Here is a 72089-nt window from a genome sequence, read left to right as displayed (position 1 = left end):
CAACAGGGTGACCTCTCCTCTCCTATTTCTAATCTCCGCCCATACTACCTCAACAGATAAGTCCTCATCAAACCTCCTCTCTGACACTGTGATACAATCTCTGACCAATGGAACAGAGTTACTGTGGACAACATTATCAACATTGTGATAACCCGAGGGCTTGCATGGGGAAATCACTGATTGACCTGCCTGTAGGATTCATTGAATATGAGCTCCCTGGTGATTGATAATTAACTCACCAGGTGGAACTCCGATACTGAGCCCTGTATAAAGCAGGCCCCTGAATGGATCCATTATTGTATTGTCCCAGTTCGGACCTGTTTGTGCTCACCACAGGCTTGTGGTTTTTGCTTTACTTTATTTTGTGCAATAAAGCACCATGCCTTTACAGCTGACTCCTGGAGTTACTATAGACATACATTAAAGACTGGGAGGCCTTGTGGCGCAGTTGTAGTGCCCCTACTGCTGGACCAGAAGTCCCAGGTTCGAGTCCAACATGAGGATTTGTTTGCCACTGAAGAAGCCATTGACATGGTTCAATGAGCTGATAATCAGCTCAGGAATCCTTCCACCATTTCCTCCATTAATTCCCCAAAGGGTAAAAAGCAGCATGGGTGTGAAGATACGCTAACAACAACCCAAAAGACTATTTCCTGCTGTCTGGATAACTCAAACTTCAACAACCATATCATTAGTGTGGAATTTGTTAGTCAGCGTGCTGCTAGACAGCTCCTGCTAAGAAAGCAACATCATCTCTGCACAAAGTATGCTTCTTCATTTCACAATCCTGGGGATCACCTCATGCCTCTGAAACCTCAGGTATGCCAAGACTACGCAAGGTGACAAGGCTTGTGGAGTGGCAATTGATATGGCCAATGGGACTGATCTGTAAGGTGAGGAGAGGAACACAAGAGACAAGGGGACAAGGAGAACTTGGTTAATGTTGACATTGCTGCAGGTGAGGAGACACTCATGGCAAACTCCTAGAGGAGAGTAGGAAGAACATCTTGGAAGAAGAAATCATACTGGAGCTTGGAGACTGATGAATGAAGACTTTAAAAGGAGAGAAAGGGGGGGCGGGTGATTGTGAATGAGATGAGGTGCTAGGCTGAAGGAAAACTATTAGAAGAATAAAGGGCAAGTTGAAATGGTGCACAGTGATGAGAGGCATGGAACGTCACAGTACTTGGAACACGATGGAATGTGTAACTGGTTTCAATGAGGGGTGACTGGGAGCCACATTTTAGCCAGATTCTAGATGTCTATATATTCAACCAAGGTGAGGTAATGGATAGAGGGATCCTTCTTTGTAATATATTTAGCCAATGGTTGGCGATGATACAGTTGAGGAGAGGGAAACAGGAAAGAGGTGGATACAGTCCAGGAGTAGAGAAATGAGCTTCCCAGTCAATGAACTGATGGACAAGTATGCTAGAAAAGGGATGTGAAGCAGCTGAATTTGCTGCTTTTGGTGAGACAGGCGGTGGTCATGCCAAAGAATATGTACGGAATGGTTGAGGTAAACCTTGGGGAGCTAAGGGCACTCAGGCTTAGATGAGTGGCAGGAGAGGGGAACGGCAGTGAGCATTGTTGAGTGTCATGATGGTTACGAGCAATGTACTGCACAAAATAAAAGGAGAGGGGAGAGAGTATATGGGGGACAGAAGTTGAAAGGCACTGGAGATGGATGGGGATGAAAGCAGGCGTTTAAAAACATACGCACATGCAAAATAGGGAGCAGGAATGGGCCATTCAGCCTCTCGAGTCTGCTCCAACATTCAATAAGATCATGGCTGATCTGTTTGTGTTTCCACATTGCCATTTACCCCTGGAGAGCCACAGATGTATGTCAGCATGCAAACACAAGTGCCTATAGCAGTGGTAGCTTTAATACTGATGAAACTACACATATCTAAACACCACTTTGGTAGCAAAAATTGGAAGGCGGATTATTATTTGAATGAGTGCAAATTGAGAGAGGTGGATGCTTAGTGAGGCCTTGGTGCCCTTGTGCATCAGTCGATGAAACTAAGTGCATAGGTATAGCAGGCAGTAAAGAAGGCAAATGGTATGTTGATCTTCATGGTGTGAGGATTTGTGTATAGGAATAGGGATGTTTTACTGAAATTATATAGGGTGTTGGTGAGGCCACACCTTGAGTATTGTGTGCAGTTCTGGTGTCCTTATCTGAGGAACGATATTCTTGCTATAGAGGGAGTAAGGCAAAAGTTTACCAGGCTGATTCCTGGGATGGCATATCTGTCATATGAGGAGAGATTAACTCAGTTAGGATTATATTCACTGGAGTTTAGAAGAGTGAGAGGGAATCTCATAGAAACTTATAAAATTCTAACAAGATTATTCAGGGTCAATTCAGAAAAAATGTTCCTGATAGTGGGGAAGTCCAGAGCTAGGGGTCATAGTTTGAGGATAAGGGGTAAACCCTTTAGAACTGAGGTGAGGAGAAATTTCTTCACCAAGAGAATCTGTGGAATTCACTACCACGGAAAGTAGTTGAGGCCAAAACATATTAATCTTTGATTATCTATGATAAAACATTTTGTGATTTCAAGAAGAAATTAGATATAGCTCTTGGGGTTAAAGGGATCATGGGAAATGGGGGAAGGAGAATCTGGGTATTAGAAACATAGAAACATAAAAATTAGAAGCAGGTGCAGGTCATTTGGCCCTTCGAATCTGTTCCACCATTCATCATAATCATGGCTGATCATTAAATTCAACATCCTGATCCCCCCCTTCGCCCGCCACATCCCTTAAATTTGATGATCACCCATGATCAGAATGAATGGTGGGAAAGGTTGTAAGGGCCGATTGGCCTACTCCTGTTTCTACTTTCTCTGTATGTATATTTATATTATAGGATGTTTTGGCTTACCACAAATATGAATGCTATGTTGATTAGTGACGATCAGTAAGTAACACCAATACTGAAATGCCGAACCTGAAGGATAGACCGCTGACTAATTGCTGGCCTGGTTTATGCAGTACTGGCCGAGCAACTCCAGTTCTGACAATTCTGTTCTCTTATCTTGGGAGAGAGCTGGTGAGAGAAAACTTGCACGTTCTGGCTCAGAGTTATTGAACCCTCCAAGCAGGTGTGAGTTTCTCCTGACTCACTTCAAGGAACTGCCAAAAATGAATGTACCCATACAATCGTGCTGCCCCTAGGGACCCTACAGTAATTAGGACAGAGTGCAGAGCAGTGGACACCAAAGCAACATTTAAATCAAACTTTTTTATCCATGTTTTTTTATGAACTCAGTAGTGTTTTTTCGAGAAATTAGGAAAAAAACATAAAGCAACGCATAATTATCAGTGCAGTTAATTTCTATGCTGATCAACCAAGCTTGTCATGATGACAGTTCTTCTTTGCCACAACACTTTGTTCCTGACAGTACCAAGATCTGGATTCCTCTGTGTTAGCTGCAGGGACTTTTCATTCACACGCAAGCATGTGTCTGCATCTTACTTATCCCTGTGTATGGTTCATTGCTGGAGCATGATGAGGACATGTACAGAAGTGTCCTTTCTGCCTGCAGCCCGACCAAGCATCCGCCACTGAGGTTAGTGGAGAATGAGAGGCACTTGATGAATGATGTTGAGTTGAGCTGCCCATGTTCTGCCACATATAGAGATGGCAACATAGTGGTTAGCACTGCTGCCTCAGGGACCCGGGTTCAATTCCAGCCTGTTTGGGTGACTGCCTGTGTGGAGTTTGCACTTTCTCCTCGTGTCTGCGTGGGTTTCTTCCGGGTGCTCCGTTTTCCTCCCACAGTCCAAAGATGTGTGGGTGAGGTGGATTGGCCATGCTAAATTGCCCCTTAGTGTCCCAAGATGTGTAGGTTAAATGGATTGGCCATGGTAAATGTGTGGGGTTACAGGGATAGGGCAGGGGAGAGGCCCTGGGTAAGAATTTTAAGTTTAAACTTTATTTTATTAATGTCACAAGTAGACTTACATTAACACTGCAATGAAGTTACTGTGAAAATCCCCTAGTCACCACACTCCGGCGCCTGTTCTTTAAAGTTTTTCAAAGTTGTAAAAAATCTTTAAAGAATAGTTTAAAGTTGTAGTTCAACTTTAACTACAACTGAGGGAGTAATCTCTGTCAAAGGGTCGATGCAGACTTGATGGACCGAATGGCCTCCTTCTGCATTGTAGGGACTGTATGATTCTATGATATCTCTTCAGTCCTTTTCAACAACAACTTGAATCTACATAGCACCTTTAACATAGTAAATGGGCAAAGGCTTTTCACAGGATCAGACAAAATTTGATTTGAGCCCTGAACAGAAAAACTAGGAAAGGTGACCGAAAACTTGGCCGGAGAGGTGGTTTAAAGCAGAATCTCAAAGGAGAAAGGCAAAGTGCTTTGGCAAAGGAATTGCAGATGTTAGGGCCTGGATGACATGAAGAACAACCATCAATGTTGGGGTGTACAAGAAGCCAGGATTTCAGGGACAGAGCACTCTTAGATGGTTATATCTCACCAGATAACGGGAATAGTCTTTTCAGCCCCTCAAGCCTGTACATCCATTCTATTAGATCAAGGCTATGACAAATTAAGTTGTTTTGAAGATCCGCTGTATTCTCCCAGCCTTTGATATTCTGGTTATAGTTATCTGCACGTGCTGTATTTAAAGCCATGTTCAAAATGAGATTTAGACAGGTTGTGAATTGTCACTGCAGTTTTATATGGTGCAAAATTACATGCTAAATGAGTGCGTGAACTTGTGTAAAAATTTCCTTTGCTAAGTTTTGACAAATAGATTAAGAAGTGCATTGCTAGAGGAACTTAAATCTGTGACTGCAGAAGTGCCTCTTCCTGTGACTTCCTGAATGGGTGTAGAAACTGAATCATTGAACCAGATTAAAGAGCTGGAGCCAGCATCTTTAAAACACATGACTGCTACCACCTAGAAAGACAAGGGCAGCAGACACATGGGAACACCACCACCTGCAAGTTCCATTCACTCATCTTCCTGACTTGGAATATATCTCCGTTCCTGCCACTGGGTCAAAATCGTGGAACTCCCTCCCTAACAGCACTGTGGATGTACCTACACAACGTGGACTGCAGCAGTGCAAGAAGGCAGCTCACCACCACCTTCTCAGGGGCAATGAGGGATGGATGCCCATATCCCACGAAAGAATATTTAAAAAGACAAATTTTTCCACACTTATTTTTAGAACATTCTTTCAGAAAAGCAGGCCAAGAAAAGGGGTAAGTAAAAGTTGAATTTAACGAAAGGCGGAGAATTTCCATTTTACGTGTTCACTAAAGAATGTACTTGTTGATTTGAGAACCCTGAAGGACTGAACTTTAACACAGGATGTTGAGCAATTATATCAATGGCTTCCATCACAAATAAAAATAAGCTGCTGGACAATAGTATCAGTGATTGAATAATCTGTGCTCGTTAAAATACTATTGAGGGGCTATCTTTCCAATCTAAGTCAGCAAGATAGAGCAGTCTCCCAGGTTTACAACTCGTACCCATTAATCTGCACCATTATAACAATCTTTCAAAGGATTTTTATCAGAGGTGAGTATCAATGAAAGACTGTTATTTCTCTTAAGCATGGAACGTGGCTGTGGTGATTTGTGGTAATTATCCCTTTAAGGGCAACACAACGGACGAGGGTAACTTTGCTTAAGGGACCAATTGGGCCAAGAGTGGATAATCATCCCAGGGGTGGAGTCCTCTCTTAGGCAGAAGACATGTAGAAGACAAATAGAGATCAGGGTAGCCAGATGAGCTGCTCTAGACTGCTGGCCTCTGTGCAACATTTCTTATCAAAAAATGCCTTTCCTGTTTCTAAAGATGTCTGCAGCGTGCATCATTACAATGGCAGTCTTGGAAAGAGATGGAAAGCAGAGCTGCCAGTTCACCAGAGGACAAGGTAACATAGATGTGTGGGTTAGGTTGATTGGCCATACTAAGTTGACCTTAGCTTCAGGGGGATTAGCAAGGTAAATAGGTGAGGTTACAAGAATAAGGCCTGGGTGGGATTGTGGTCAGTACAAACTTGATGGGCTGGGTGGCCTCCTTCTATACTGTAGGGATTCTTTGATTCTTTGATATGGGTTCCATTGCAGAGGGATCAGACGAGGACTTCAATGTGCAGTTTACAGAAGAACGCTGATGGCAATGTGCAGTGAAATATTTGGTGCTTTGGGAAACCGAGCAGAAGCTTCAACATCATGGGGGCATTGGAGAGTCCAATTTCAAACTCTCTGCATAGAGATTTTTCCTGAATTTCCTATTGGCTATATTAATGGCCATCTTATCTTTATAGCCACTAGTTCTAGTCTCCTCCTCAAGAAGAAGTATCTCTTCCATGTCTAAGCTATCAAACTCTTTGATAACCTTGAAGACCTCTATCAGGCCATTCCTCAGTCTTTGCTTTTCTAGAGGAAAGGATCCCAGCCCGTTCAACTTTCTGGATGGCTATTACCACTCGGTTCTGGATCCATTCTAGTACATCATTTGTGTACTTTCTCCAGTGCTTTTATATCATACAAACATACACATGTATTAGGGGCAGGAGTAGGCCACTTGGCTGCTTGAGCCTGCTCTGCCATTCAGTTAGATCATAGCTGATCTAATTGTAACTTCAATCCCACATTCCTGCCTACCCTGATAACCTTTCACTCTCTTGCTAATCAAGAATCTATCTTGTTTGGTTTTTAAAATATTCAACTATTCTGCTTCCATTTCCTTTTGAGGAAGAGAGTTCCAGAGACTTAAGACCCTCTGAGAGAAAATAGTTCTCCTCAACTCTGTCTTAAATGAATGACCCCCTGGGTGGGATTTTCCAGCCATGCTTGCCCCAAAACTGGAAAATCCCGCCTAAGTTCAACAGACATTTGCATGGTCCATCCCCTGCCCACTACAATTCCCGTGGCGGGCGGGACGGGAAAAGTCCCCCCCTTATTTTTAAACAGTGACCCCCTACTTCTAGATTCTCCAGCAAGGGGAAACATCCACTCTTCATCCACCTTATCAAGACCCCTCAGAGTCTTAAAGGCTTCAATCAAGTCATCGCTTACTCTTCTAAACACTAGTGGATACAAACCTAACTTCTCCAACATTCCCTCATAGGATAACCTGCTCATTCCTGGTATTAGTCTTGTAAACCTTCTCTGAACTGTTTCTAGTTGCATTTTTCCTTAGATAAGGGCACCAGTACAGTGCACAGTACTTCAGATGTCATCTCACTAGTGCCCTGTACAACTGAAGCATCACCTCTCTACTTTTGTAATCCCCTCAGAATAAACGATAATATTCTATCAGTTTTCCTAATTAATTGCTATATCTGTATACTAGTCTTTTGTGATTCATGCACTTGGATGCCAGGTCCCTCTGCATCTCAAAATTCTGCAATCTCTTGCTATTTAGATAATCAGCTTCTTTTTATTCTTGGTGCCAAAATGGACAATTTCACATCATTATACTCCACTTGACAGGCTTTTGCCTATTCACTTAACCGATCGATGTCCTTTTATAGCCCCCTTATGTCCCCTTCACAGCTTACTTTCCTATCTCTCTCTGTGTCATCAGCAATATTGCAACCATACTTTCAGTGCCTTCATCCAAGTTATTTATATAAATTGTAAAACGTTGAGGCCCCAGCACTGATCCCTGTTGGTTAGCACTCATCACATCCTGTCAACCAGAAAAAAAGCCATTTATTCAAACACTATTTCCTGTTAGTGTTAACCAATTCTCTATCCGTGCCAATATATTACCCACTACATCATGAGCTTTTATTTTCTGCAATGAATTTTGATGTGGCACCTTATCAGATGCCTTCTGGAGGTCAGAGAACAGTACATCCACTGGTTCCCCCTTATCCAAAGCACATTGACTCCTTTGAAGAACTCCAACAAATTGGTTAAATGGAATTTTCCTTGCGCAAAAGCATATTCACTGTGCCTGGTTGCCTTGAATTTTATCAAGTGTCCTGATGTAACATCTTTAATAATGGCTTCTAATATTTTGCCCTGTGACAGATGTTAGGCTAATTGGCCTGTGGTTTGCTGCTTTTGGTCTCCCTCCCTCTTTGGATAAAGGAGTTCCATTGTGGGGGGGGGGGGGGGAGGGGGGCGGGGAGGGCAGCATTGCGAGGGTCCAGGGCTGGCCAACAATCGAGCTGGCCAGCAAACGGGAGGCTGACAGTTCGGGGCCACTGCCAATGCGCCGAGTTCCGGAACTGTCAGACTCCGGCGCAAATAGGCCTCGCCCTCCATTTTTAATGATATTCACGATTGTGGCCTCTGCGGTGCACGGAGTGGGGAGAATCGAGTCTGAACTCCCACTGAAAAAAAAAATCGTGATTTACACCAGTTTTCCCTCAAATTCAGCACTTGGAATTTATTTGGGAGAATTGGGCCCAAAAACTTGAAGCTGGAGTAGGCCATTCGGCCCTTCGAGCCTGCTCCGCCATTCATTTTGATTATGGCTAATCATCAAATTCAATATCCTAATCCTCCCTTCCCTCTCATAGAATTTCATAGAATCCCTACAGTGCAGAAGGAGGCCATTTTGGCCCATCGAGTCTGCACCGACCACAATCCCACTCAGGCCCTACCCCCACATATTTTACCCGCTAATCCCTCTAACCTTCACATCCCAGGACTCTAAGGGGCAATTTTTTTTTTTAACCTGGCCAATCAACCTAACCTGCACATCTTTGGACTGTGGGAGGAAACCGGAGCACCCGGAGGAAACCCACGCAGACACGAGGAGAATGTGCAAACTCCACACAGACAGTGACCCGAGCCGGGAATCGAACCCGGGACCCTGGAGCTGTGAAGCAGCAGTGCTAACCACTGTGCTACCGTGCCGCCCCATGCCGCCCCATATCCCCCCCATATCTCTTGATTCCTTTAGCCCCAAGAGCTATATCTAATTTCTACTTGAAATCATACAACATTTTGGCCTCACCTACGTTCTGTGGTAGTGAATTCCACACATTCACCACCCTCTGGGTGAAGAAATGTCTCCTCACCTCAGTTTTAAAAGGTTTATCCCTTATCCTCAAACTATGACCCCTCGTTCTCGACTCCCCCACCATTGGAACATTGATCTTGATGCTGCCTCATTAGTGATGTCACAGTGACCACCTGAGATCTCAAAGCTGGCTTAGTTCCTGAACTGTTCAAAGGAGATTGGTTTGCGGCAAACAAGGAAAGCCATTAGATTGATGAAAGAACCAACCTGCTGGTTCGTGGTTCACACAGGATGTACGCAATGTGAATCTGTGATGTGGTACACTAGTCTGTTTGGCATCTGATGCATCCGCTGTGACCCAGTTCTACATTTTCTACTGTGAGAGAGATAGGAAAAGGGTTGTGGCAATTCTTTCTGACTAATGTGTCTCCCTCCCTGCATTGAAGGTGAAGTAGAGGGTGAAGTTATACTTTTATTGAAGTTATCTTTAATTATGGATGGAGTATGTGTATCCTCCACAATGTTTTGCAAGGGTCAGATCAAGCCCAAAATGGGGCGCAATGCCTTTTCTTGTCGGCTTGCATCTTGTTTGTCTCTCTTGTGGGGACTCTGAATTGGGTTCAATCTGCATGTGGTTTTTGGAGCAAGCAAGGCGATGGATTTGGGTTTGCCTGGTCCACTCTGAGCATTGGCTTTGTAACTTTAAGAGTTGCATAAAAATAAAAAAATGTCTATGCTACCAAAGCAGGATTTGAGTTGAAATACTATGGATTCCTATCGTGTCTCTCTGGAGTGACCAGCTTGTGACGTTAACTTAAGCTCTTCAAGCCATTTGTTCAGACATTTATGCACTGCCCTTCCTTTATAACCAATTTTTGTTTCTTTCCTTGGGTATCCTTCTGACCTCTCTGAACTTGTCTGTTGCTTGTGACTCATTTGGTGGGAGGATTCGTGCTCTGAATTCATGCCCCTTTGGAATTATATTGTCGGAACAAACTTTATGTATGATAGGAGTGTACCATTTAGATTATACTGCCTCACAATGCCCTGACTCATTTTGCTATTGAATCTACCCATTCACCAGTGTAACTATGTCCTCCTGACATCGGCTACTGTCCACAGAATCACAGAATACTACAGTGCACAAGAGGCTCTTTGGCCCATCGAGTCTGCATGAAAGGCCCTGATCTGCCCACCTAATCCCACTTGCCAGCACTTGGCTCAAAGCCTTGAATGCTATGGCATGCCAAATACTCATCCAGGTACTTTTTAAAGGATGTGAGGCATCCTGCCTCTATCACCCTCCTAGGCAATGCATTCCAGATCATCACCACCCTCTGGGTAAAAAGGTTTTTCCTCAGATTCCCCTTAAATCTCCCACTCGTCTCTTTCAACTTGTGTCCCCTCACTATTTACAATGTTGCCAACTAATCCACAAACTTCAAAATTGTATTTCCTGTACCTAAATGCAAGTCATTTAACTGTTTAATCCTCAGCTCCCCCCACCCCCACCTCTTCTGACCCGACTCATCCCCCAAACCCCGATTCACCCTAGCCTATTATTTTCAATGGGGCCTTTAACTCACCTGCTTTTCTCTTAGTGAGTGCCCGTAAAAAAGGGGCGAGTCCTTCTTTGCTTCTTGGAGGCTGGAGCCGGGGACACACTACTCTGCCTGAATCTCACCCAGTCTGAGTCAGGTTGGGCGAGACAAGCACTTTAGAATTTTAATGCAGTAAGTGGGCACAGAGTGGCATTCCAGCACTTATTGCCACTCTGAGGAAGTTATAGGCTATTATTCCCAAACAGGAATCAAACCCTCTGAATAAACCTGGAGATCATTAAGGTTTTCTGGTGAGAATCGCTTCTCGGCAAATTTATGTACCTGTATGCTGGGGAAATCAGACTTGGTGTCATCTGTCACTGGAAATCCTGGAGGTATTGTGTTCATATGTTTCTGAAGTTGTCCCAATACCCTGCCAACAAAATGTTGCATAAAAATGATGTGCTATTCTGCACTGTCCTGTAAACACTTTGGGAGTCTCCTAATCCTCATTTGGAAACACTTGCGTGGAAGCCAGAGTTCCAGTGAGGCCACACTTGGCACACAGCGTGGTAAGCATCTGGGGGGATTTGATGAGAAATCCACAAAAGTTGTATTTGATGGCATCTGCCTTTGGTTTCAAAGTGGAGTGTGTCTGACCACAGTTGACCTGTTGGCTTACAGGGACTGTGTACTTGCAGAGAACATTATAGTGTAAGATATATTCTGCAACTTGAGTTATCCCTAAGAATCTGTATACGTTTGTGAATATATAGGTGGGGTGGAGGAGTATTGTATGATAGACCATACAATATAGGAGCAGAAGTTCTTCAACCAATCCAGTCTGCCCTGCCATTCAATGATATCATGACCGATCTGAAATGATAATCCTCAACTTCACTTTCCCGCATTATCCCCATAACCCTCCTTTACAAATTAAAAGTCTGTCTATCTCAGCCTTGAACATATTTAGTGACCCAACCTCCATAGCCCTTGGTAGTAAAGCATTCCACAGATTCACTACACTCTAAGAGAAGAAATTCCTCCTCATCTCTGTCTTAAATGCATAACCCCTTACTCTGAGATTATGCCCACTGGTCCTAAACTCTCCCACAGGGGAAACAACCTCACAGCATCAACCCTGTCAAGTCCCCTGAGAATCCTATATGTCTCAATCAGGACAGGACTTGACAGTTGAAGATTGAGAACCATGTTCTGCCACCTCCAAATTCGGAAAGTAGTTACCCCACTGTATCTTCCTACCCGCACCCAATGCTAGTATTGGACGCAGGCCACAGACTCTTTGAGAAGGGTGCCAAGAGCATCTTCTTCAACAGCGTCTCCAGAGAGCACCTTCAACTAGCAGCGGAGCAGCACAGCATTTACAGATCCTTGTACCTCGTGACAAACATCATCAGACTGACCAGACCCAGAAGACCACCCCGGTGGGACGACCTGAAGACCAGAACCAGCCCTAGATGAGAGTGGAAGCCCAAATCAACAACTGTAGACCCTGAAACATCAGCCAAATGGCAAAGACAGAGGAACAGCTTGTCTCAGCCTTATTGAGCCAGTCTTTTCAGACAAACAGTTTAAATATAGTGATAGGGACCTGTGGATAGGGTGTAGTGAATCCTCAGAAGTGCGTGTCAGAAATAGAGAGCTAGTGTAGATTTGAGATTTTACTTATTGAATTGTGACATCTTTACTGAAGAGTCCTGTGAAGAGATTGATAGAGTTTAATAGAGTTTAATTAAAGTACAATAGCAGAGTCTGATAAATATTGTTTTCCTTGATAAAGTATTCAATAAAGTTGTGTTGAACATTCAATGACTCTTGTCCCATTTGTCAATCTGAGCAACGCACCTGAGTTAAAAAGGGTGACTGCAAACCGGTCAAGGGTTAGTCAGGATACACTTACCCACCTTTCACTTTACCACAATTCATATCCATATTTTCCATTATTAATCCCCTATTCTCACTCTCCAGAGGACCAACACTCACTTTACTTACCTTTGTCCTTTTTAAATACCTGTAAAATACACTTACCATCTGCCTTTATATTTTTAGCCATCTTCCTCTCATAGGGCGGGATTTTATGGCCTTGCTCGGACGAGACCGGAAATGTTCACCCGAGGTCAATGGAGATTTCTGTTGTCGGACCCTCGCCCGCTCCGATTTCGTGGCGGACAACATGGTAGAGTTCCGGCCGTACTCTCAATTCTCCCTCCTTATCAATCTTTTATTCATCCTTTACTTTCCTTTATATTCTCATTGCGCACCCCTCCTCCCACCCTCGGCCTGTGGAATCATGCACTTTTTCTTTCAATTTAATGCTATCTTTAACTTCCTTAGCCAAGGATGGTATGTCCTTCTCTTACTGAGTATTTGTGTCTCACGGAAACACATAATTTCTGAGTGTTCTGAAATATCCCCATATTTACAGTGGAAGATCAGGGCTAATGCTGCCTCGCTGGAATATCGGCTGAATTTACAAGTGAACATCAGGAGAATCAAATAAAAATAAACCCCATCACTTCTCCCGTCTTGACTTTTTTTGTTGCAATTTTAAAATTCCTTCTCCTTTCACCTGTAATGGTACCAATTCCAATTAAACTCCTCCTCGCACCTTCTTTCTCCCGCAAGTTTCCCCGGTGTTATACTCTGACGTGGTTTCAATTCCCCTCTCAACAGTTTGTTTGCTTGGAAAGTGGATTAATCAAAAATAACTTGCGAGTTTCAACCATCATTTTTATTGCTAAATTTATCCACAATCCCCAAAAGAGAAAAGGTCACTTAATATCCCGCAACGGTTTTTATTTAATGTTAAGCTCACCCACTAGTTGCTTCTCATTTTGATCTCTCTAACGTCCTGCGTCAGCCATCGACCTTGTTCTGCTTCCAATAATTGATGACGTCGAGAGTGACACGAAATAATAAGAAAGCGGGAATTTCTGAGCAAATTAGGCATCATTTGGAAAAAGAAACAGGGACAGTTAATCAGAAGTGCAGCTGCATTTCGGAAATTATTCTGAAATTTGGAATTCAAGCACCTGGTGTGGTTGATACTTCCCCAAAATAAATTTGACAAAATATGGAATTTGCCGTTTATGGTCAAGAGCACAAACCCCCCTATCATCATCTGTGCTGCAACACATTTTCTAGCTTCACGCTCAGCAGTTAATAGAATCATAGAATCCCTACAGTGCAGAAAGAGGCCAATCGGCCCATCGAGCTTACACTGACAACAATCCCACCCAGCCCCTATCCAGTAACCCCACATATTTACCCTAGATAATCCCCCTGACATTAAGGGTTAATTTTGCATGGCCAATCCAGCTAACCAACACGTCTTTCGGACTGTGGGAGGAAACCGGAGCACCCGGAGGAAACCCATGCAGACATAGAAATCATAGAAATCATAGAAACCCTACAGTGCAGAAGGAGGCCATTCGGCCCATCGAGTCTGCACCGACCACAATCCCACCCAGGCCCTACCCCCACATATTTACCCGCTAATCCCTCTAACCTACGCATCTCAGGACTCTAAGGGGCAATTTTTAACCTGGTCAATCAACCTAACCCGCACATCTTTGGATGTGGGAGGAAACCGGAGCACCCGGAGGAAACCCACGCAGACACGAGGAGAATGTGCAAACTCCACACAGACAGTGACCCGAGCCGGGAATCGAACCCGGGACCCTGGAGCTGTGAAGCAGCAGCGCTAACGACTGTGCCACCATGCCGCCCCAATTTTATTGGTGTGACTTTTATAAGTGATTTGCGATGAACCTGCTCACCTTTCTTTTGATAATAAGTCAGACCGTACTACGACCAGTGTGTCCTGGATAGAATTAAGCATTTGCCTGTCAAGAATGGATCTGATGTGTCGTTTATAACATTTCCCAGTACCCTGAGCTGAATATTGGGCCACAGGATGGCTGTAGCAATCAGGCATGCAGTATGAGATAGAAAGTAACGTTTATGCCAACCCAGTGCTGCCCTTGGATAGATTAGTTTATGCCTTCCCCAATTAGTTTGACTTATAAAACAATGTAATTCTTTACACAAAGATTTTGATATTAATCACACCAGTCCCCTGTGCATTTCACCACTTTAACATCAGAAGAGTGTCTGAAGTGGTTATATGTTGAAATGCACAGAAAGCAATCACAATTTGACAAGTCTGTGCACAGCCCTGACGAAGGGTCATCCAGTCTCGAACCATCGGCTCTATTCTCTCTCCATAGGTGCTGTCAGACCTGCTGAGATTTTCCAGCATTTTCTGTTTTCATTTCAGATTTCAGATCCACAGAATTTTGCCTTTACCTTCCTGCTCACCTGTATTTGTACAGCAGCAGGTGCTCCAGCCTTCTGAGCAGCTCTCATTAAACTGTGCGAGTGGAGGTAGGCACTGTGCCAACTTTCTATTGCCTGCTCATTGGTTTGTTTCCTGCAGGCAGGCAGTGCTCTCTGCCTTGGTCACTGGCTGCAGACATCAGCAGGGTACCTAATACCATCCCTAAATTGGACTGCTTAAAGCTCACTACCATCTTATAAAGGGAAGGTGCTTGATCAAGTGCTGATCGCGTGAATCTGACTGGGAAAGAGTATAAAATGGCTGACCATGGGGAAAAAACAGGCACCCATATTTTTGTACTGGAGGTCTTTGGTTGAGGGGATGCAACAGAGGAGAGCTGTATCAAGCACAGGAGACCCTCAACTTGAGATGAAAAGATATTAGGAACAGACAGTCATAAGATCAATGCCAAGAGTCAACGCCGCAGATCTGGATGTGTACCAGAAGTTTCAGTGACCTTATACTAGTGCTCGAGGTGAGTGAATGCACCTTCAAATGCCGTATTCCACCAACTGCATCATTAGCCTCACACACTGCCCGACCACAACACCCCCATCACTCAATTACCAACAATCCCTATCAATCCAGTCTCATACCCAACATTCATATCTTTTGCCTCACCCTCACACAATTAGCATGCTTGCAAGCCTCAAATAGGGTGGCAATGCCCGCTTGTCGAGAACCCTCCTCTCCCTCTTCTCCCTCTTTTAGCAGCTTGTCCTGCACTGCTCGACCTCTGCTCATTCTCCCAGCCAGGTATGATGTCAAGAGGAAGCCCCATTAGGCCATCTATGTCTAGAAGCAGTAGGCTTGTGCAGGGGCTTTAAACCTTAGGAAAAATACTTCGGCCCCAGCTAGACCATTACCTTTAGACAATCGGCAAGCATTGAAAAGCATCCAAGATCAGTAGACTTGCAGCAACAGCTCAGAGACATAATCCAGCGACCAGCCTGTAAGTAGTTGATGATTCCTTCAACCAGCACTGGTTGGGGGTCCTTCATGCCATTGATTGGCTGGTCAGTTCTGGGCGGATAAGGCAAGGATTTGACTAGAGCATGGACCTTCAACATTGGTGTCAAATCAACATTGTACATCAACTGACTCCATAGTGCCTTTACCAGGATGTCATTTGCTGCAAATAAAAACAAAAAATGGAGAGGGGGGTGGGTGGGGTGGGGGCGGTGGTGCGGGTGTGGGAAACACAGCAGGTCTGGCAGCAACAGCAAGAAAAAGGTTTAATGTTTTGAACCCATATGACTCTTCTATCATCTGCAATCAGAGATGTATGTGCGCCCTGTTTAAACAAGCTTGGAACTTTAAGAGATCTTGGAAGACCTAAGAAACAGTTTTTACCCATTCCAGTTGTGGCCCCATGGAGTCCACAAGAGGGAGAGATGTTTAAAGCTGAAAAATGGCTTTCAAAATACTTTGCTATGAAACGTTTCTGCAATATTTCCCAATATTCATTTCTCAAACACTCCACATAACAAACATGTCTGTGCACGTCGATGCTCAGGCCCTGATTTTAAAACATTTGTAGGATGAAGTAATCAGCAGTTTTTTTTTTTGCATTCATGTTTTTGTCCTTTTTCTTTTGAGTAGTATATTTTGCGAAGTAACTTCCTGGTGTTCTTGTGGCAATTAGGTTTCCATGGCAATGATGGTCTGGCTGTAGTGAGATTTACTCCTTACAAGCATTTCTTTTTTACAAATTGGTTTGTGATATGGGTCCGGCCAAGGCACCGGGGAATTCCCCTTGGCTGTCCCGCCCATTATGTTCAACAGGAAATAAAACATCTTTTGAGATGGTGTTGACTGATAGGAGGCTTAGAAATTTCCGACGCCTGCTGCTGTGCCGGCAGAAGTGATGTGCGTGCTGGGTTCTGACAGAGTGTTGACCCCATCCGCTGCAAATCGCAGAGTTGGCAGTCAGGGTCGTGCAACCCTTGGCAACTTTATGGCTATGCTGGCAAACACATGAGAAAGTAGAAGCGCGGTGAAGTTTGTGAGTCAGAAGGTTGCGGGTTCAAATTTTATTCCAGAGGCTTGGGCACAAAAAAGCAAGGCTGGCAGTCAAGTGCAGTGATGAGGGAATGCCGCTCTGTTGAAGCCGCCGTCTTTCAGATGAGACTTGTGCGCAGATTGGCAGGTACATTTCCTGCATTGCGACAGTGACCACATTTCAAAGGATCGTGAACGAAGCCCAGTCCATCACTCAAACCAGCCTCTCATCCATTGACTCTGTCTACACTTCCCGCTGCCTCGGAAAAGCAGCCAGCATAATCAAGGACCCCACGCACCCCAGACATTCTCTCTTCCACCTTCTATTGTCGGGAAAAGATACAAAAGTCTGAGGACACATACCAACCGACTCAAGAACAACTTCTTCCCTGCTGCCATCAGACTTTTGAATGGACCTATCTTGTATTAAGTTGATCTTTCTCTGCACCCTAGCTATGACTGTGACATTACATTCTGCACTCTCTCCTTTCCTTCTCTATAACCGGTATGCTTTGTCTGTTTAGCGCACAAGAAACAATACTTTTCACTACATACTAATAAATGTGACAATAATAAATCAAATCAAATCCAAAAATCAAATCAAATGTACCGCAATGACTATAAAGCACATTGGGATATTCTGTGGCTGTGAAAGGTGCAAGTCCATTCCCAATTTGCACCTCTGAATGTGGGAACAAGCACAACTCAGTGAAGTAAATAGCATCTCATTAGACCATAAAGACCATAAGACATAGAGCAGAAGTAGGCCATTCAGCCCATCAAGTCTGGTCCCACCATTCAATGAGATCATGGCTGACCTGATATAATCCTCAATTCTACCTTCCCGCTTTATCTCCATAACACATGATTCCCTTACTGATTAAAAATCTGTCTATCTCTGCCTTCAAGATACTTAATGACCCAGTCTACAGCCCTCTGCTGTAAAGAATTCCACAGATTCACTCCCCTCTGAGTGAGGAAATTCCTCCTCATCTCTGTTTTAAATGGGCAGGCCCTTATTCTAATAACCGTTTGTGTATTTAAACCCCTTTAACCCCCTCCTTAAATATTGCAACATTAAAGTTTATACCAACTTGTTTTGTATCAAGCATTGCCGCTCATTTAAATTAAGCAACAAGTCAAGTTGGAGCAGTTCACTGGAGGTCAATAGTGTTCTTTTTTGTTATTTATTAATTCATGGGATGTGAGCCTCACTGGCTTGACTCATCTCTCATTGCCATTGAGAAGATAATGGTGAGCCTTCTTGAACCTATGCAGTCCATGTGTTGTTCGAATACCTTCAATGCCATGAGGGAGCGAATTCCAAGAATTTAAAAAAATTTATTTATGGGACATGGACATTGCTGACTGGGCCAGCATTTACTGCCTATCTCCAGTCGTCCTTGAACAGAGTGGCTTGCTAGACTATTTCAGAGGGCAGTTGAGAGTCAACCACATTGCTGTGACTCTGGAGTCGCATGTAGGCCAGACCGGGTAAGAACGGCAGATTTCCTCCCTAAAGAACATTAGTGAAGGAGATGGTTCTTTCCAACAATTGACAGTGGTTTCATGGTCTTCAGTGGATTCTTAATTCCAGATATTATTTATTTGAATTCAAATTCCACCATCTGCCCTGGTGGGATTCGAACCCAGGTCCCCAGAAAATTAGCTGAGTTTCTGGATTAATAAGTCTCGCAACAATACCACTGGGCCATCACCTCCCCATTTGAACCCAGCGACAGTGAAGGGTTGGCGATATATTTCAAAGTCAGAATGCTGTCTTACGTTATTGTAGAGGGCTGTAATACTGCTGCATTGCCCATTACATACAGTTGGAAAACCACAATCTCACAAATGTGCCGACTATGAACATTGGGGTCTGTGTTTATGATGTTAATTATGGGGTAAACTCTTCTCATTTCATATGCTTTTAAATAGGGGAACAGAAACAAAACAAGGAGTGCAGAAAATGCTCATTTTGTATTATATCCCTAAATGTTCCAGTTCTCAAATATCCTTAAAATGTTATTAGTATGGGTATATTGTCCCTCCACCCTGGCTGCACACAACACCATCACACTCAGACTTCTTTGTCTTTCACAGTAACCATAGAGTGGCACAGTGGTTAGTGGCACAGTGTCTTACTGGATTAAGTTTTACCAGCTATAATTGTCTTGTAGTCAGTGTGCGCTATTCTATAAAATCAGCGCATTTAATAATGAACAGTGATGATGGGTTGTGCTACTTGTTGCTGATGGGGTTAGGGTGGGGTTGTTACACCTTTGTATTGTAGTGTTGTGGTACATCCCAGTCGGGCTCCGCCTCCTGGGAGAGGTATAAAGGTCCCTGCTCTGGCTGGGACCCCTCAGTCTGGGATCGTGTATATAATTGTTAGCTGCTTCATTACAGCAAATAAAAGCCTTTATTTCCTGAGCATCAAGCCTCGTGTATGATAACGCGCACAAGTAAACTTACATTAACACTGCAATTAAGTTACTGTGAAGATCCCCTAGCCGCCTCATGTCTGTTCGGGTACACTGAGAGAGAATTTAGCATGGCCAATGCACCTAACCAGCATGTCTTTTGGACTGTGGGAGGAAATTGGAGCACCCAGAGCAAACCCACACAGACACGGGGAGAACGTGCAGACTCCACACAGACAGTGACCCAAGCTGGGAATCGAACCCGGGTCCCTGGTGCTGTGAGGCAGCAGTGCTAACCACTGTGCCACTCTATGGTTACTGTGAAAGAAATTGTGCTTTCAATGAATCACAGCACAAATCAGCACTATCACGCTCGATCAGATGACCACTCTTAGTTCGCAAGTGTTTTCCCTGAAATTAGTAATCATTGTCAATAGCACAAGAGACAGTAACATAATGGGGATTATTTAAAGCATTAGAAGAGTGATAATGGGAGCACTGCACCAAGATCAATGGGTGACATGGTGGCACAATGGTTAGCACTGTTGCCTCACTGTGCCAGGGGTATGAGTTTAATTCTGCCTTTGGGTGACTGCCTGTTTGCATGTACTCCCTGTGTCTGCGTGGGTTCCCTCCCAGAGACCAAAGATGTGCAGGTTAGGTTGATTGGCCATGCTAAATTGCCCTTTGTGCCCCAAGATGTGTAGGCTATATGGAATAGCCATGATAAATGTGTGGAGTTATGGGGAGAGAGTGCGGGAAAGAGCCTGAGTGGTACTCTTGTCAGAAGGAATCTGTTGGGCTTGATGGGCTGAATGGCCTCATTTTGCACTGTAGGGATTCTATAAAAACAATGAACTCCGTGGCCTATATTTTGTGGTTAGCTTATTCAGAAAAAGTTATTTTATCTGTACAAAGGGAGAAAGGCAATAAACACATACAGACTGAAGGCACCCATTTTTTGGTGGGGATGGGTGAGACAAAATAAAATAAGATCTAAATATCTATTACAGCTTCCACTATAACAAACAACCACTCCCATTCATGAAAGCCCATTCAAAATTTTAACAGCCCCCAAGTATTTAATCCCTTATCAAAACAAACACAATTGTATTCATATCCCCGCATCAAAAACAACTAATCATTTAATGACTTCCTTGATCGGTCAATCAAACTGTAAATCTACAATACCCTGCTGGGATAATTTTAGGTTGTGAAAAGTAGCCAAACATTAACAAGGAGAAAATTATAGCTCTTTGTATAATTTCAATGAATAGCTATTGTAACTGCTAAAACAGATATTTTTCAGCAGGTAGACTATCCACGCCACCACCACCCCCCCCCCCCCCCCCCGCACCCCCCCCGCCCCCCGCCGCCCCCCCCCCCCCGCAAGGTTTAAAGAGCAGAGGATTTAAATTACCTCATAGTTTGAGGTTTTTCAACTTTTATTGATCCAGTCAGCCTAATGTTCATTTTTAAAGGGCTGGGAATTCAGATAACTTGATAGTTTGACAGTTCCACATAACTTATCTGCCCTCCATGAGCACAAATGCCTCTTTCATAAATTTCTGGCTCCCATTGATAAATTGTGTCTACTTCAACTCAGAAATGGCCCTGCTGATTTTGGTTTTCTCTCATGTGTGAGTTATGCTCCATCCCCTTTTCCCTGCTGGCAAAATAGAGATCTGTTGGAAATGGACCTTGGTTCCATCTGCTATGTTAAAGGTTCACAGAGTCTCCACTACTCCTTGAAATCCAGGCCTATGTCTCTCAGCACAGTTAATGCCTGAGCTGCTGAATATTTCCAGTATTTATTGTTTTTATTTCCAAGGGTAAACTGAATCTTGTCTGATTTGAAACTTGTAATTTTTATATACGCCATGAATGGGACAGTTTGCTGCAAAATCACACATTACCCAAGCAACTTGGTCCCTTCCAAAACACAACACTATTGGACTACATTGTTCAGACTAAAGCAGGCCATTAAACTGAAAATTACACAGAAGCACAGACCTGAAGTATTGGCTGGGATATTTCTCCCTCTCCGTAGCGTGTTTCACAGAGGTGGGAGACACCGCGCAACTCGCTGGCAATGGGATCTTATGTTCCCGAGGTTGGCAATAGGGTTTATCGTTGAACACACCCCCTCACCAGTGGGAAGCTCGTGGCAGGGGTACACAGTCGGCTGGACCGTAAGATCCCGCCGGTCAGTGAAATGACGGGCGATAAAGTTACTAATTATCTATAAAGAGCTAACTAAAACTAGCGAAAACTTTATGGCGCCTGGTGTTTCTTGTTAAAGCACCCCTGTGTGGTCTGCATTAGCTATATGGATATAGAGATGTAATATCGCTCATATTAAACATAAATAAAACATTAATGTGAAAATGCCACGTTGGAAATAACTAACAAGATGGAGGATTCGAGTTTGAAGTCCAAAACTACACTCCCTGCTGAGACTGGACATTGGACTCGAGTTAAGTGTGGTTTTAATATAAGGTGTGCACATGTAATTTTGTTAAAAGCTTTTTACTGCCAGTATGAATTTTGCGATATACAAGGAAGTAAAATACCCAGTGTTTAGATTCCTGTTGAGTCAGTAGCTGATAGAGCTGTAAACGTTACGATTCATGGACATTTCTCCTTTCTGTTGCATGCTAAACTAATATTGAAAGTGTTCACATACATTCAATATTTTGTAAGAACTGAATGCGTCAGCAGTGGCTCAGTGGGCAGCACGCTTGAACATCAGTCAAGCTGTCATGTGTTCACTCCATTCCTGCTCCAGGGACTTGAGTAGATTAATAATCCCAGCGCAGTACAGAGTGAGGGCTGCGCTGTCAAGAGTACTGTCTGAGATGTTAAATCAATAGTCCGGCTAGAATTTAACATTCCCCAACCACTGCCCCCCTCACTCCAATGGGTCTGAGGTGGTGTGGGAGTGCAAAATTGCATGGACGAGAATCCCTCGAGGGTGCCACCCACCCCAACCTGCTTGTGATTTCACGCCTTGGAAGGGAAGCCCGCCCTTGCCCCAATTAAGGCCCTTAACTGAACACTGAATGGCCACTTAAGGGCCTTATTTTGCCCAGATTCAATTTTTAGGTTGGCAGGCTAATGATAGATTGGAGGAATGGGTGGGAACCGAAATTGAATAAAGTTCGAAGTGGGGGCGCCTCAGTCAGAAACCCCCTTCTGACTGGGGTAGCCCTCCCCTTCAGGACCAATAACCTCTGGCTCTCCCTCAATTCCCTGACCCCCCCAAGACCCAATCACGCCCCCTTACAATTTCCCCCTCTGACCTTTCCTAGGCATCCCAACCCCCTATGACCCTTGCCACTTAGTTTTAGCCAGCTCTCTGTAGTGCCTCTTCTGGCCACTGCAGCTTTGTTACTGGAATGAACCATCAGTCAGTCTGGTTGGTTGGTCGATCTCCAAGGTGGGACTTCCTCCCAGTGACGGGTGGAAGTCCTGACTTCTGCAAGTCAATGATTATTACAGCATCGGACCTGCTTGAGTTGGCATAGATGCATTCCACCCCAACCATTGGATGGCACAAGCTGAACCCCTGCCTACCTGAAAATTCTGGTCCCTGTCTGCTCGCTGAGGTGGATGCAAAGCATCCAATGGTACTATCTGAAGAAGGGCAGAGGAGACATAGATGATAATTAATGCCAAATTTTATCCCTCAATCAACATGTTTTGTCATTATCATATTGCTCTTTGTGGGATCTTTCTGTGTGTAAATGAACCTCCATCTCCTTGCCTCATAGCGCCAGGGACCGGGTTTGATTCCCAGATTGGGTCACTGTCTGTGCGGAGTCTGCACGTTCTCCCCGTGTCTGCATGGGTTTCCTCCAGGTGCTCCGGTTCCCTCCCACAGTCCGAAAGATGTGCTGGTTAGGCGCATTGGCCATGCTGATTTCTCCCTCAGTGTACCCGGAGTGTGGCGACTGGGGGATTTTCACAGTAACTTCATCGCAGTTTTAATGTAAGCCTCCTTCTGACACTAATAAATAAACTAAACTATATTACAGCAGTGAATACACTGAAAAAGTACTTAATTGGTTGTAAGAAAATTTGGATGACCTGTGGTTGAGGAAGGTGCTAAATAAATGCAAACTGTTCATCTTTTCAATTGGAAATCACTAGGTTTCCATTGCTTTTTGTTTTTCTGGATTCTGTGGTAAGTGACGATTGAGAGTGTGGAACATCTGTGGTCAGATAAAATGAGGAAATGAAATAGGAACTTGTCATTTTACCACTGAGCCACGAAAGCAGTTAAAATAGTTGACACCCATGGATGACGAGGATGAGGGTTGAGAATTTGATTATTTGAAGTGATCTGCCACAAGTACAGAGTTGGTGGGAACCGCACAGTTAAGCTAGCCTTCCAAAACTTCCTGCTCCATTTCCTTTAAATGTGATTTTAACTAGACTCTCCTTCAGTCAAGGTCTTTGCATTAAAAGTCTCTAACCACTATACGACCATCACTGAATCCTCACCATCAACATCTTGGGGATTACCATTGTACAGCATATAAATACTGTGGCAACAACAGAGACCAGGAATTCTGCAGTGAGTAACTGACCTTCAGACTCTTCAAATCCTGTCCACATCTACATGGCATAAGTCAGCAGTATGATGGACTGCTTTCCACTCGTCAAGTTATGTGCAGCTCCAACAGTACTCAAAAACTTCAATGCCATCCAAGGCAAAACAGTCCTCTTGATTGCACTCTATCCATCACCTTAAACATTCACCCCCTCCATCACAGACACACAGTGGTGGCAATGTGTACCATTTACAAGGTACATTGCAGTAACTTGCCAAGGCTCTTTCAACAGCACCTTTCAACAGTGCCTTCCAACCTGTGACTTCCGCCACATGGAAGGACATGGGCAGCAGACAAATGGGAGCACCATTAATTGCAAGCATTCTATCGAGCCACTCGGACTCCTGACTTGGAACTATATCACCATTCCTTCACTGCAACTGGGTCAAAATCCTGGGAACTCCCTTCCTAACAAAGCAGGGGAAGTGCCTGCCCAAGTTGGACTCCAACCATTGAAGAAGATAGCTCACCACTAAGTCCTCAATGGTAATTAGAGAAGGGCAATGAGACTTGCCAGCTACATTGACATTCCAAGTCTGAATAAAAATATAACTACAATGCCCAAGAACAGGAGCAAGATAAAAGAATGGATTTTCCATGTCATGTCTGTTGGATTATTATAAGGACAGAAGTGGAAACAGTCAATGCAGTGTTGTGATGAGGGGATGAGAGATGTGGAGATTGGCGGCTGTGGGGAGGAGGAAAGAAAAATAATTAACGAGAAGGATTGGGGCTGTTTGAGAAAAGATCACTTGCTAACCAATAGGCTTTAAGATCAAGAAGGAAAGAAGATTATCTGAAGATGGACTCTATATAATAGGTACAACTTTCACTTGTAACATTTAACATTCACAGGGGCTTTATCAAACAAAACTGATCACCAAGCCACATAAAGAGTTACCCAAACAAATGACCAAAAGCTTTGTCCAAGATAAAGGTTTGAAGGCTCAAACGAATAGGGAGCTAAGGTAGGGTGGTTGAGGAAGGGAACTCCAGTGCTGAGGGAGTGACTGCCAATGGTGGAGTGCTTAGCATCAGGGATTGTGTGTTTTAGGGGAGGCAGTGGTGTAGTGGTATTGTCACTAGTAATCCAGAGAACCACGGCAATGCTCTGGGAACCCAGGTTCGAATACCACCACGGCAGGTAGTGAAATTAAAAATATCTGGAATTAAGAATCTATCGATGACCATGAAACCATTGTCGGTTGTCATAAAAACCCATCTGGTTCACTAACGTTCTTCAGGGAAGGAAATCTGCTCTCCTTACCTGGTCCGTCCTACATGTGACTCCAGATCAACAGCAATGTGGTTGACTCTAAAATACCCTCAGGGATGGGCAATAAATGCTGACGCAGCCAGACGTCCACATCCCATGAACAAATATAAAAAAATATATATGTTTCACAATTGTATTGGAGCCTCATGCGTGCAACATGATCTATGTAGAAAACCTGAATATCATCACACTTTTTGGTGTTAGCCATTTTGAAATGTTTTGGAATGTTCTTTCAGATTTTTTATGAATAAAGTATATTTTTGCAAAAAGAAAATTGGGGATAGTGTCTGTGGTTGGAGGGGTGTAGTGATCTCGGAAGGTTGTAGGACTGGATGAAATTACAGAGATGTGAAGGGCGAGATCTTGGAGGGATTTCCAAACAGGGAGGAGATTTAAAAACAAATTGGCAGACAACACAGCTCAGTGGACATGGAGCTGGGGTGTGAATGGGGCTCGGTATGAGTAAGAGCACAGGCAGGACAGCAATGGATGTGCTCAAGTTTATGAAGGGTGGATCTTCCCTTGACTGGCATACGTGCCCTCGCACTCCATTGGCTCAGCTTCCCGCCTCAACCCTCCAGAGGGTCTGGCCTGACCACATGGCCCTTAGGGAACACTCCCTTAAAGTGGCCACCTTACTACATTTCTTGGAATATAGTGTTCAATTCTGGTCGTCACACTGATGATGTGGAGGCTTTGGAGAGGGTACAGAAAAGATTTACCAGGATGTTGCCTGGTATGGAGGACATCAGCTATGAGGAGAGGTTGGAGAAACTTGGTTTGTTCTCACTGGAACGACGGAGGTTGAGGGGTGACCTGATAGAAGCCTACAAGATTATGAGAGGCATGGACAGAGTGGATAGTCAGAAGCTTTTTCCCAGGGTAGAAGAGTAAATTACTAAGGGGCACAGGTTTAAGATGTGAGGGGCAAAGTTAAAAGGAGATGTGCGAGGCAGACTTTTTACACAGAGGGTGGTGGGTGCCTGGAACTCATTGCCGGGGGAAGCGGGGTGGAAATTCATTGCCCGGGGGGGGAGGTAGTGGGAGCAAATACGATAATGACTTTTAAGGGGCGTCTTGACAATACATGAATAGGATGGGAATAGAGGGACATGATCCCCGGAAGGGTAGGGGGTTTTAGTTAAGTCAGGCAGTATGGTCGGCGCAGGCTTGGAGGGCCAAAGGGCCTGTTCCTGTGCTGTAATTTTCTTTGTTCTTTGTTCTTTCCCACTAACTCCTGAAGTCAGCTAAGGAGGAAACAAAAAGGAAATATCATTAACATGTGGAACAATTCTCAAAAAGAACATGAAGGAAAGCCCAAGGCAAATTGTCATATATTTTGTTGATCCAGCGACTTCCAAACTCTTCTCAACTCTGGGCTCGGTTTGTCTGGAATTGAAAAATCAGGTCGGGTTGAGGTGAAAGGCAAACTCATCAAACCAGGGTCTAGATCTCCCTCGGTGGCTGCTGTCTTCTCAGTTACAGAAAGCACTGGCTGTTCCGGTTCAACATTTACACCCAGGGATCCCTGTAACCAATCCTGGCAGACCTAAGGTTTCTGCTGGAGTCATGTGTTGATCCCTTGTTTCAGGTACCACCTTCTCCTCCTCAGGTGGTCTATGTGTTTCTTGATGTGTTTCTTGGATCTCCACAATAGAACCATAGAACCATAGAAAATTACAGCTCAGAAACAGGCCTTTTGGCCCTTCTTGTCTGTGCCGAACCATTTTATGCCTAGTCCCACTGACCTGCACTTGGACCATATCCCTCCACACCCCTCTCATCCATGAACCCGTCCAAGTTTTTCTTAAATGTTAAAAGTGACCCCGCATTTACCACTTTATCCGGCAGCTCATTCCACACTCCCACCACTCTCTGCGTGAAGAAGCCCCCCCTAATATTCCCTTTAAACTTTTCTCCTTTCACCCTTAACCCATGCCCTCTGGTTTTTTTCTCCCCTAGCCTCAGCGGAAAAAGCCTGCTTGCATTCACTCTATCTATACCCATCAAAATCTTATACACCTCTATCAAATCTCCCCTCAATCTTCTACGCTCCAGGGAATAAAGTCCCAACCTATTCAATCTCTCTCTGTAACTCAGCTTCTCAAGTCCCGGCAACATCCTTGTGAACCTTCTCTGCACTCTTTCAATCTTATTTACATCCTTCCTGTAACTAGGTGACCAAAACTGTACACAATACTCCAAATTCGGCCTCACCAATGCCTTATATAACCTTACCATAACACTCCAACTTTTATACTCGATACTCCGATTTATAAAGGCCAACGTACCAAAGGCACTCTTTACGACCCTATCCACCTGTGACGTCACTTTTAGGGAATTCTGTACCTGTATTCCCAGATCTCTCTGTTCAACTGCACTCTTCAGAGTCCTACCATTTACCCTGTACGTTCTACTTTGGTTTGTCCTTCCAAAGCGCAATATCTCACACTTGTCTGCGTTAAATTCCATTTGCCATTTTTCAGCCCATTTTTCTAGTTGGTCCAAATCCCTCTGCAAGCTTTGAAAACCTTCCTCACTGTCCACTACACCTCCAATCTTTGTACCATCAGCAAACTTGCTGATCCAATTTACCACATTATCATTCAGATCATTGATATAGATGACAAACAACAATGGACCCAACACCGATCCCTGCGGCACACCACTAGTCACAGGCCTCCACTCAGAGAAGCAATCCTCCACAACCACTCTCTGGCTTCTTCCATTGAGCCAGTGTCTTATCCAATTTACTACCTCCCCATGTCTACCTAGCGACTGAACCTTCCTGACTAACCTCCCATGAGGGACCTTGTCAAAGGCCTTGCTGAAATCCAGGTAGACAACATCCACCGCCTTCCCTTCATCCACTTTCCTGGTAACCTCCTCGAAAAACTCTAATATAAAAGACTGATCCTGTCCTTTGCACTGGTCCTGCTGCAAAATGTCTGACCATGTCTTAATCCTCAACTTGGAAAACTCCGTCATTCTTCCTTCAGTCGTGATTTTTTTTCTGAGAGGTTTGTCTACCCTCCCGCCAAATCTGGAAATATCATATCCAAGCGGATCCTTAAACAGCGTTCCATTAGCAACTTGGTTGGCGTGACGCCCGTGGTCACATTGGCGTTGTGTTATAAGACAGCAAAAAGCTGACAATACATAAGGGTAGAGGTCTATTGATTTGTTTCTTCATTGGAGCCTTGAAAGTTTGCACAGCACATTCTGCTAACCCATTTGAGGCTGGGTGGTAAGATGTTGACCTAACATGGCAAATGTCTTTTGACTTTACAAATTTCTGAAACTCCTACACCATGACTGATGTGGTATCATAAGACCATAAGATATAGGAGCAGAATTAGGCCATTCAGCCCATCGAGTCTGCTGCACCATTTAATCGTGGCTAATATGATTCTCATCCCCATTCTCCTGCCTTCTCCCCATATCCCTTGATCCCCTTATTGATCAAGAACCTTTCTATCACTGTCTTGAAGACACTCAATGATCTGGCCTCCACAGCCCTCTGTGGCAATGAGTTATCTGATACTAAGACCTCCAGAGTGCCATGAATGGCAAAGATATTCTCAATTTATCAATGGTGGCAGCTGCAGTCCTGAACTTCATCAACTGGTCATCCAACCACTTTGAATGTGCGTCCATTAAAATCAGAAACATATGGCCCATAAATGGACCTGCAAAGTTGATATGTATCCTTGCCCATGGTCTGCCTGGCCACTCCCAAGGGTGCATATTAGCCAGTGGCAGCAAAGCCTGTTGAGCTTGACAACACAGGCATGTACTAAACATTATTTCTATTTCTGGCCCGGCCACCACACATAACTTTTGGATCGTGATTTCATTTTGCTTCGACCCGGATGTGAGTTGTGAAGCTCTTGCAACAATAGCCGTCTTCCTTGGGGTGAGATTATAACCCACCACAACAACACCCCGTCTTCACAAGTTATCTTCATTTCCCCTTTGTTGTTAGGGCTTAAGCTCAGGTTTCTCACATCACGACCCTAGCAATACCATTTTCTTCACCTTCGACAATACTGGGTCTCTTTCTGACCACATCTTTATGTTTCACTGAGACGGCAAAGTCCCTATCAGGTGCAGTGCCAGCGCTATCTCTTGTGGAACTGGTGGTGATGCCACTGTCTGTGGTGAGAGCAAACCTGCCGAGTGTACCCACATTAGGTATCTGTGCCCCTGGGTGAAGTTGAAAGGTATAATTATATGCAGCCAATAAGAGAGCCCACCTCTGCACTCTTGCTGAAGATATTTGTGGCACTGGCTTATCTTCTCTGAATAAGCCCAGCAAAGGCTTGTGGTCCAAAACTATTGTAAATTGCCGACCATAAACGTACTGATGAAACTTTTTGTCTGCATATGTGACCGCCAAACGTTCCTTATCTATCTGGCAATATTTATTTTTCGCACCTGATGCTGTCCTTGAGGCAAAGTAAATTAGCCTTTCCACTTCATCAATCATTCTGTGGGACATAATTGCTCCCACTCCATACAGTGATGCATTGCATGTCACCAACAAGGGCTTGGTTGGATAATGGTGCACCAATATTTCTGATGACTGCAGAACTTGTTTGGTTTTTGTGAATGCTTCTTTCTGGTCTTCTCCCCACCTCCAACGTTGATGTTTCTTTAACAATTGGTGGAATGGGGCTAAGATGGCAGATATATTTTGGAGAAACCCACCATAGTAGTTCACCATTCAGGGAAAGCATTTTAATTCAGCGACGTTTGTTGGCTGTGGAGCCTCTATAATGGCTTTTACTTTGCCTTCCAAAACCCTTTTGCGTCCACCCTAAAACCGCAATGGGTAAGTTTGTCTGCTTGGAAAGCACATTTTTCCCTTTTAAGCCTAACCCATGCTTCTTTAAATCACTTCAAAACTTCCTCCAAGTTTGCTCTTTGTTCTTCAGGTGTGGCTCCTGTAATTAAAGCATCATCATGATAAATCAGTCCATTCAGGATGCCTTGTAATAGACTTTCCATTGTACTTTGGAAAATGGCACAGGCTGGTGAGAGTAGCAGGAATGTATACTTGTAGAAACCCTTGTGAGTATTGATTGTTACCAGCCTCTGTGAGACTTTGCCCAATTTCAACTGCTGATAAGTGGGATTAAGGTCTAATTTGGTATATTTTAATCCTTCAGCTCGTTTGGCATTGCGGTCTTCAATTTTAGGAATGGGGTATCTGCCAAGTTGAGCTCCTCTATTATCTGACAATTTGTAGTCCCCACATATTCTTACAGTCTGATCTGGTTTTAAGATAGGGACTATGGCCAGAACTCTACCACCTCGCCCGGGCGAGCGTCCAACAACGGAAATCTCCATTGACCCCGGGCAGTCTCGCCCGAGCGAGGCCATATGGGTGCGGCCCATTCTGAGAATTGAACAGGTTTTATGATACCCAAATTTTGAGCTCAATTTCAACTTTGTGATGAAGTGCTCAGGGCACTAGGAGAGCCCTGAAAAATTTAGGTGTTGCCCCCAACTTCAGATATATTTTAGCTTGAGCTCCCCTTATAGGTCCTAGTCCATTTTAGAAGGCCTCAGAATATTTACAAAGCATCTCCTGAAAACCTCCATCTGGCAGATTTAATATCTTCAACCAATGCAGTTTAATCTCTTTGAGCCAATCATGTCCTATTAAACAAGGTCGATGTTTCTTAATTACCGAGACAGGTAACTGTGCCATCTGATTCTTGGAGGACACTGTGACTGTTGTTGCCCCTAAAGTTTGCTGTGTCTCTCTGGTATAGGTAGACAATATAGCTCCAAACTCATTCAGTCCTGGTTCAATTCCTGACTTGAGTCACTGTCTGTGTGGAGTCTGCACGTTCTCTCTGTGTCTGCGTGGGTTTCCTCCGGGTGCTCTGTCTCCTCCCACAGTCCAAAGATGTGCGAGTTAGGTGGATTAGCCAGGCTAAATTGCCCTTTAGTGTCAGGGGGACTAGTTAGGGTGAATGCATGGGGTTATGGTGATAGGGCCTGGGTGGGATTGTGGTCAGTACAAACCCGACGGGCTGAATGGCCTCCTTCTGCACTGTAGGATTCTATGACTCGAACCAAGCATCCAGTCCTCCTCCTTTGACACACCAAACAAGAAATATGTAGGAGCTGAATTTTCGTTCTTTGAATTAACACATATTATTTTCCCTCTTCACCTTGTCTCACCTTTGAACGGACTGTTGCAAAACAACTGAGACTGAAAGTTCTCAATGGCCAGAAAGGAAAACATGGGGAAAACCCTTACATCAGCACGATAAGTAGCACAATAATATTTTATCTGGCGATGACGTTATATTCAAATTAAGAGGAAATAAAGTATTTTACCAAGCATCTGTTCCCTCCATTGCAAGCAACTCCTGAGTGTGAATGTTCCTACCTTTCCTCCCAAGAATACCTTTTCAAATTAGACCATCCGTTGAGTGTTTTCCTCACATTTACTATTCTAAATACTGGTACCACCTTTGTACAATTGCAGGAAAGCAATTGGCTATTTGGTATTCCAATTGCTCGGCTGTTAAAAATATCTTACAAAGACAGATCTTGTTCATTCCCTGGCAAGACACCAGTTGGCCATTGTGAAAACATCATGGGACTCCTGCTTTGATTGGAGAATGAAAGCATGTTTTCTCCTCAGTGAAGCAGCAATGCATGAGGGATCATTGTTAAACACAACTTCCCGAAGTCGTGCTCAACACACCCACAGACCTCATCACTCCACCATGGGCAATGAAGCATTATTATAGTGTTGTCACTATTGTAATATATGGAAGTTAAAAAAAAAATTGTCAACATTTATTCCCCTCCCTGAGGACATTTTAAAAGTTCACCACGTTGCTGCGGGTCTGGAGTTACATGTAGTCCAGACCAAGTTAGGAAGGCAGATTTACTACCTCCGGGGGTGACAGAGGAACTGGCACTGCCGGTTAAGTACAAGGCAAAGACTCCCTAATTGGCCCATCAATTAGATCCTTAATCAGGGTGTTCATACTCCAATAGGCCAACCTCAATGGCCCAATTGAAGTCATTACAGGGTCCTAATCCCGTTTGAGGAAAGGGCCCTGGAAATTGAAGGGAAGGACCAAGAGAGGTCAGTAGCCAACTGCGAGGTTGGGATGTCCTGAGCAAGAGAGAGTCCAAAGCACCTTTATACAGATGATAGATCTCAATTGAGTCTAAAATTTTCCATAGCATTGAGGTTCCCAAAAGCTAACCTTTGTCCTTTCTCTTCCAGGATCACCATCCAATGAGGCTGGGCCATCCGGGGTTGCACCCCCTCAGAGAACCCCGGACCACTGCTCCGGGGTTGACACTGAATTCGCGGCACTGCTGTCACTTGCACCATCCAGCAACGCAGATACACTCGCCTCGGTGGGATATGTTAGAGGTCAGGCTTCTGGGGCTCTTTCTGTTGAACACCACACAGCTGCTGCTGCAGATTGGGTGGAGGGAGGAACTTTCAGGCGAGCTGACAGTCGGAGAACTTCTGGCTTCCAGGCTCCCAGGTGATGGTGCCAGCAATGCGTGTAACCCAGGCCAACACTGTGAGGATGGCAGCCATAGTGGAGAGCCTGGGGCAAGAGGTCCAAGCCATGCCTGATGATGTCTAAGGCCTGGCTCACTCTGTACATAGGTGAGATGGGTATGGAGGGATATGGGCCAAACGCAGGCAATTGGGACTAGATTAAAAGTTAAAATAAAGGGCCACATGGACAAGTTGAGCTGAAGGGCCTGTTTCCATGCTGTAAACCTCTATGACTCTGAGTTATCCATTGTTGAGGACCAAGACAGCATGTCCAGCATTGTTACGGGCATGTCAAAGGCCCAGGTGGACATTGTCACATGTGGCCAAATGGGTCACCTAAAATGGTGATTTACAGAGCACGCTAGGATAATTGGACAAGCACTGAAACAGCAGACTGCAGCTTAAAATACAGAGATAAACAGGCTGCAACTCAGACGACTGAATACGCAGGAAATAGGCCATCCCAAAGACAATGGACACTCTCTGGTCAAACATACTTGTTCACCTTAACCCCTTGTTTGGGGGGAAGGTGTGAACTCTATGTGCCTCCAGCACCTACAGGCATGGCCGTTGGGTACACACCCAGAGTTCGGTGTGGCAGCACTTGATTGGACTCTTATCGATCAGGGTGATCAAGCCCTGATCGATTGATGGACAAGAATCAGTAGACCGCCCAAAAAGGACACGAAACCAAGGAGGGATAAAAAGCTGCTGCACAACAGAAGAAGCTCTCTCTCTGACCCCACAGACGAGCTACAATAACGGTGACTGTCGCCAGCAACGACCAGCACGAGGAGAGCCACCACACCCGAGAAGGAAAGAAGACCAGAGCCAGAGTGCCAGACCAGATCAAAGAACCAGACTACGCAGAGGACGACCGAGACCAGCGCACAGATAAATGCCAATATCTGCTTGGTTACTTGCCAGTCACGCAAAGTTAAGTCAAGGTCTCGTATTGGACTTGAACTTTAGTATTTTCTGTAAGATAACTTATCGTTGGTTGGGTGGGTGATTATTGATTGTGTGTTTTAAATAAATATTGGTTGTACTAACAAGAAGTCTCCTCGCAGTTCTTTGTCCAGTATTAAAACAGACTGTGCGGCAGGCACAACACGCAGCACTCCACAGCTTGGCACACACAAGACCATGGCTGAGTGCATCGGCCACATTGCTCAGACCACGGAGGGTCTCCAGGACCGGCATTGCCAGATGACAATGAGACAGCTGGATCTCACCCCAGCTGCCCCTCCGTGCTGTACATGGGCTTAGTTAACACTGCAATGAAGTTACTGTGAAAATCCCCTAGTTGCTACACTCCAGCGCCTGTTCGGGTACACTGAGGGAGAATTTAGCATGGCCAATGCACCTAACCAGCATGTCTTTCAGATTGTGGGAGGAAACCGGAGAACCCGGAGGAAACCCACGCAGACATGGGGAGAAAATGCAGACTCTGCACAGACAGTGACCCAAGCCGGGAATCGAATCCAGGTCCCTGGCATTGTGAGGCAAGGACATGGAGGCTGATTTACACACAGAAAGATCCCACAAAGAGCAATGTGATAATGACCACAAAACATGTTGATTGAGGGGTAAATATTGGCACTAATTATCAGGTATGTTTCCTCTGCTCTTCTTCGAATAGTACCATGTTTCCCGGATCTCGAGCACTGTGAAGCAGCAGTGTTAACCACTGTGCCATGCATGAAAAGCATTATACAAATATAAGTTATTGTAAATATCTTAGGTTGAAGCATTAATTCTGTTCCTCTTTCCACGATGCTGTTTAACCTGTCAAGATTTTCCAGCATTTTTTGTTTTTATTTTCATATAAATTCAAGTCTTTCAACTTTCAACCCAAGGTGTTGTTATATTCCATCTACAGCTGCTGCCATAGCCAAAACTGGATGGATAGGTGGAGGCTGTGTATGGAGTTCTGGCATGTGCTATCCAAAATAAACACTACAAGCTGGGGCGTGTGATGAGTGGGATATTCCCATTGCTTTGTTATTCAGTATTTTGCAACCGAATGATATTTGCATCTGACAAAGGAATGGATTTGCACCAATGTTTTCATTGATGGTAATCATTTGGTGTGGAGTGAATCTGGGTAAATTTAAGATGGATTAGTAAATCTTATAAATTCCCAAAATTGTCGTCATTAAGTAGCTATCAGCTTTGGGCTCCTGTCGCCAGCAGGGCAGCAAGCGGTTCGTCTGCATGTTCAAACATTACAACAAGGAGTGCTGCAACAAAAGCAATTTTCTGTGTTGCAACCCAAATCCAGATACCTGCCCAACTTGAACAACCGTCTCGTTTTATTACCTTTCCAGACAATTGTTCCATGATCATCTGTATGTCTTAACTTGTCATTCATCATCCAGAGCCGAAAAGAGTCAGACAATTCACAGAATCATAGAATCCCTACAGTGCAGAAGGAGGCTATTTGGCCCATCGAGTCTGCACTGACAACAATTCCAGCCAGGCCTGATCTCCCACGTATTAGCCCTGCTAATTCCCTTGACACTAAGGGGCAATTTAGCATGGCCAATCCACCTAACCTGCACATCTTTGGGGTGTTGGAAGGAAACCCAAGCACATATGGGGTGAATGTGCAAACTCCACACAGTCACCCAAGGCCGGAATTGAACCCGGGTCCCTGGTGCTGTGAGGCAGCAGTGCTAACCAACAGGTGGATTTACCTTTGCTGTAATAACTCATTACTGAGCCGACTATCCAGGCATTTATGTATCAGTCTGTGGGTAGAGTTGAAATTGCTGCCAACTGAACTGGTACTTTCCAGCTAATTAAATACTCTTGACGGGTACATATTGCTGCAATGTAGGAAACACAGCAGCTTATTTGTGATAAATGAATAGGTAATTATTTTTTACGATGTTGATTGAATGATAAATATTGGTCAGGTCATTGAGGAAAACTCCCCTGCTGTTCGTCACAGGATTTTTCTGTTTTACAAATTACTTGGGAGAGGAGATGGGGCATGAATTTAAAATCTCATCCAAAAGACTGCACGTTCAACAGTGCAGCATTCCTTCAGTACTGCATTGAAGTGCCAGGATTGATCGTTGGCTCAAGTCTGTGGAGTTGGACTATAACACACGACCTTTGACTCTACGTGACAACAGCAATGCCAACTAAGCAACAGCCAACACCTTCACCGCCGTGTTTTATTTGTTGCAAATAGGAAAACTGGTAAAAGAACAGAAAGAAACAATAGCACATCACAAGATGCCTTTGCATAATGCTTTATTGCTCTTTAAGACATTTGAACATTTTCTCTCATTTACATTTCTTTTCTAAACTGGGAAAAATAACATAGGCTGCGTAACCTAACTTTGCAACCTGATATTGTCAGAATACGAAGGGTGCATTTCAGAAACTGCTGAGACAAAGGAGCATATGAAACATGTATTACTTTTCATTGATTTCCTTTGATCCCCAGCTTACTAAACCATTTCAGTCAGATTTTCTTTCTTTAGAATTACGGAATTATTGACCATCTAATGTTTAGAGTGTTGTTCTCTTGCAAGATACCTTGCCAGGTTTAGAAACACAGAAATCTAGATTGGTGATCCTTAGATTCAGTCCTGCCAAGAAGTTTTCATGGATTCTTCCCACTTTACTTGAGCTCGCGATGATGTTCGGTATTATAAACCGAACACTGACAAAGTCCCTGATCTATTGGAGGATTGGAGGCTCAGGTTTGGGGCATGTTGAGCTCTGGGAAGAGAAGAGTTCAAGCTATGGCTCTTTATGGTAGTGGACATGATTGCAACTAGCACTGTATAAACAACTTATTCACTGTTAGGTGATATTAGGGGTTAAAAGAAAGGGGCAGCATGGACAAGTTGGGCCGAAGAGCCTGTTTCCATGCTGTAAACCTCTGTATGTTACCATCTCAACACCAGCAAATTGGGAAGAATTCCCATGTACAGCCAAGAGAAATCTCCCCTCACGTTGTGGTGCCTGTCCCCAGTAATCTTGTAAAATGCTCCACCAGGCAATTTTGCCCATTGAAGATTCATCATTTTTGCCATAAAGCATATAATTCATCTTCAAACACAAACTCAGACTTTACAATACAGTTGGTAAATATTACAGAGAGAAACGTGCTTTATAAAAAGTTAAAAATACAAAGTCTTACTGTACAATTTTTAAAAATGCAAGCAGTTTGCTTAACTAGAACAAAACCATCACGAATGATTTTGTAGTTCTGAATTTCTCAGGTGCCCCTCACACAAGGTTTAAGTACACCAGGTTAGCAATCCCTATAACCTGCAGACTGACACATAGTGCCAATGCAGCCAATTTCAACGGCCATTCAGTGGTGATTGCAGAATTGACTCCAAGAACGACTATTAAATCACTGGATACAGGTGAATTGATCCAGTGCGTCAATGAGAACTAGTCTGGCTGCCGCCATTGTCATTTTAGTTCACTTACAAAGAACATCAGATGGGCAAACCAATTGACAATTAAAATTTCATTTTTGGCTTGCTGAATTTGTGTTCAACGCAGTGAATGGTGTCACGAATGGCCTGGTGCCTTTGTCCATTGCTCCTGAGGAGATTCCAGCTCAGGTTCAATGCAAACTAGGCAGCCTCTCCTTTCCCCCTCACTTCCTTTCAACGCCTTTCTGCTTTCTGTGAGTTAAGATTTCCAATCAAGAAAGGACTTGCATTCTTAAAGCCTGGTTCATGTTCCCAGGCACGTATTCTGCATCGTGAGGACGTAGCTACGTGATCACTTCATTTCAAAAGGCTCCAGAAGGGGTAACAAATTGAATAGCTCAGACTATTTCAGGCAATAACATGAAGTTGTTTCTGTCCGTGACTGAAAGGAGCCATCTGCATTCACCACTGAAACAAAAATCTTTTTTTTGGAAAGATTTCAGTCGGCATGATCAAAGCAACAATTCGGTAAAGATACAATATGCATCAACGTATTCGGCTTGCGGGTCAAGAGATGCGATTGTTTCAGATTGACAACTTATAAGTTGTAAATTTACACAAGATCCGCAAGACAACTCTTTTAGGAACTTTGATTGCAGAGTTCACATACGTATACATGTGAAGGTGACATGTTCTGCACTCCCTCAAGTGGAACAGGAAACACTTAAATCTGTGCTTCCAATTAAAGTCTCAGACAAAAATAAAGGTGCTGAATTCACTCTGAGGGCAGCACTACATAAGAGTCAACAATAATGACATGAAATGTACGGAATTCAGTATGTACACAACAGTATATAGGCATTACAGTATGCATTGCACAGTATGTACAGATTAAAGTAGGCATCATACAAATATATACCAATTACAGAATATACAATACAGACTAATCACATTATGCACAGGTTACCGTATTTACAATGCAGGATGATAATAGTATGTACAATATGTACAGACTACAGTACAAATCATGAAACCTAAATCTACAAAATATCTCAGGTGCTTTTACAAAATATTTTTTTTTTCATCTTTTATGTTTTTTAAACGATTCATTGGCAAAACAATAAAATTAGATACAAAAGTCGCTTTCATCACATCTTACACAGTAAACTGAGATTGCATTGTACAATGCATCGACTAGAAACTGGGCTTAAAGTATTTCCACTGAACTATTCCCCAGAGTGGCTGCCATAAAACTAACTATTACAACTGGATTTTGAGAACCTAGATATAAATGTTATATACATTAATGCGAGTGGAATTTGTACATTACAATCCATTTGATTCAAACTAATTATCACAATAGTAGCTAGCAATTGGTTGGACACATATTGGCTTACTTATAATGTGTCAGCACCTTAAACATTAGGGCTTCGGGATTTATAAGCCAGTATTGTGGCAGCCAGCTCCTGGGGGTCTAAAAGCTGTGGGTATTGTTTCATAACAGTATCCACGAGGTGGGGTTGGAAAATGGCACACAGCTTCATTCGGACATTCTCCCGCTCCTCTCTGCAGTGATCATGTGCTGGCCACTGGCTATTTTTCCAATAGGGATCTAGGACCTGTGGGTCACATCTTTTCACTGCCCATACATGGGGGTCCACCAGACTGCTTGACCTACAGTTAGTTGACGTCTGGTGTGAGTCAGGCCAGCAGCTCCTTGACCTATGGGAGCCTGGCGAATTGAAGTCACTCGGTAGACTGTGGCTGAACGGCGGCTGAATTGACATACTGCCCATAGCCATGCAGCACGGAGAACTATTGGGTGGGTTTTGAGGAGGGTAACCACAAGGGCCTAGCGATGGCATTGACTCATGGGAATGGTAGCTGTATTGATGATGCTCTAAGCTGTGGGCCGGTAAATAATATTGTCCATTGTTTAGGGAATAAGGCTCACTGTGACACTGAGGTCTAGAAGGCCACATATCAGAAAACTCTTTCTCAAATGACACAAAGCCTTCATCATAACTCTTATGCGAGGTTGAACACATTGAATTGGTTGTGGTATTGTCAAAGCTTGCACAATGAAACCACTCATTGTTTGAGTTTGGTGATGATCTTTTGGTTGGTGCAATTCCTTTTAACATTGCGCTGCTCTCAATGGGGTTTGTATTCTGCACTGGGTACTGCCTGTCTGGATTGAGTCTCTGCAATGAGCCATTCTCACCCTGATTAAAGTTGGGTGAACCGTTATCGGAGTACAGCGGTCGCTTTTGCACACTGGCCTTTTTCTCTTCTTTGTGCGGGCTGGCAGAGTTGAGGTTCTTTGTTGGAGAGAACCTGACCGTAGCACGGAGCTCATCTGCTACTGAACGCTGGGGCTGATTAATTCGCTCGGGGTGATAGAATTTACATTTGATGCCATATGTACATTTTTTACCTGGAACAAAGAAATCGAAGATAAAATCACAATTCTTTGAGAAACAACTTACTACATATATGTAGGACTCAAAATAAACCATAAGAACTAAAATTTCCTCCCTAAATCTCCATGTCTTTACCTCTCTCGCCTCCTGTTTAAAGCTTATCACTTTTGACCCAGCTGTTGACCTCCTTATGTGGCTTGGTGTTAAAACTTGTTTGATAATGGAGCATTGAAACACCTTGGCATGTTTTACTATACTGAAGGTGTGATATAGAAGTTACTATTGAGATACTCAAGCCATATTACCGATCCAGCTGCAAAACATCATAATACACTGTCTCTCTCTCTCTCTCTCTGCTTCCTCCCAGAACTTTCCAATTCTGCCTTAGCCCCCCTCTCTATTTCTCTGCGCTATACCAAGCTATTGCAATGTGCGTTGGCCTAATATAGCACGCATACTCCTTTCCCATTGGAAAAATTCCCATTAGGGCAGCATGGTGGTTAGCACTGCTGTCTCACAGTGCCAAGGACTCGGGTTTGAATCCTGGCTTGGGTCACTGTCTGTGTGGAGTCCACACGTTCTCCCTGCATCTGTGTGGGTTTCCTCCCACAGTGTGAAAGACATGCTGGTTAGTTGCATTGGCCTTGCTAAATCCTACCTCAGTGTATCTGAACAGGCACCAGAGTAACTATATGGAGCAACTGGCAACTAGGGGGTTTTCACAGTAACTTCATTGCAGTGCAATAATAAAGAAACTTGAGTTTAAAAACTTCAGTTTCCTAAATCCAGAGAGTCTAGGCACAGATTGGCAGAGTCAAGTGCTTACTCTTAAAATGTAACGATCTGACACCAATGTAGCATTCAGTTACAGAGGGAGGTAGGTGCAGATAGGCACATACTACCAGACAAACCAGTGGCTTGAAATCCTATCTGGAGCTGACTGTTAACTATCCATATCCCCACTGACAGGTCTACAGCTCCAGGCTTAATTGGAGCAGAGGCTCATCAAATGATTGCCAGTGCCCTGTAGAGAGATGTTGGTTACTGCCCTTCAGAGAGTTGACTTTGACTTTAAGTTCCACAGTGCCACCTTACAGTGACCTCGACCCAAAATCGATCCTACCCCTCCACTAGAAAGATAAACTTGAGAACAAAATTGGTCCAGCAGGGTCTAAAATGATGTGTATTGTTGAACAAAGTACTCACCATAGGGGCAGTGTTGTCGTTTATGCTCCGGTATTACAGGTTTTATCCGTAGGAAATTATCTAAACTTGGCCCATGGCGCCCGAGGGGGTCATCTGGGGGCATAAACCTACACAACAGGAGAAAGCCATTATTAGAAAGGGACAACAGGAAGACAACTGACCAATGATCATCATTAGGTAATCAAAACATTTTGCAATGGAAAAGTTTCACAGAATAAAGTCAGATTGAAATAATCAAACATGGTTAAAAATCCCTGAACCCACTGCGTTTTTTGCGCAAACATAGTTTTCACTCAATTCCAAGAATGGGAGCTGCATCATCAGGGGGCACTGGGGAGCCATGATGTCAGCCCTGATACTTGGCTCTGAATCCAATCCTAATTGGTAAAAGAAAGCTCTGCTGTGAGCATCCGAAGTGAGACCAACTTTTTCCATTTAGTTCCTGTTCACAAATGAGTTTGAATCTTCGAGGTAAACTACTCACAATTTTGTACAGATTGAGAATCTCACTCACAACGGCAACAGAGATGATTATTATGGAATACCAAGATGATGTACTGCTGCTGGAATGGTTATTCTTGGGACTAAGTTATTCTGTTGGCATTTTATGGAAGGAGCAACGAAGCTGAGAGCGCTTCATGCTGATCTAGGATGAGAAAGCTGTAGAGATGTTCCACTCTTTGGTTGCGATGTGGTAAGATGTATCACAACACCAGGTTAAAGTCCAACAGGTTTATTTGGAATCACGAGCTTTCAGAATGTTGCTCCTTCATCAGGTGAGTGGAGCAGCGCTCCGAAAGCTCGTGCTTCCGAATAAACCTATTGGCCTTTAATCTGGTGTTGTGAGACTTCTTACTGTGCCCACCCCAGTCCAATGCTGGCATCTCCACCGAATGGCTGTGACATGTCATTGTGAGCAACTCAGACCATTCACCAAATGAGAAAGGATTGTTTGAACCTGCATGGAGAGTTACTTCTGAACATGTGCAACATGTTTAATAATTACCTTGCCCTGCCTCAATGGTTGACATAACCTGGGCAATTTTGAAACATGCCATTGTTTAGAAAGGTCATTGGACATTTCCAAACTGATTACTGATGAAATGTTGACCGATTTCTTTTCCCCAGACTTTACACTATGGAGAAGTACGTCACCAGTGCTCAGTAGGTTTGTGGATTCATTCCCATTTACTGGATTTTGCATTATTTATTTAATCTTAATGAAAAAAAGAGAAGCAGTTGATTCGACCGGCTGAGTGTGCTTCCTGGTCTCCTCGGCTTGTTTATAGCTTCTCAGCAGTTCAGTTTGTTAGTGTTTGAGGTCAGTGCAAAGTCCAAGACGCGCAGAATGGAAACAGAGGGCCAACTTCAGTCAACTATTCAGTGTTGGCTGGGTGTCAAATTCCTTTGGTTCAAAACGTCAGTGAGAAATTCAGCCAAGTACAAACAGGATTTGCAAGGATCACTTTGTAAACTGCTTGTGCTGGACAGGGAATGGGCGATACGCCCTTGCCCAATGTCCCTTGTAGCTGACCCACTGCCACCCTTTGCCTGCCTGGCAGGAACAATTAGATACTCTTCAGCTGTCAGTGCCAGTTAATGAGAAGAAGCGTTCCTCTTCTTTGATTTTATGCCTCGTATAGTTGAAGAGTTGGTGACTGGGTTGTTAGACGGTTAGATCGGATCTGAATTTGTTTGAAGTTTATTTATTAGTGTCACAAGTAGGCTTACATTAAGACTGCAATGAAGCTACTGTGAAACTACTTCTCCCAAAGGGTTGTGACTCGGTGGAATTTGCTACTGCAAAGTACGGTGGATGCTGGGACAGTGAGTAAATTGAAGGAGGAGTTAGGCAGATTTTTAATTGGTAATGGGTTGAAGGGTTATGGGGAGAAGGCAGGAAAATGGGGATGAGGTGCATATCAGCCATGATCGAATGACGGAGCAGACTCGATGGGCAGAATGGCCTAATTCTGTTCCTATATCTTATGAACTTATATGAAAATCCCCTAGTCGCCACGCTCTGGTGCCTGTTCAGGTACATTGAGGGAGAATTTAGCATGGCCAATGCACCTAACTACAACATCATTTGGACTGTGGGAGGAAACTGGTGCACCCGGAGGAAACTGAAGCAGATATGGGGAGAACATGCAGACCCTGCACAGACAGTGACCCGAGCCGGGAATTGAACCTGGATCCCTGGTGCTGTGAAGCAGCAGTGCTAACCACTGTGCTACCGTGCCTCATTGCGGTGTGAATGTAAGCCTACTTGTGACACTAATAAATAAACGTTACTTTAAATTTACCATATTTAAGGGAGAAAGGAAATTAATAACCCAGGTATCGAGGCGTGAAACCATTGTGGTTGAAATAAGCTGGGGTGAATCTGGAAATTGTGGCTAAGAGATGCCAAGTTTATGCCACAAAAGCTGGTATTATTCTTAAATAGGAGACGGTCTCTTGAATTAATTGCGAGGAACATGGTGCGCGCGGTGGGTTTCTGCTGAAGACCGACTTACTTGTCATTCACGAATGAATACATCAGCAAGCGTTCCTCAATGAACTTTTTCCACTCAGGCTTTTCGTTCTGCAGGTCCCGATACGTATCATTTGAAACAATGATGCCATCAGTCTCGTATGCCAACTTGACAATGAAGCGATCGTCGTAACAGACGATCCTCTTCCCACCGACCCGGCGGGATGGCGTGAAGACAAGTATCTTTTTCTTTTCGAGCTCTCGAAGGATGTGCTGATCTAAGTGGGAATTTAGAGATGAATCAGTCATTAAGGTGACAGGAAAAATGAAAGGCTTTTTTTCTGAGTAATGGGGTGCCAGTTCTTTGCTACTCTTATCAACAGAATGATGACTTATAGGAGAGAAATTACTTTAACTGTCCATGACTCAATTCTCTAATTGAATGCTTATTTCCAAAGAGTTCCATTATAAGCATGAAGAAAGCCGCTGACAGTTAGATTTAGAATTCCAAGTTAGAAAGAACTATCAGATAATTGTGACATTAATGATTCCCTTTCTGAAAGGAGTACCTGGTCTTCATGCAAGCAGCACATCTCCGAGAGACTGATAGAACTTGTCAAATATTGTGTGCTAGATTAATGTTAATATACTAGAGTCACATCCCGCTGATCATTGTTTTGGCTTTCACTAATTGTCTACATGTTGGCTGGAATTTTACCGCCCCGGGAATCGGAGCAGGCAAGGGCCGGAACATGGGAAGGTCCGTTGACCTCAGGCAGGATTTTACGGTTTCGGGATGAACAAGGCCGTAAAATCCCACCCTCAGAGACTGATAACCAGAAGACAGTGGTGTCTTACCGAGCTGGTCAGGCGTATGTGGGACACTCTCAAAGAGAAGCAGGGTGGCACAGTGGTTAGCACTGCTGCCTCACAGCACCAGGTTCGATTCCTGGCTTGGGTCACTGTCTGTGCGGACTCTGCACCTTCACCCCATGTCTGCGGGAGTTTCCTCTGGATGCTCCGGTTTCCTCCTTCAGTCTGAAAGACATGCTGGTTAGGAGCGTTAGCCATGCTAAATTCTCCCTCTGTGTACCCGAACAGGCGCCGGAGTGTGGCGACTAGGGGATTTTCACAGTAACTTCACCACAGTGTTAATGTAGGCCTACTTTTGACATTAATAAATAAACTTCAAAGTGAAGAGAATCTGAAACAATGTAGAGGTTTGTCGTAACGATCACTCCAATTCAGAGGAAAAGCACTGTCCAATGCCAGCCGAGATCAAGAAGGTGAACGTCTGATTTGTACTGAGTTAGCTGATCTCAGCCAAGGCTGCAGTGGGAGTACCATGATTGGCTGGACTGCCATCTGTTAATGAAAACTAAAACAAAAATTGGCCAACAGGTCTGGGAGGAATGGAAATCGGTTCGGTTGAAGAGCGGCCGAGACGATAAGCAAGGGAGTGGGGGGACGGGAGAGGGCGGGGGTGGCATTGGTGGTGAGAGGAGGGCTGACAGAAACCCACAAAAGGTAAATAATACAACAAAACAATCCATTGCTTTGCCTACCCAGCACCAGAGAATACTGGCTGTGGAATTCATGAGGCATAGTGTGGTCAGTGGCTCATGTTTCTGGAATGGGGTCCCAAACTGGCATGAGCTCCCCTGTTTACACGTGCAAAGGGACTAACAACCTTTTTCAAACATGGCCCCTGGATGTTTAGAGGAAGCATCAATGGAAGGACAGCCAGCGGGTCCTGATGTGGAATGTGCACGCACAAGCAGCTGACTATATTGCAAGAAAGACACCCAAAGATGTGCAGGCCTGGTGGATTGGCCTTGCTAAAATTGACTCTTAGACCCAAGATGTGTAGGTTCGGGGGTTTAGCGGAATAAATATGTGGGGTTACAGAGATAGGCCTGGGTAAGATGTTCTGTCAGGGAGTCGGTGGCAGGCTTGATGGGCCGAATGGCCTCCGTCTGCATTGTAGAGATTCTATGAAAGAAAGTTCTTGAATTTTGAAAAGTCGCTTTTCCAGTTTCAGAACATCCAAGGGTATTTTTACAGCCAATGAATGTGTTTGTCGGAGTGTTGTTGTAAATGTGGGAAGTGTGGCAGCCGATAAATGCACAGCAAGCTCCCACAAACGGCAATGAGGTGAACAACCAGATCAACACGGGAACCTCCGCAATAATTATCTCATCCTCCGCGTGTTACAAGCTACAGAATCACAAAGCAACCAGTAAATAACAAAGCTTTGCCAATTCAGTATCGCATCCCTATGCATGGTGTACTGTAGTTGCAAGTGTTTTCTTTTACACATAACACTTAAAGTAATGCACAATTCAGGCCAGCAACTAGTTCAAGGTCAATATAGTTAGACCGCAATAAATTTTTCCCAATTATGGCTCCCAACATAGCTGAAACTGTAAGATGCTCTTGTGCAACACGCCACTGATCCAGGACACAACAAGGTCTGTGAATCTGGGGTCTTGAAAGTTCCTTCAAATGTTATCACCTTATTTTTCTGTGCTCACTGCAGTCCTCACCACTGACACTGATCCAATTTAAAGATTTCAATACTGCGGTTCAGCATTAAATGGGAAAGCAAGCAAGTGTCAAACCACCACAAACTGATTAATCGGAACACGTGCATACCTGTGATTGGCACGTCGGGCCTTGGCTGTTCCTTCCTCCAGGATGGGACAAAGACGGTGATATCTGCGTGACCTCTCTCCAGGAACCAGTTCACAGCCAGCTGAATTCCATGGCAGGAAAATACCTCTTTATTCCCATGACTGAAAATTAAGACCAGATGTACTCATCATTACATTTGATTCATCTTAAGTGCTGACGGCATTTACAATTGTTGAGGTTGTACAGCCATTCCACTATGAATTTTACTTTATCTGGTAAAAAGTATGTGTGAAGAGACTCTCGAATGCAAGTGACACACTTTACACGCACATCAGGCAGGCTGTTAACTGATGGTGTGTTATCGTGCTGATGACTCGCTTGTTACATTAAGACTTCTGTGTAAACATGATACACTTCCACCCAGTTTCTTCCACCTCATCCACCACTGAAATCTTGATTTTCCTTCACTTTTACTCAATTGCTTCAGTTGGACGTTTGGTTTGAGGTCCGAAAACCTATCTTGCAGAAAATGACAGGTGAGATCACGAACCCATCCAGCCCGTGACTCTGCGTGCCAAACCTGCTGAGTCACACAGCCAGAAGTGTGCCACTACATACAAATTCTCGCAACCTCAGCACTAATGGACACTGAAGAACTCAGTGACAGCGCAACTGGGGGTTTATTTGGCCGCTGAACGCACACAGCTCTCAGACTTGCACTGCAGGCGTTACAGGAGTTTTGAAATAAAATTGGGTCATGATAATCTTTGTTATCTAACTGGTGATATGTATCTGTATTATCGCAAAGGATGTGGGCACCTAATGTATCAGATGGCACTTAACTCTCCACGTCTTCAGGCGCATTCTGTTTCAAAAGAAAGCACAAAAATATCTGAAGATTTTCGAGGGAGATAAACATATTTCTAAGATAAAAAAGGGAAAGAGGGATATGGGGAACAGGTGGGGAAGTGGATTTGAGACCCAGGAAGAGATCAGCCATGATCTGATTGAATGGCAGAGGAAGCTCGAAGGGCTTCTATGGTTCTATGGTTCTATGGCTGAATTTGTCTACTTCTGCTCCTAATTCCTATTTTGCCATTTGGAGACCATGTTAAAATTTCAATCATGAATTCCAATCACATAATGATTACAAAGAATCAGCGGAATTTTCTGGCTGTTCCTGCTTGTGGGATCATCCTGTTGCCCTGTCCCCTCCTGCCCCCCCCAGGTTCCCTGAGTAACGGGAAACCCCGTTGATAGCGGCAGGGCTGGAGGATCCCGCCAAAGGCCAAAGGTCTCAGCCGCTGCAAAACATGCCGCGAGGGGAGTGGAAAATCCCACCCCAGATATGGTACAGAAACAGGCCATTCACCCTCAACCAACCCATGCTGGGGTGTTTATGCTCCACTTAAACCTCCTCCCATCTTTCCTCACCTAAATCTGCCACTGAAACCCACAATTCCCTTCCCCCTCCTACTTTCCCCTCAGATGCATCTCTTCAGTTTGCTTCAACCACTCCCAGTGCTAATGAGTTCCACATTCTTACCACACTGCAAGCAAAGAATTTTCTGAACCCCCTAATGGAACTATTATATTTCAATATTTCTAATTTGCCATATTTCTCAGTAAGAAGTCTCACAATACCAAGTTAAAGTCGAACAGGTTCATTCGGTATCACGAGCTTTCAGAGTGCTGCTCCTTCATCAGGTGAGTCTCAACCTGGTGTTGTGAGACTTCTTACTGTGCCCACCCCAGTCCAACGCCAGCATCTCCACATCATATTTCTCAGACCTTGGCACACTTGACTGCTCCTCATGAGCCTACCCAACACCAATCTTTAAGTCACATGAAAGAACCCTATTATTAGATGACAAGAAGGCCAGAGATTCCTTTGAGTGTTTGCACCTTTGTGTTTATTCATATCTGTACATGGATATATAATATTTGTGCGTACGTGTAGTGTCACAATATTTTAGTGAAATTTATGTGTATATAATTGCAAAACGATGAATTGGCTAAGCTACAGTTTAATCTGTATGAGTCACCTGGTTGTACGGTAGGTGAGTTCAATTCTCATCAAGGTACCGCTGCAATCACTCGAGGGCGGTCACTTACCGTAACTGGGAAGGAAGATGGCACATTTCACTGAGCTCTGACTCAGTTCAGAAGGAGGGAAATTTCTCATAACTCAGTCTTGAAAAAGCGCAGGTAAAAGTTGACCCCGTAGGCAACATTTTTCTAAACATTTTTGCTGATGACACCAAGATTGGTGGAGTAGTGGATGAGGTGGAGAGCTGTTGTAGACTGCGAAGAGACATAGATAGGATGCAAAGCTGGGCTGAAAAATGGCAAATGGAGTTTAACCCTGATAAATGTGAGGCGATTCATTTTGGTAGGACTAATTTAAATGTGGATTACAGGGTCAAAGGTAGGGTTCTGAAGACTGTGGAGGAACAGAGAGATCTTGGGGTCCATATCCACAGATCTCTGAAGGTTGCCACTCAAGTGGATAGACCTGTGAAGAAGGCCTATAGTGTGTTAGCTTTTATTAACAGGGGGTTGGAGTTTAAGAGCCGTGGGGTTATGCTGCAACTGTATAGGACCTTGGTGAGACCACATTTGGAATATTGTGTGCAGTTCTGGTCACCTCACTATAAGAAGGATGTGGAAGCGCTGGAAAGAGTGCAGAGGAGATTTACCAGGATGCTGCCTGGTTTGGAGGGGAGGTCTTATGAGGAAAGGTTGAGGGAGCTAGGGCTGTTCTCTCTGGAGCAGAGGAAGTTGAGGGGAGACTTAATAGAGGTTTATAAAATGATGAAGGGGATAGATAGAGTGAACGTTCAAAGACTATTTCCTCGGGTGGATGGAGCTATTACAAGGGGGCATAACTATAGGGTTCATGGTGGGAGATATAGGAAGGATATCAGAGGTAGGTTCTTTACGCAGGAGTGGTTGGGGTGTGGAATGGACTGCCTGCAGTGATAGTGGAGTCAGACACTTTAGGAACATTTAAACGGTTATTGGATAGGCACATGGAGCACACCAGGATGATAGGGAGTGGGATAGCTTGATCTTGGTTTCAGATAAAGCTCGGCACAACATCGTGGGCCGAAGGGTCTGTTCTGTGCTGTACTGTTCTATGTTCTAAAGCGTACATGGGTCTGGAATACACCACCTTTTGTAATAGACAGGCTGGTTACAACTTGATCAGTTCTTTGGGAGAAATTTCCAGGTTAACTACAAGTCTTAATCCTTCAAACTTTAACTCTCCATGCATGAATAGGTGGTGTTCAGAGGCATTTGTAGCCCGAATAGTGCAACAAAAATTTTGAAGAGATGTTGCCTTGGGGCGGCTCGGTGGCACAGTGGTTACATTGCTGCCTCACAGTGCCAGGGACCTAGGTTCGATTCCCGGCTTAGATCACTGCCCGTACAGAGTCTGCACATTCTCCCCGTGTCTGCATGGGTTTCCTCCAGTTTCTTCCCACATTCTGAAAGAAGTGCTGGTTAGGTGCGTTGGCCGTGCGAAACTCTCGCTTGTGTACCCAAACAGGCACCGGGGTGTGGCGATGAGGGGATTTTCTCAGTAACTTCATTGCAGTGTCAATGTAAGTCTCCTCGTGACACAAGTAAATAAACATACATCTACAAGTTCTGTCATAATATCAGTCAGAACTTTTCTGTATGCCAAGCAGTGAATAATTTTATCTTTTTAAGTAAATAATAAAGACTATTGTAATTTTTAATTTGAAGCTCCTATAACAAATGGAAGCTGTAACTCGATTCAAAGATTTTAGAAGATAATTGAAAATAACTGAAGTGGATTAATATTCTAAGTCACTCACAAGCCTTATCATCTATTTTTATATTCAATTTTATCTATGATTTTTTAATCTAGTGATGGATAGGATGATTGTAATCACTTCCTGGAATATTTTCAATTATTGAATTTAAAGTGATCCTCTTGCTTTTTAGAAACCATTGTTTCTTTCATATAGCAGGTGTCCAAAGAAGAATAAATACTAAACAAGCATCAACTTGCAATGTGTGGCAAAGAGTAATTTTTTGTATAATTCAAGCTCAAAAATAATTTTAAAAAGGACTTAGTACCATAGAATTCCAACAGTGCAGAAGGAGACCATTCGGCCCTTTGAACCTGCACCAAAGAGCATCTTACCCACCTATCCCCACCCCAGCCACTTAACCCTATGCATTTACCATGGCGAATCCACTTATCCTGCACATCCTGGGGCACCAAGGGGCAATTTAGCATGGCCAATCCACCTAAGCTGCACATCTTTGGGCTGTGGGAGGAAACCAGAGCACCCGAAGGAAACCCATGCAGACACGGGGAGAATGTGCAAACTCCACACAGACAGTTACCCAAGGCTGGAATCGAACCTGGATCCCTGGTCCTGTGAGGCAGCAGTGCTAACCACTGTGTCGCATTTGTAGAGATTTTCAAGACCTTTTTATCTCATATCAACACTTTTCAGATAGTGAAATAATTTTGAAGTGTAGTCACTGCTGTAATATGGAAAATGTACGAAGCAGTTTGCTGAAAACAAGTTCCTGGATACAGTAATTTGATAACAACCAGATAACCTACTTTTATGGATTGGTTGAGGGATGTTTATTGCTCAGGGCACCGAGGAGAACTTTCATGTTCTTCTTCAAAATAGTACCTTGAGTTCCCTAACGTCTACCTGAGAGAGCAGGCAGTGCCTCAGTTTAATCTTTCAGCTTTTAAAAGGCAATCTGACAGTGCGGCACTCCCTCAGTAGAGCGCGGGAATGACAGCTTAAGAACTTGTGCCCAGGTCTCCAGAGACCGACTAGAACCCTTGACTTTCTGAGTCAGGTGCAACCACTAAGCCATGGCTCAAACAACGTGACGTACTGCATCACTAAACAATTTCCTCTGAGGTTGTATGTCACGCAGCACAGCACCCACGCCAGGAAGTAGAAACGATCTCCATCAGTGATACTTGTTTATAAAGTCTAATAATTTCCTAACCTCCAACTATTATAATTACTGCGCCGTTTCTGAAGTTTGCTCAGGCGACCCGTTTAAGCACATTCTTGGATGGCGTCACCTAAACTAGAAGTAGCATTTGTCATTTTCTTTAGAAAGTACAATCATCGCATAGCGAGGTGGCACGGGTGGCACAATGGTTAGCACTGCTGCCTCGGCTCCAGGGACCCGGGTTCGATCCCTGGCTTGGGTCACTGTCTGTGTGGAGTTTGCACATTCTCCCTGTACCTGCGTGGGTTTCCTCTGGATGCTCCGGTTTCCTCCCACAGTCCAAAGACGTGCAGGTGAGGTGGATTGGCCATGCTAAATTCTTCAGTGTACCCGAACAGGCACCGGAGTGTGGCGGCTTGGGGATTTTCACAGTAACTTCATTGCAGTGTTAATGTAAGCCTACTTCTGACACTCATAAATAAACTTCATATTGTGCAATTGTCACAAGAATGTAATCGACAGAATGGAGTTAAAGCACAATTACCGGTATATTTAGCTTGTCTTGCAGGGCACAGTTGGGCAAGGATCATTTGGCACTAGCATGCTAGCAATAAGGAAACAGCTGTGCTCTTTGGATGTTTAAAGTGGTTTCCAAATTTATAGCACTTATGATATCACCAAGATCAATAACAAGAACAAAAGTTTCCTTATTGAAGTAATGATGATGAATTTGCAATTCTTGTTGATTTTACCTGCAGATAATGGGGGGATTTCCTCAATCCATGATCTAAAAAGATAAATGCTGATTGTAAATTCTTCCTGGTCCAAAGAAAGCAGGGTACAGGGGTGAGAATTGAGGCTACATGTCCCTGCTACATTCCTACTTGCTGCCATTTGAGCAGGCAAATTCGGGGCGGCACGGTGGCATAGTGGTTAGCATTGCTGCCTCACAGTGTCAGGAACCTGGGTCACTGTCTGTGCGGAGTCTGCATGTTCTCCTCGTGTCTGCGTGGGTTTCCTCGGAGTGCTCCGGTTCCCTCCCACGGTCCGAAAGACGTGCTGGTTAGGGTGCATTGGCCACGCTAAATTCTCCCTCGGTGTACGCAAACAAATGCCGGAGTGTGGCGACTAGGGGATTTTCACAGTAACTTCATTGCGGTGTTAATGTAAGCCTATTTGTGACACTAATAAATAGATAAATAAACAAATTCTTCCTTGGTCACAAACAGGTAGAGGCCTTGTAAATATGCAAAAGTTGGCATCATATGACCCAAAGAGGATTCAGAGACATTAATGCACAACCCTACACAGAGGCAAAACTATCAGAGAAACCTGGACCAAAGCTGGAGTCGGGACAAGCTAGGAAGATTGTTTCAATATCTTTGGGCTTTCTTGTGAGCCAGGAGGAATAGGGAGCTCTTTTAGATCACAATTCCCCTCCATCAGGCTAACACCAGCCCACCAGATCGCCAGTATGGGTGACCTCAGGTTGCTCACACAACCCTATTCCTCGCCGCCCAGGACTCATGGATCCCTAGCTGGAGGCCTTATGATCTCACCAGATGGTAATGAGACTGGCACATGTCTCACACTGGCGACCATGTGAGTTTGACACATGCTCAGCCATCCTAACACTGAACTCATACCCCGAGGTGATGGTTGGAGAGAATATTCAGAACCAGGACCATGTATAAATGCAGGATGAATGCAGCCTCTCAATTTGCTGCCTTTGTTACAATTGTTCATCTTTAGCCAAGAGCTGCCTTTGGTTCGTTTCTCCTCATTCCAACCATCATGGGATGAATTGTGCAATGCTTGTTATTGCATCATAGTTTTGTAAAACATAGTTGTTTTAAAAATGTGCTGCCTTCATGACCCAGTGCACTGCAAATCTTTTTCTTACTCTGAGGGCATGAGAGCACGGCCAGTTCCGCTATATGTTCAACTAAATTGCAAACAGCAGTGTTTTAGTTCGACTTACTAAAGTGTTTACCTCAGTAAGTGTGAGTGTTTACCCCAGTCCAACGCCAGCATCTCCACATCAATAAATGCTAGCCCCCCATTGCTTTGTGTTTGCTGATATGAAACTTTTCTTCATTAAGAGGAGCATTTTGGATTGTTCTCAAATACATAGAATCATAGAACAGAATCCCTACAGTGCAGAAGGAGGTCATTTGGCCCATCGAGCCTGCGCTGATAACAATCCAACCCAGGCCCTATCCCCGTAACCCCAGGCATTTACCCTGCTAATCCCCCTGACACTAAACGGGAATTTATCATGGCCATTCAGCCTAACTTGCCCATCTTTGGACTGTGGGAGGAAACCGGAGCACCTGGAGGAAACACACGCAGGCACGGGAAGAACGCACAAACTTCACACAGTGACCTGGGGCCGGAATTGAACCCGGGTCCCTGGCGCTGTGAGGCAGCAGTGCTAACATAGCTAAATCTTCACCAAATTTGTGTAAAATATGTTATATAAGAACATTATTAAACTTCGGGGGGTGGGGGTGCTGATTTACAGTTTTATATTTTCCATGTGAAAATAATAAATTGAAATTTTATAAATTGTTCCACAAAAGAAACCAGTAAAAGGACTGAATACAAAAGATGGCATTGGTCCGAAAGATTTGAAACTCTGAAATTAGGGATAGTGTAGGGTTTAATCTTAGTGTTTGGTCTACTCTCTAATCTTGCTAATTCATGTACTGTGGTATTGTCATCATTTGTTTGGATGAAAATAAAGGGCTGAATGAAGTTAGTTTGGTGTTGAGCTTGCCCATGTTGTCCTCATCATGAAGCTTCAGGGTTACTTTTTTAAGGTCGAAATTCGAAAGCTCAAACCATGGTCACAGTTTTAACGTCTTGGTGCTGTATCAGGGCGGAATGAGTGTCTCATGGAATGGAAAGTATACTGATTTCCAGGTGAACTGGATCAGGCCTGTTCGGATTTGTTCCATTCTTTATGGAAACACCCATTAGAAATATGCTTAAAGCAACTGCTTTGATAATGGGCCATTTAATGAGATGTCTGACAAGCCTGTCATAGCTTTGAGATGGGCTTCTTTGATGGCACCTTCCAAACTCTTGAACACCTGGAACTGGGTGCGAGAACTCTTTGTTTCTTCCATGGGACATGGGCGTTGCTGGCTAGCTAGCATTTATTGATGTGGAGATGCCGGCATTGGACTGGGGTAAACACAGTAAGAAGTTTAACAACACCAGGTTAAGGTCCAACAGATTTATTTGGTAGCAAAAGCCACACAAGCTTTCGGAGCCCCAAGCCCCTTCTTCAGGTGAGTCTCACCTGAAGAAGGGGCTTGGGGCTCCGAAAGCTTGTGTGGCTTTTGCTACCAAATAAACCTGTTGGACTTTAACCTGGTGTTGTTAAACTTCTTACAGCATTTATTGCCCAACCCTACTTGCCTGAGGGCAGTTGAGAGTCAAACACATTACTATGGCTCTGGAGTCACATGTAGGCCAAGTAAGGATGGCAGATTCCCTTCCCTAAAGGACATTAATGAACCAGATTGGTTTTTCTGACAATTGTTTCATGGTCATCAATAGATTCTTAATCACAGATATTTTTTATTGAATTCAAATTCCGTCATCTACCATGGTAGGATTCGTACCCAGGTCCCCAGAACATTAGCCGAGTTGCTAGATTAATAGTTTAATGATAATGCCACTAGGCTATCGCCTCCCACTGCGGCAGCAGAAACCCAGCCAGACGGGGGGATCAATACTGCTCCTCTTGCCCACAACGTCAGGCTGTCAGACGCATCCTCTCGCTGCCCCTCTGTTCAGCCACCTGAGTTCCTGAGCCAAGGGGAACCTGACCAGGCAACATCAAGTTTCAACGGCAACAAAACAAAAATCAGGAACAGATGCTCTTTTCAATGTAATAATGATAGATCTGCAAGTTGCACAAGCCAGCCCCCTCAAACCCACACACTTAGAATGGAAGCAAGCATGTTTGTGGCAGATTGAGGTCAAATTTTGCATATTTGACAACTTAACCGCCCCACTGACCCTCTCTCGCCGGTTGTGAATGAGTTAAAATTGCAGCACCCCCATGAGGCTATAAACACTTCAATGCACTGGAGGCAACTCTCCCTGGAACCTTTCCAATTGCACAACCATTATCTTATGCAGCATCTGGCGACAGATACAGTATGTTCTCCTCTGCAGGCTGTGCCAGAGTTGAAAATTCCCCTCAGAAGGAAGTGCAGGCCTATTTGCATACGATTTCTAAAAGGTTTATGCGTGAAGATATGTGTAACTGGTGAGTCACCGGCGGGTCAAAGGTACGGAATCAATACAGGAAACAGGGACAAAGATTCCCGGAACGTCAAGTGGTTCCGGGAATTCTCTCATCAGTTTCAAGCTTGTGTAAAGTTCAGAGGCAGGAGTTGATTTACGATGGTCAATTCCCTTGGCCATTCCCAGCCCAGCTATAATGAGATACTTGGAATTCAGGGAACAATGATTCCTGAGGCGGGGAAAGCCAGAAACCCCATGTTGAACATGGAATTTTCCCCAGAGGAATGGGGCAGGGGTGGTGTAGAGTGGGGGGGGGTGGGGGGGGGGGGTGAGGAGGGTAGAATCAAAAAAGTGGAGGATTGAGGTGGGGAGGGGATTTTGACAGTGTAAAGAGTGTAAAACCTCTAGTTCTCTGACTGAATGGGGCCACTCCAAGTTGAAACACTGACCTCCAGCGGACCCTCCACATGGGGTCGGGGGAGAAGTGGGTGAGGTGTGCCCGTTGGCTTGTAGAAATGTGCCTGACCCATGTAGAATCTATAGAATCCATAGAATCTCTACAGTGCAGAAAGAGGCCATTTGGCCCATCGAGTCTGCACCGACCCCAATCTCACCCAGGCTCTACCCCCACATATTTTACCCGCTAATCCCTCTAACCTACGCATCTCATCTAAGGGGCAATTTTTTAGCATGGTGAATCAACCTAACCCGCACATCTTTGGACTGTGGGAGGAAACCGGAGCACCCGGAGGAAACCCACGTAGACACGAGGAGAATATGCAAACTCCACACAGACAGTGACCCGAGCCGGGAATCGAACCCAAGTCTCTGGAGCTGTGAAGCAGCTGTGCTAACCACTGTGCTACTATGCCACCCGTCTGCCTTCCGGTTACTCAGCTAAATGTGGGCACATTGACTCAGGTCAGGGAAGTGGGGACAGGTGGTGAAGAACAGTCTTGCATCACATAATGTGGGCCCCAGTGTCACATTCCTGCTCCTTTCATTTGGTCAGAGTATTCCCATGTCACCTTTATGAGCCTGCTGGTTCCAATACACACCTTTGCATGTGAAAATTAAAGATCACGGGGTGGGATCCACTGTTTGTTTTCTCATTTGTAATCTTTTGGTGAATCGAAATTGAAACCCTAAGAATCATAGAATCCCTACAGTGCAGAAGAGGCTATTCGGCCCATCGAGTCTGCACCAACTCTCTGACAGAATATCTTACCCAGGCCCTCTCCCCCGCCCTAAACCCTGCATATTTCCCATGGCCAATCCACCAAACCTACACATCTCTGGACCGTGGGAGGAAACTGGAGCACCCGGGGGGAAACCCATGCAGACACGGGGAGAATGTACAAACTCCACACAGACAGTCACCCAAGGCCAGAATTGAAGCCAGGTCCCTGGCGCAATGAGGCAGCACTGCTAACCATTGCACCACCCCACGTAAAAATACGTGGGCAATATACCTTGCACTTTTATATACCTATGCTTTTACACCAATAAGGCAGCGTTGGTTGACAACATGGTCCTACAAGCTGTGAACAGGAATTGGCAAAAAACATAACATCAGCAACATACCTCATTGCAACATTGCTGCCATCTATCACTATTGCTCGCAAGTTGACTTCCTGCTCCTGCACCTCTTCAGTCACTGGCCCATTATTCAGGGTTTTGACTAAAGGAAGTCCACGAGACACCAAGAGAGGCACTGGCACATCCTCTGGTACATTCTCCTTTTCCACATTGCCTTGTGCCTTCACTAACTCTCCGAGTATGGTGTTGGTATCGGCATTGCTGTCCACCTTTTGGAAAACCACATGAATCTGTTCTGTTGAGTAACCCAACTTACGGAAGAAGTCCACCTTCATGTGCAAATCCGAGGAGTCGAGGGAACTCAGTGGGGAGTCCTCGCAGCCCTGCCTGGTCCCACCCTCTGCCTCCAGTTTATTGTCCGTTCGGTATTCTTTTGAGCTGCTACTTTTCCACTCGTTATTTGACTGGACTTCATTGGAAGCCAGTTTCTGTTTGGTAGGACTAGTCTTTGTAGTGTGGGAGGCATCAACCAGGATATTTTTGCCCCAGGTAGGGAGGTCCAAGGAGGGTTTGTGGCTGTATTGTGCATGTTCCGTCAAGCTCATGTTTCCCTGCGAGCAATTCCCACGTTCCTTTGAATTTAGCTCCTAGGAAGTTGATAGAGATTTGTATTATTAACAATGCAAAACTGAGGTTACCAAAGCAGACACAAACGCAGACCAGAGTGGAGAGTTTATCTATGCTCAATTGCAGAAAGGGTTATCTTCACAAAGTGCTTCCAGTTACTTAAGTCTTCCTTACAGTCCCAGGTAGCCAAATCTTTGTTGTAAAAAAATGACTCAGAATTCATTTTATTGTTGGCAGACATTGGTTAACGAGAAACTGAGTTTCTATTCAAAAATTATTCCAGAATTGCTGGTGTACAGAATAAACCCACTCATGCTGGCAAATAAATTCTCAACAATTGCCTCACATTGCACTTTCAGACACATGCAAAAGGCTAATCCTCAGTGGCTGAAAAGTAACCTCTTTGCTGTTTAGTCATACTGCTGTTTACAAAGATTAGGTCATCGATAAATACTGCAAATACTCATCATCTAAACACTGTAATTGCTGGAAATACGCTGCAGCCCTGGCAGCATCCGTGTAGGGAGAACCCGAGTGAATATCAATCCCCCGGGGTCAGCAGCAGTGATTTCAGCTGCTGTTCTGCGTTGGGACCCTGAGGAGATTCTGTCGCACGGACAGACGGTGCAAATGCCTGAGTCGTTTAAGCTCCCGATGGGCTGATTCGTGCTGCCCTGGTCAGAACTGGAGAACAGGATAGGAGTTCTGATGAAAGATCTTCAACTCTGGGGGCGATTTTATCATCGCTTTACGTCCATTTTCGGGCGCAACGCGGCGGTAAAATGGGCTTAAAGCACTTAGTGCGATTAATCAGCGTCATTTTACAAGCGCCGATTTCTGGCACGGTCAGCCTCTCGTCAGAAATGGGCGAGAGGCAGGTTAATGTATTTTAATGTTGTTTAATATCTGCTTAGCGAACCCAACGCTCAATCGTCCCGGCTCAACCCCCCCCCCCCCCCCCCCCCTTTATGACCTCGCCGGGAAAGGTCCTCACCGGCGAGGAATAGACATGCTCCCCATGAATGGGGAGCAATCGACTTGGCCCTGCCGGTGGGACTGGAGGCCACTGAGGGCCCCCGGGGAGGCCGAGGGCAAGGGATGGTGCCCCTCGGGCAGTGCCAGACAGGCAATGCCACCCTGGCACCTGGGCCTTGCCAGTCTGGCACCTGGGCACTGCTTAATGGGCACCTGGGAAATGCCTACAGGGCAGTGCCAGTGGGCGGGGCAAATTTGGGAGGGGCCAGTTGGGGCCGGGCTAATGGGGAGGGACCAATGGGGCAGGGGCCCGCTGCCACTTCAGCGATCAGTGGGGGAGGGTGGCGGGTCCGCGATCGGTGGGGGGAGGCCGGCGGGTTCGCGATTGGTGGGGGGAGGCCGGCGGGTTCGCGATCGGTGGGGAGTCGGGTCCACGATCAGTCTGGGCGGCGGGGGGATTGGTGGGGGCCATGGGCCTGCACGATTGCAGGTGGGGAGTTGCCTCAGGCTGCCTGCACTAGCAGGGGCCTGACAGCTCTCTCTTTTCTGTCAGACCCCTGCTATTGCTAATGCACATGTGCAGCATCAGAGGCCTTCACATGCGCATTACCTCCCTCTGCAGGCTTTTGGGCGTGTTAAGCCCCGCCCGCAGGATTTTGCAGCAAGCAACAGGCTCGCTCAAACCTTTGCAGGCAGAGTGCACATGGGGGGCCTGAAAACACGCCCAAAAGACAGATCTGGAACTCTCCCAGTTTCAAGTCCGCCCAGCACTTAGAGAAAAAATGGTAAAATTGCCCTCTCTGTTTCTCTCTCCATAGATGCTGCCAGACCTGCTGAGTATTTTCAACATTTTCATGGAAGGAGTATCTCCCACTTTACTTAATTGAAACTATCTTAATGAACCCAATTTGAGGATTAAATGAATTATCTTGATGATCCATTTATGTTGGCTGTACAAGTTGGATCAACAAATTATAATTCCTATTTGCATAATTCCAAAATATTCACCATAATTATAACCATCAAGCTACCATCATTTTCTTTTTTTGACATTGGTCAAATGATTACCCCTCCTGATTCATTTACCTCACCCCAAATCATGGTCTGGTGTAACACAAGGCCTCCTGACCATCCATGCACAGTTTAAATGGATCTGCATATCTTGTCGTGAAGTCAACATGCTTATCATTGTAACTGATTCATGAAATAGCTGCTTGAATGGTTTAGACCTTGTACCTTCTCTCTATCTTGGACTGCTGTATGCACTGTTAGCTTTTCTTTTATTTCAAGCCACAAAAAACGTACAAAGTTACAAAACTTATAAAAGCGATCTTTGCCCCAGTGCAGCATGGTTATAATAAATGCCAGCATGACATGTTGAAACTTAGTTCCTTCAACTAATTTCTTCCTTCAGTGCAATGGCTGTTGCACAGTTAAGAACAGCAGACTGCCCAACAACAGAGAAGCGAAAAAGCAGTTAAACTGTATATCTGATGATATGTTGGTTGATATAAAAAAGTTTGATGGGCCAGGAGACAAACGTCCTGATTTAAAAAAAAAACCCAGATGGTTCAATAGCTCATCCAAGTCTAAAGGACAGCGGGTTCTGATGATGTGGCTTCACCTCAAATGTTCCAGAGGCCTTGGTGCAAACCCACAATCCCCTGACCCCAAGCCAAGAGTACTGTGGACAGGCCATGCATAAAGCTCTACTTGCAAGCTAGTACTAAATCCTCAGGTTGCTACTTTAACGGAATTTGATGTCCTATCTTCTGGGACACACTGCTGAAAGCTACCCGTCTGCCATGGCGCACTGCCACGCTGTGTCATAAGGAAAAGACTAGGCGTGTTGGATAATTAAGCAGCTCAGTTTAATTCTCTGCCCTTTCAGTGATGTGCAGAGAGGAAGTCAGGTGCTTTCCCAGAAAGAGGAAAAATTGGAGCCATCCAAGGGACAGCTCAAATCCACCTCCCAGTTACTGACTCATCTCACCGAGCCTTCCACTTCTCAATGGCAGATTGCCCAGGATACAGACTTAGTCACAGCCTTTGTAAAGAAGGTATCTTGCAGGGATGACCGAGTTCCATCAGTTTCCCTCACCTCTATAGTGGAGGACGCTAGAACTTTCAAGGCCTTTAATGAACAAACATGAATCTGATTGGACCAGAGGGCAGTGTCAGTTAATACTGGGATTCAGTAGAAGTGTGATTACTGTGGAGCAATTTTCTTTACTGTGCTTGGCCAATAACGTAACTGTTTGCTGAGCTACAGTTTGTGCTCAAAGGAATACAACTAAAAGAAATAACCCAATGCTATTTATTGCTGGATATAATTGGTCCACAACAAGTCCTGTTGAGCCCTATTCTCCCCTAACAAGGTTGCTCACTAATCTAGGATCATCCTGGAATGAAAAGATAATCCCAGTTTCTTTTCTCCACCTTCAACACAATCTTACACCCCTCTCGACTGTGTCCTCCTCATTTACCTCCAGCAACATGTGTGCGAACCTCATAACAGCCACTAAGGTTGAGACCTCCACCCACCTCTCTGTGCTGATTCCCTTCCCTTTGCCAGTTACCCCACATATCTCCTAAGTTTCTACCATTCCCTAATCCTGAACAATCATCCATCTCTTCCCTACTTCTCCTCCTTCCATATTTCCAAATCTCCATTGTCTGTATCCCATTCAATATCAAATCCTTCTCATGTCAACAGCAGTACAAAAAGTAGCACATGCAAAATTGAGACTCCACCCAAGAAGAAGTCATTAAGAAAGGTTTCTCAAAGTTTCGTCAAAAAGGAGCATGTTAAAGAAGGGGAGAGAGGTAGGGAAGCGGTAAAGTTTTTGGAGGGAATTTCACAGTCTAGGGCGTGCTCGACTTTCTTCAGTTTATTCCATTCTGATGTGTGAGTGAAGTGCCACAAATGCCTACTACACTTCAGCACCTTAACCTTTCAACAATGGTGGAAGAATAGTGAAAAACAATCAAGGGGACTAGTGCTGGCAATTCTGAGCGCAAGTGAGAACAAAGGGTCAGAATGAAATTGTTGGAGATTCGGAAGGAACAAGTGCAAAATGATCAAAGAGAAATAGAGCACAAGGATCCATTCCCTCCAGCATAATGTCAGAAATGGGATGTCCGCTGATGATTGCACAATCCTCAGCTACTGAAGTAATCCATGTTCAAAGGCAGCAAGGTCATGGCAACGTTCAGGCTTGGGCTGATAAATGAAACATGTGCCAGGCAATGTCCGTCTCCAACAGGAGTGAGTTTAGCCAGTTCCCTTGATACCCAATGGCATTACCATTGCTGGATTGCCAGTGGCCAGAAATTGATCCAGCTGAATTAATACTGTTACTCTAAGAGCAGGTCAAAGGCTGGGAATGATGTAGCAAGTAACTTACCTTCTGCAAAGTCTGTCCAAAGGCACAAGTCAAAGAATGATGCGAGTACTCCAACCTGCCTGGATGAGTGCAGCTCCAACAACACTCAAGAAGCTCAACCCAGGACAAAGCTTGTCTGGCACCCCACCCACCTCCCCTTAAACATTCATCCCCGTCATCAACAGCCCAAAGTGGCAGCAGTCCACACTATACAAGATGCACTATAGGAGCTTGCCAAGGCTCCTTCAACAACACCTTCCTAAGGCTATAACCTAGAGGAAAATGGGGTAGCAGTGCTCATGAGAACTCCATCAACTGTAAGTAACCCTCCAAGCCATGTACCATCCTGACTTGGAATTACATCACCGTTCCTTCATTGTCGTTGAGTCAAAATCCTGGAATTCCTTCCCTAACAGCATTGTGGGTGTACCTACACTTTGGAAAGGTGGTTCATCAATCACCATTTCAGGGGCAATTGAGGATGGGTAACAAATGCTGGCCTTGTCAGTGATGTCCATATACCATGAATGAATGAAATAAAGTTGGTTTAGTGTGGACTTGTGGTGCCTCCCTGGCTCCCTCCAGGATCCAAGACTGAATATTTGTCAACAACATTAAATAGCTGCTGGAATGTACCCCCCATTAAACTAATATGATTTTCTTGCACCTACTGCAAAAAAATAAACTTCTTAGAACTTTAACAAACTTCTCAGTCAGGAACAAGAATTCCATTTCACTTTTCCTTTGAAAAGAAATGAATGGCTACAATAGAAGAAGTTGATTTAACCACTTCTGAGTTCAGTTAGTCTAGAATTTCCTTAAATTTTACGCATTCCAAGAAACATAGCCTCAAACCCTCTCGTATGAGCAACAGTTACATTTATATAGCACCATGTAGTAAAATATCCCAGCGTTTCTATATAACGCAAAACGCCACCAATGTTTACTTCTTAATGTTTCCTACACATTCTAATGATCTATTTTGCAGTGTTACTGGACACGGAATGGTCCCACGTAACACTGAGAATTAACCCATCCTGTTCTCATTCGCTTTTCTCCAACCAAGCAGCGAAACAAAACAAGGTGTGGAGGGGAGTTGCGGCAGGGTCTGGGGGCAGCGGTGGTAGGCGTTTCTCCACCAGCTAGTGATGTGAAACCAGGTCATTTTCTAAAACAATTTCTATGTTTAATCAGGAAAATATAGGAACTGAAACAGAGCGAGAACTTGACCTTCTGGATTCAAGACTGGGTAATACCACACTCCACATGACGTGCTCCCATGGAAAGATTCTTTCAAGAGGTATTGGGAGCTGTGCTCCTGGATATAGACTAGAGGAACACTTTAGAGCCATTTTGTAACAAGCTGTACATGGAATTACATCGAACTTTGCAGCACAGAAGAAAAACATTCAGTCAAAAAAGTCTACAATGGTGCTTATGCTCCCTAGCTTGCTTCATTATACCTATTTGTACGCCCTGCATTCCTTTGCCCCTACTGTGTACTTACCCAGTTTCCCCTTAAATGTATCATTGGCCTCAACAAGATAGCAAGTTTCACATTTTACCCACGCTCTCTGAGTAACATTCACAAACGCATCAGATCCAACAGGAAACAGTTAATATAAGAAAGCAAGTGAGCACTTATTGACCTTGCTGGCGCTTAAGAGACAGATAAAAATAACACATGAAAACAAACGTAGGCCAACAGTAATTCTCAAAGTTACACTGTGGTGTGGATTGGTGGGGAGGGGGAGTGGGTGAAGGTGGGAAGGGCGGGTTTCTTGACTCTATCAGTTCAAGATTAGTTTGTTCCAGTCTCTATCAACACTCTGTTCTCTTTCACTGTTTAAGGCTGCACAGGTTGGTTTTGAAAGGTTGTATTTTCGACGCTGCCCTCTTGTAATGTCAGCACAAGACGCAGCATGTGCCTCTGCGTGTATATATCTATATAATATATATATATAGTCATGGCAATTATGGAGAGATCACAGTGAGCAATGCCTTATACAGACAAAGAAGGAACTACAAAGAGTTAACTTTTCGCCCTTACAACCTAAATGTTACCAGCAAACAGTTTTTTTGAGTCAGTGCCTCATTTGATCGTCTATTTGACACATGCTCTAAGGTTCCTGCCGTAACCGTGACAAGTCAACCACCAAAACTTGACTTCCTATCATACGGAGAACTGATTTCTGCTCCCCCTTTCTTGAACCCAGATCAAGGACTGGAGCTGGTGATTCCTGACTTTGAACCTCACAGTGACTCCTTCACTACCAAAGAGTGGTCGTGGGGACTTAAGTGCCTGTGGAGCGCCAGCGGCTCAGCAGTAGCTTAATCCATTCCAGTACAGCCCAGCTCAGCACAGCCCTGAGTTCGAGCTCTTCGCTAATGAGTCTGGGCAAGGCTCAAGACACTTGACGCAGACTGTAAGTTTAAAAAATGCCCCTCCAAGAAGTGAGTTGCTGGTGGAAACAACGCCTTAAAAAGTAATTTTCTAAAACTCTGTTATCTGTGAGAAAACTCAATACTCACCAAACTCTGTTTGTAGCGCTCCCCATTTACTAATTCCGGAAGGTGCATTCCAATCACACCTTACTCTGTGTTCAACTGATCTCAACACTGGAGCCACAGGTTATATCTCTCTGCATGTGACGTCAAAAATTGTTATGTTGCCAGGAAACAGTTGAAATGTATGCAGATAAGGAACATTCTCCCCCCACCAACTTGTACTTCCTGATTCTCGCCAGAGCTGATAGCTTAGAGGAATTAGGAAATCTGCCCGGGCGGATTTAAATCTGCTTGAATTTTCATACTTAAATAGTTGACATAACTTCCGTGTGACGGCAGAAGCAGCAGACTGTGGGAAGCTTAAATAAAATCAGGAAATGCTCATCTGTTGAGAGAAAGAAAGTTAACGCTTTGAGTGAAATGTGACCAGTTCTGAAAAAGTCATTTTTTTTGCATGCAAAGCAAACCATTTTTCTTGCCACGGATGCTGCCAGGCATGTTAAAGTAAAATTTATTTATTAGTCACTAGTAAGGCTTACATTAACACTGCAATGAAGTTGCTGTGAAATTCCCCGAGTTGACACATTCCGGCACCTGTTTGGGCCAATGCACCTAACCAGCACGTCTTTCAGACTGTGGGAGGAAACTGGAGCACCCAGAGGAAACCCACGCAAACATGGGGAGAATGTGCAAACTCTGCACAGGCAGTGACCCAAATCAAGAATTGAACCCAGGTCCCTGGCGCTGTGAAGCAGCAGTCCTGACAACTGTGCCACCTTGCCACTAGGGAGAATGCTCAGTATTTCCAGCATCTCTTTATATGTCGCCAATTTTATAGAAAATCTTGGAAATCACAGAAAGTCTGTAAGCATCTGTGAATAGAGCCACCAGATGCTGTCCGATGTGGCATAGTGGTTAGCACTGCTGTCTCACAGTGCCAGGGATCCAGGTTGCATTCCCAGCTTGGGTCACTGTCTGTATGGAGTTTGCACATTCTCCCCGTGTCTGCGTGGGTTTCCTCTGGGGGCTCTGGTTTCCTCCCACAGTCCAAAGATGTGTGGGTTAGGTGGATTGACCATGCTAAATTGCCCCTTAGTCTCAGGGGGACTAGGTAGAGTAAATGCATGGGGTTATGAAGGTAGGGCCCAGGTGGGATTGTGGCTGGTGCAGACCCGATGGGCCAAATGGCCTCCTTTGCACTGTAGGATTCTATGATTCATTTTCAGGATGTGGGCATAGCTGGCTACCCAGAAGGAAAAAACAGTAGTAAATGGGGTAATAAGAATACTGGTCCAAACTGGTCTTGTATACCTTAAAATGGATCACCAATAAAAACTTGCAAATAAGGATACTAGTCCGAAGTGTTTGTTGCTATTAGCTAGGCCAACATTCATTGTCCAGCCCTTATTGCCCTTGAGAATGCGGCGGTGAGCTGCCTTCTTGAATCGCTGCACTCCATGCGGTGTAGGTGCATCCACAGTGCTGTTAGGAGGGGCAATTCCAGGATTTTGACCCAGCAACAGTGAAGGAATAGCGATATATTTCCAAGTCAGGATATTGTTCAGGTCTTAAATAAAAGCAAAATACTGCGAATGCTGCAACCTGAAACAAAAGGTAGGTTATCAGAGGTAGGTTCTTTACGCAGAGAGTGGTTGGGGTGTGGAATGGACTGCCTGCAGTGATAGTGGAGTCAGACACTTTAGAAACATTTAAGCGGTTATTGGATAGGCACATGGAGCACACCAGGATGATAGGGAGTGGGATAGCTTGATCTTGGTTTCAGATAAAGCTCGGCACAACATCGTGGGCCGAAGGGCCTGTTCTGTGCTGTACTGTTCTATGTTCTAAAAACAGAAAAAGGCTGAAAAATCTCAACAAGCCTGATAGCATCTGTGGAGAGAGAATGGAATCAACATTCGCTCTATTCTCTCGCCACAAATGCTTACAGGCCTGCTGAGGTTTCCAGCATTTTATTATTTGTGTTTCAGGTTTCAGCATCCACAGTATTTTGCCTTTATCTTAGTGTTTAACTCACTGCCACTTCTCTTCCAGAAGTACCTACCCCGAAGATGTTCTGCTCTTCTCCCCAGGCTCAGACAAAGGGTCATGCTGACTCGAAACATTAGCTCAATCCTCTCTCCACAGATGCTGTCAGACCTGCTGAAATTTTCCATCATTTTCTGGTATTGTCCAGGTCTGGCTGAATTCGGACATTGACTGCTTCGGACTTAATTATCACGAGTTTTCCAGGAATTGAGGACTCATCACTTACTTGGACACTGCTGAACAATCCAGCAGAAAAGGCATGTGGGTTATGCAAAATACATTTCTTTTTCATTAACATTCATTAGTTGTAAAAATGATGGGAAATGGGGATAAAAAAGCTGTTAGTTTGGGCAGATCCATTGGGGGTAGGAAGTCATATGATGACATCTCTGGAAATACATTCAGCCAGAGTTCTCTTTAGCGGCACTCTGCAATGGCTGAAGTATCTTTGTGAATGTTGGTTAGGCTGAGTGTAGAAGCTGGAGATCTATAAGAATTTTACCCACCCAACATCATGGCAGGTTGGCTGTGATGAATTTTCCAGGTTCAAGCCGTATTTCCCTTTGCGTTGACAAGCTCACAGCTTATAATGTGACTGCCGAAGGATCTGAAGGTGTGGAGGAAGAAGGAGTAAATAATGTTGATGCGTGAGATTAAGACCAGAAATGGCTGCAACACTCAATTAAAGACGTGTGACCTTTTAAATCTAAGTGGTAGGTGAAGATAAAAATAGTTCTGTCTGGGATTTATCACACAATCACTACCGACAAAATGATTTGATCTATCATACACAGTCATTTGTGGAACCTATCATGTTCCCCTGTTATGAACATTTGTATGAACATTCAAATTTGGAGTTAGAGTAGGCTATTTAGCTCCTCAACCCCGCTGTGCCATTTGATAGAATAATTCATGAACTCTAAAGTGTTGTGATTTGATCTGATTTGTTACTATCACATTCATTAGGATACAGAGAAAAGTATTACTCCTTATGTGCTGTACAGACAAAAACATATCATTCATAGAGTAGATAGGGGAGAAGGAAAGGAGGGGGTGCAGAATATAGTGTTACAGTCATAGATAGGGTGTAAAGAAAGATCAGCTTAATTTAAGGTAGGTCCATTCAAATGTCTGATGGCAGCAGGGAAGAAGCTGTTCTTGAGTCGGTTTCAAACTTCTATAACTTTTTTCTGATGGAGGAAGATGGAAGAGAGTATGTCTGGAGTGTATGGGGCCCTTGATTATGCTGGCTGCTTTTCCGAGGCAGTGGGAAGTGTAGACGGAATCAATGGATGGGAGGCTGGTTTGCGTGATGGACTGGGCTTCGTTCATGACCCTTTGTAGTTTCTTGCAGTCTTGGTCAAGTAGGAGCCAAACCAAGCTGTTATACATCCAGAAAGGATGCTTTCTATGGTGTAACTGTAAAAATCTGTGTGAGTCATAGCGGGCGTGCCAACTTTCCTTAGCCTTATGAGAAAGTAGAGGTGTTGGTGGGCTTTCTTAACTCTACTGTCAGCATGGAGAGACCAGGATAGGTTGTTGGTGATCTGAACACCTAGAAACTTGAAGCTATCGACCATTTCTTTCACTTTGATGTAGACAGGAACATGTGCTCCACTATGCTTCCTGAAGTTGATAACTATCTCTTTTTTTTTACTGATATTGAGGGAGAGATTATTGTCATTGCATAATTTTGGCTGTCACTTTCCTGTCATTGCCATTATTTGAGATCCAACCCAATATGATAGTGTCATCAGCAAACTTGGAAATCGAGTTGGAGGGGAATTTGGCCACATAGTCATGAGTGTATAAGGAGTATAGTGAGGGGCTGGGGATACCGCCTTGTGGAGCACCGGTGTTGATGATCGTGGAGGAGATGTTGTTGCCTATCCTTACTGATTGCGGTCTGTGGATTAGGAAGTCTAGGATCCAATCACAGAGGGAGGAGCCATACCCCAGGCCACGGAGATTGGAGATGAGTTTTGTTGGAATAATGTTGTTGAACACTGAGCTGCAGTCAATAAATTGGAGTCTGACATAAGTGTCGTTATTGTCCAGCTGTTCTAGAGTTGAATGTAGGGCCAGAGAGATGGCATGTGCTGTGGACCTGTTGCGGCGATAGGTGAATTGTAGTGGATCCAGGCAATCTGGGAGACTGGTGTGATAACCTGAGGCTGTAGAGATGCAATTCTTTCTTTTCTTCCCAACTAGATCGATGAGTTGCTGCTTAACAAGAATAGGCAATTCTTTATTTTTTCCTTTTCTTGACCAATATCAACCATGTTAATGGATAAACACAAAGAACAATACAGCACAGGAACAGGCCCTTCAGCCCTCCAAGCCCGTGCCACTCCCTGGTCCAAACTAGGCCATTCTTTTGTATCCCTCCATTCCCACTTCGTTCATCTGGCTATCTAGATAAGTCTTAAACGTTCCCAGTGTGTCCACCTCCACCACCTTGCCCGGCAGCACATTCCAGGCCCCCACCACCCTCTGTGTAAAATATGTCCTTCTGATATCTGTGTTAAACCTCCCCCCCTTCACCTTGAATCTATGACCCCTCGTGAACGTCACCACCGACCTGGGGAAAAGCTTCCCATCGTTCACCCTATCTATGCCTTTCATAATTTTATACACCTCTATTAAGTCTCCCCTCATCCTCCGTCTTTCCAGGGAGAACAACCCCAGTTTACCCAATCTCTCCTCACAACTAAGCCCCTCCATACCAGGCAACATCCTGGTAAACCTCCTCTGTACTCTCTCCAAAGCCTCCACGTCCTTCTGGTAGTGTGGCGACCAGAACTGGACGCAGTATTCCAAATGCGGCCGAACCAACATTCTATACATCTGCAACATCAAACCCCAACTTTTATACTCTATGCCCCGTCCTATAAAGGCAAGCATGCCATATGCCTTCTTCACCACCTTCTCCACCTGTGACGTCATCTTCAAGGATCTGTGGACTTGCACACCCAGGTCCCTCTGCGTATCTACACCCTTTATGGTTCTGCAATTTGTCGTATAGCTCCTCCCTACATTAGTTCTACCAAAATGCATCACTTCGCATTTATCGGGATTGAACTCCATCTGCCATTTCTTTGCCCAAATTTCCAGCCTATCTATATCCTTCTGTAGCCTCTGACAATGCTCCTCACTATCTGCAAGTCCCGCCAATTTTGTGTCATCTGCAAACTTACTGATCACCCCAGTTACACCTTCTTCTAGATCGTTTATATAAATCACAAACAGCAGAGGTCCCAATACAGAGCCCTGCAGAACACCACTAGTCACAGGCCTCCAACCGGAAAAAGACCCTTCCACTACCACCCTCTGTCTTCTGTGACCAAGCTAGTTCTCCACCCATCTAGCCACCTCCCCCTTTATCCCATGAGATCCAACCTTTTGCACCAGCCTATCATGAGGGACTTTGTCAAACGCTTTACTAAAGTCCATATAGACGACATCCACGGCCCTTCCCTCGTCAACCATTCTAGTCGCTTCTTCAAAAAATCTCCACCAGGTTAGTGAGGCATGACCTCCCTCTCACAAAACCATGCTGACTATCGTTAATGAGTTTATTCCTTTCTAAATGCGCATACATCCTATCTCTAAGAATCCTCTCCAACAACTTCCCGACCACGGACGTCAAGCTCACCGGCCTATAATTACCCGGGTTATCCTTCCTACCCTTCTTAAATAACGGGACCACATTAGCTATCCTCCAATCCTCTGGGACCTCACCTGTGTCCAGTGACGAGACAAAGATTTGCGTCAGAGGCCCAGCGATTTCATCTCTCGTCTCCCTGAGCAGCCTTGGATAGATTCCATCAGGCCCTGGGGATTTGTCAGTCTTTATATTCTCTAACAAACCTAACACTTCCTCCCTTGTAATGGAGATTTTCTCCAACGGTTCAACACTCCCCTCCGAGACACTCCCAGTCAACACATCCCTCTCCTTTGTGAATACCGACGCAAAGTATTCATTTAGGATCTCCCCTACTTCTTTGGGCTCCAAGCATAATTCCCCACTTTTGTCCCTGAGAGGTCCAATTTGAAGGTTATATTCTTGGGCTATCCACAAAATGGATGGTGACTAAATCCATGTGAGGAAGCATAGGATGGAAGCAGGGGAAAAATACAACACCGGTCACATGGTGACCTGACCGCCTTTGAGCAGAACATCAATCACTTGAAGATATAAATCAGGTGCCCGATTGTTCCTGTGGGGCACTTCAATGTGCCCCAGTGATGATCTCCCAAATTGTTTTGATTTGATTTGATTTATTATTGTCACATGTATTGGATACAATGGAAAAGTATTGTTTTTTGGGCACTATGCAGACAAAGCATACCGTTCATAGAGAAGGAAAGGAGAGAATGCAGATGTAGTGTTCTCGTCATAGCTAGGGTGCAGAGGAAGATCAATTTAATATAAGGCAGGCCCATTCAAAAGTCTGATGGCAGCAGAGAAGAAGCTGTTCTTGAGTTGGTTGGTATGTGATCTCAGACTTTTGTATTTTTTTCCCAATGGAAGAAGGTGGAAGAGAGATTGTTACTTTGCGGTCCTTGATTATGATGGCTGCTTTTCCGAGGCTGCGGGAAGTGTAGACGGTATCAGTGGATGGGAAGCTGGTTTGTATGATGGACTGGGCTACATTCACAACTTTTGTAGTTTCTTATGGTCTTGGTCAGAGCAGGAGCCATACCAAGCTGTGATACATCTGGAGAGGGTGCTTTCTATGGTGCATCTGTAAAAATTGGTGAGAGTCAACCAAGGACACTGCCTCTCGAAGCCGCTAGGTACTCAGATGTCTCCAGGTTCCCAAGCGTTTCAGTACCGCCTATACACCCTGAAGGTTACATTCTTTGGCTATCCACAAAATGGATGGTGACTAATTCCATGTGAGGAAACATAGGATGGAAGCAGGAGAAAAATACAGAAGTAGTATTCAAAATCATCAAGTTGCGGTTGCGAAAAGCCTCAAAGTTCTCTCTCTACCTGGTCCTGATGAAGTTGCTGTTTGCAGGCAGGGTGGACTTGTCAGCTGCTGGGACCATTGTGGGGTGGGCAGAGACCATAAAGTCCTTAAGCATGGAGCTGGATCTCCTTGTCTTTCTCTTGCCTGCAAATGTTCTTGATCCTCCGGACCAGTCTCTGGGGTTTAGCCTTGGATTGTCGGTAGGTGACTTTTCTGGAGTTGTTTCTGGGGTCATTTTGCCATAGGCAGAAGACAGCTTTCTTCTGATGAGCACATTTTCAATTGCCATGTCATTGTCATTGAACTAGTTCTGCTGGCGGTGACTGATGCAGCAGAGACTTTCAGCACAGGCCGAAAGGATGCCAGTCTTGAGGCTGTTCCAGATGGTTGTATCAGATGCACTAACTTCAGGGAGCTCAGCAAGCTTAGACTGGAGGGGCTTGTTGGAAGGTCTTACAGGAGTCTTCCTGGATGGAGTTCATGTTGAATCACCCATGGGCTGCCATTGCCTGACTACACCGACATTAGGTGGGCCAAAGGTTTATGATGTTGGACCAGCAGTCATTAGTGCCACGCATCGCTCTTGTGATGCACTTGTCTCTTTGGTCTTGGATGCGGACAATGAGGTTCTCTTTATATTCATTCATGGGCGTCACTGGCTGGGCAGCATTTATTGCTCATCCTTAGTTGCCCATGGCTCTGGAGTCACATGTAAGCAAGACCAGGTAAGGATGGCAGATTTTCTTCCCTAAAGAAAACTAGTGAACCAGATGGGTTTTTCCGACAATCGAGAATGGTTTCATGGTCATTCCGTCTGCAGCCAACATACTTTTGAATGGGCCTACCTTATATTAAATTGATCTTTCTCTACACCCTAGCTATGACTATAATACTACATTCTGCACT

The 72089-nt window shown here is 44.5% G+C and overlaps 1 protein-coding gene across 1 annotated transcript; it reads right to left on the bottom strand.

The window, feature by feature from the left end:
• Positions 1-35995: 35995 nt before the first annotated feature.
• Positions 35996-64492, bottom strand: zc3h12aa (zinc finger CCCH-type containing 12Aa). Its single transcript, XM_078237785.1, has 6 exons — positions 64183-64492; positions 56708-57309; positions 45917-46056; positions 43305-43539; positions 40786-40892; positions 35996-39593 (listed from the first exon to the last, which is right to left on the bottom strand). Exons 1-6 carry the CDS (start codon positions 64228-64230, stop codon positions 38572-38574), a joined length of 2154 nt encoding a protein of 717 aa, XP_078093911.1. The 5' UTR covers positions 64231-64492; the 3' UTR covers positions 35996-38571.
• Between the last annotated feature and the right edge of the window lie 7597 nt (positions 64493-72089).

This window comes from Mustelus asterias, chromosome 21 (genome assembly GCF_964213995.1).
Source record: "Mustelus asterias chromosome 21, sMusAst1.hap1.1, whole genome shotgun sequence".
In the NCBI taxonomy this organism is placed as follows: domain Eukaryota; kingdom Metazoa; phylum Chordata; class Chondrichthyes; order Carcharhiniformes; family Triakidae; genus Mustelus; species Mustelus asterias.
Note: the sequence above shows the minus strand (reverse complement) of the source record. Positions and strands in the feature narration are given on the sequence as shown.

What these genes read in the sequence shown, in the direction of transcription:
- zc3h12aa (XM_078237785.1), bottom strand. Translation starts at nt 64,230, where the DNA reads ATGCACCTTCCGGAATTAGTAAATGGGGAGCGCTACAAACAGAGTTTG. An exon ending in GCCCGACGTGCCAATCACAG is followed by an intron (nt 43,540 to 45,916) that starts GTATGCACGTGT and finishes ATTCCCACTTAG; the next exon opens with ATCAGCACATCCTTCGAGAG. An exon ending in ACGACAACACTGCCCCTATG is followed by an intron (nt 39,594 to 40,785) that starts GTGAGTACTTTG and finishes TCTTTGTTCCAG; the next exon opens with GTAAAAAATGTACATATGGC.